Source organism: Nerophis ophidion, linkage group LG12 (genome assembly GCF_033978795.1).
Source record: "Nerophis ophidion isolate RoL-2023_Sa linkage group LG12, RoL_Noph_v1.0, whole genome shotgun sequence".
Lineage (NCBI taxonomy): Eukaryota > Metazoa > Chordata > Actinopteri > Syngnathiformes > Syngnathidae > Nerophis > Nerophis ophidion.
Window position 1 is genome coordinate 11760624 of NC_084622.1, and position 60948 is coordinate 11821571.

Sequence of the window (60948 nt, forward strand, 5' to 3'; positions counted from 1 at the left end):
ATTCACGTGTGAATAATGCTGTATAATCGACTGTTTTTATGTTATTCACATGTGAATAATGCTGTATAATACTTTTTTCTGTTATTCACATGTGAATAAAGCTGTATAATAGACTGTATTTATATTATTCACATGTGAATAATGCTGTATAATACTTTTTCCTGTTATTCACATGTGATTAATGCTGTATAATAGACTGTATTTATGTTATTCACATGTGAATAATGCTGTATAATAGACTGTATTTATGTAATAGACTGTATTTATGTTATTCACATGTGAATAATGCTGTATAATAGACTGTATTTATATTATTCACATGTGAATAATGCTGTATAATACTTTTTTCTGTTATTCACATGTGAATAATGCTGTATAATACTTTTTTCTGTTATTTACATGTGAATAATGCTGTATAATACTTTTTTCTGTTATTCACGTGTGAATAATGCTGTATAATCGACTGTTTTTATGTTATTCACATGTGAATAATGCTGTATAATACTTTTTTCTGTTATTCACATGTGAATAATGCTGTGTAATAGACTGTATTTATGTTATTCACATGTGAATAATGCTGTATAATAGACTATATTATTCACGTGTGAATAACGCTGTATAATACACTGTATTTATGTTATTCACATGTGAATAATGCTGTATAATAGACTATATTATTCATGTGTGAATAATGCTGTATAATACACTGTATTTATGTTATTCACATGTGAATAATGCTGTATAATAGACTATATTATTCATGTGTGAATAATGCTGTATAATACACTGTATTTATATTATTCACATGTAAAAAAAAATACCCTAGTGTTTATTGTCTGTTGTGAGCGAACTGTGGTGCTGAATTTCCCCCAGGGATCAATAAATTACTTTCTATTCTATTCTATTCTATATTATACTGTTAAACCTTTCAGTTTGTCCCGCTAGATCCCATCCAACACGCTCGCTTCTTTGGCGTTGAAAAAACATCACGATGCAAAAGAACTCCCGCGGCTTCTGGGAACATTGTGGGCACAGTTATGTAATGGTCACCATTGGGTGATGCGTTTAATTAAAGCCTCCTGCTGTTACATTATTTCAGGCGGGGGATTGATGGAGGTTTCTGCCTGAAGGTAGTAAGTAGCCGCACATCACTTCTGCATTTCTCCGACTTGTCTTCTTTTGGGGCTTTAGTGTACCTGCGGGGGCTTTAGTGTACCCGCGCTCGTCTTTTCAGGCTTTTACCCGGAGTCCAGTTTGATTGATTCTCCTCCGTCTTTACCGCTCTTGCTCTCCAATAGTCGTTGGCCTCCTAACTGGGGAGGAGTTGTTGGAGGGATGACATCACATCTGGCATGGCTGCCAGAAGGCACACATGCAACTCACGTCTGTGATGACTCTGAGTTGTGTGATCCTCCCTGAGATGCTGTAACCTGATGAGCAATCATCTTGGCACACGCCTCAGCATGTTTGGCCAAAGCCTCAGTGGATTGACTTTGTACTTTCTGTTTAGTCCTGATGCCATTATTGTCTATAAAACTGTCAAGACAAATAACTCTTAACGGTGGTAATTGACATTTTTTGGCGGAAAACTTCGTTTTCCCTAAATAAAGTACATATAAAGCACAAAAAAGTATTTAGTCAGCCACCGATTGTGCAAGTTCTCCCACTTAAAATGATGACAGAGGTCTGTAATTTTCATCATAGGTACACTTCAACTGTGAGAGACAGAATGTGGAAAAAAAATCCAGGAATTCACATTGTAAGAATTTTAAGGAATTTATTTGTAAATTATGGTAGAAAATACGTATTTGGTCAACCATTCAAAGCTCTCACTGATGGAAGAAGGTTTTGGCTCAAAATCTCACGATACATGGCCTCATTCATTCTTTCCTTAACACGAATCAATCGTCCTGTCCCCTTAGCAGAAAAACAGCCCCAAAGCATGATGTTTCCACCCCCATGCTTCACAGTAGGTATGGTGTTCTTGGGATGCAACTCAGTATTCTTCTTCTTCCAAACACGACCAGTTGAGTTTATACCAAAATGGATACATGGATGATACAGCAGAAGTTTGGGAGAAGGTCATGTGGTCAGATGAAACCAAAATAGAACTTTTTGGTATAAACTCAACTCGTCGTGTTTGGAGGAAGAAGAATACTGAGTTGCATCCCAAGAACACCACACCTACTGTGAAGCATGGGGGTGGAAACATCATGCTTTGGGGCTGTTTTTCTGCTAAGGGGACAGGACGATTGATCCGTGTTAAGGAAAGAATGAATGGGGCCATGTTTCGTGAGATTTTGAGCCAAAACCTCTTTCCAGCTTTGAATGGTTGACCAAATACTTATTTTCCACCATAATTTACAAATAAATTCTTTAAAATTCCTACAATGTGAATTCCTGGTTTTTTTCACATTCTGTCTCTCACAGTTAAAGTGTACCTATGATGAAAATTACAGACCTCTATCATCATTTTAAGTGGGAGAACTTGCACAATCGGTGGCTGACTAAATACTTTTTTTGCCCCACTGTATGATCTGACTGACCATCTCATATAATACAATTAAAAAGTTTGTATTGATGCATGGAAAACCATGAGGTAGAACTGCAAATATTAATCGATTTAAATTGCTGAGTAAAAAAAAACTTGGACTCATATTCTTTTGCTCCGACATGAACATGGTTTGCAGACCGGAAAGTTCTCATTTATAAGCACAGTTTCTATAAGAATCAATGTAAACATGAATAATTGGTTCTGGTCTTTACAAAAGTACCTAATATTATAGTTAAAAAAAACACTGCAGACTTTGAAGACACTATTTTAAGTATGTATGTATGTAGGTATATATATATATATATATATATATATATATATATATATATATATATATATATATATATATATATATATATATATATATATATATATATATATATATATATATATACATATATATATATATACATATATATATATATATATATATATATACATATATATATATATACATATATATATATATATATATATATACATATATATATATATATATACATATATATATATATACATATATATATATATATATACATATATATATATATATATATATATACATATATATATATATACATATATATATATACATATATATATATATATATATATATATATACATATATATATATATATATATATATACATACATATATATATATACATATATATATGTATATGTATATACACATATACATACATGTGTGTATATATACATATACGTATATATATGTATATGTATATACACATATACATACATGTGTGTATATATACATATACGTATATATATGTGTGTATATATATAAGTGTATGTGTGTATATATGTGTGTATGTATATATATAAATGTGTATATATATATAAATGTGTATATATTTTATGTGTGTGTGTATATATGTATATATGTGTATGTATATTTGTATGTTTATATGTGTATATATGTATGATTATGTATATATGTGTATACATATATATATATGTGTATATATATATATATATATATATATATATATATATATATATATATATATATATATATACATATGTATGTATGTATGTATGTATGTATATATATATATATATATATATATATATATATATATATATATATATATACATATGTATGTATGTATGTATGTATGTATGTATGTACATATATATGTGTATATGTGATGCCCCACAATGTAACAAGGTTTTCCAAAATAAATCAACTCAAGGGAAAAAAATGCCAACATGGCACTGCCATATTTATTATTGAAGTCACAAAGTGCATTATTTTTTTCAACATGCCTCAAAACAGCAGCTTGGAATTTAGGACATGCTCTCCCTGAGAGAGCATTAGGAGGTTGAGGTGGGCGGGGTTGAGTTGGGGGTGTGTATATTGGAGTGTCCTGGAAGAGTTAGTGCTGCAAGGGATTCTGGGTATTTGTTCTGTTGTGTTTATGTTGTGTTACGGTGCAGCTGTTCGAACGAAATGTGTTTGTCATTCTTGTTTGGTGTGGGTTCACAGCGTGGCGCATATTTGTAACAGTGTTAAAGTTGTTTATACGGCCACCCTATGTATGGCTGTTGACCAAGTATGCCTTGCATTTGCGTGTGTGTGTGTGTGTGTGTGTGTGTGTGTGTGTGTGTGTGTGTGTGTGTGTGTGTGTGTGTGTGTGTGTGTGTGTGAGAAGCTTGCCTCCAATATTGTTGTCTGGGTGAATATTGGGAGAAATTGGGGAGAATGGTTGCTACGGGATATTTTCTGGAGGGGCACTGAAATTCGAAAGTCTCCCGGGAAAAACGGGAGGGTTGGCAAGTATGACTGGGAGACGCAACTGCTCTGTACTTTTCCCTAAGTCCGTGTACCACTCCGTACAGCGGCATTTTAGAAAGTATTTATTTTTACTTTTTGAAACAGATACCAATAATATCCAAGATTACATTTTAATGTACTTATCAGCCAATAATATCAGACTACTGATATTATCGGAACATTTGTCCCAATCTGCGTGATTGGCCAAGAGTCCAAACTTATCACAACATGACTGAAGTGTTTAATCCAGAACACTTGAACTGGAGATCCGGAATGAGGTCACCATCATCTGTTCCACATTCATACATGACTGAAGCATGAACGCAAGCAATGGACTGATTAGTTTTTTTTTTCTCTCACAGGGGCCTGGCTCCTCAGAACAAACCCGAACTGCAGAAAGTCCTGGAGAAGAGGAAGAGGGAGCAAGTCCTCAAGGCTCAGAAAGAGGAGCAGGAGGCGCATAAGAAGAGGAGCGACTTGGAGATCGAGCTGATGAAACGACAACAGAAACTGGAGCAGGTAAAAGGCTGAAAGCACTTACTGGTTTTCCTTAAATAGCGGTCGCCACATCCCAGTTAGTGGCCCCCGGTGGTCTTCCAAAATGTCACAGATCATCAAAAACTGTTGAAACGATTCCAGCACCTGTGCCAACTAGTGCCAATGTTTGGGTACCGGCATACTTGCCAAGCTTGAGACCTCCGATTTCGGGATAGGGGGCGTGGTCGGGGGGGGAGGGGGGGGGGCGTGGTTAGGAGGGGAGGAGTATATTTACAGCTGTTTTGTGCGCAGTTGTGCGCTGCACTCTCTAAAAGCCGTAGATGTTATTGTCACATATGCATGATTGATTGATTGAAACTTTTATTAGTAGATTGCACAGTACAGTACATATTCCGTACAATTGACCACTAAATGGTAACACCCAAATAAGTTTTTCAACTTGTTTAAGTCGGGGTACGCGTTAATCAATTCATGGTAAAAATATACATCGGAATAATACAGTCATCACACAAGTTAATCATCATAGTATATACATTGAATTATTTAGATTATTTACAATCCGGGGGTGGGATGAGGAGCTTTGGTTGATATCAGTACTTCAGTCATCAACAATTGCATCAACAGAGAAATGGGCATTGAAACAGTATAGGTCTTACTTAGTAGGATATGTACAGCGAGCAGAGAACATAGTGAGTTCACATAACATAAGAACAAGTATATACATTCGATTATTTACATTAGGTTATTTACAATCTGGGGAGATGGGATGTGAATGGAGGAGGGTATCAGTAAAGGGTTGCATTTGCCTGCAGGTGTTGTGGTGCATGTACAGTAGATGGCAGCATTGACCTGTTTAAGAGTGTCACAACATTGATGTTTACGGCATACAAACTGCTTTACGGTAGACGAAAACGTGACTGCTGTTGTTGTGTGTTGTTACCGCGCTGGGAGGACGTTAATGAAGCTGCCTAACAATAAACCCACATAAGAAACCAAGAACTCACCCTCGATCATTCTACAGTTATAACGTCATTAGGCAGACACACTGTTTATATTGTGGGAAAGCGGACGTGAAAACAGGCTGTCCTCACTCTGGTCCGCATGGAGCTGGAGGGGGCGTGGCCTCCAGCTCTGCCTTAATTTCGGGAGATTTTCGGGAAAAAATTTGCCCCGGGAGGTTTTCGGGAGAGGTGCTGATTTTCGGGAGTCTCCCGGAAAATCCGGGAGGGTAGGCAAGTATGGGTACCGGTACCAAAATTGTTTCGATAGTTTTCGATACTTTTCTAAATAAAGTGCTTTATTTGAACAAAGAATCTTAGGGTACATTAAACGTATGTTTCTTATTGCAAGTTTGTCCTTAAGTAAAATGTTTCTTTTAGTAGTAAGTAAACAAATAAAGACTCCTAATTAGTCTGCTGATGTATTCAGTAACATATTGTGTCATTTATACACCTATTATTTTGTTCACATTTGAGGGACAAGCTGCAAAGTAAACAAAAACAGAACGCTGGACAACAGCAAAGACTTACAGCGTGTGGAGCAGAGACGGCGTCCACAAAGTATATCCGTACATGACATGACCATCAACAACGTCCACATAGAGAAGGATGGAAAAAAACTTACATAATGTTGATTGCTAAAAACAAAGCAGGTGCGGGGAATAGCGTCAAACTGCTGCAGGAAAATACCAAAGAAAACAGGAGAAGCCACCAAAATAGGAGTGTAAGACAAGAACTAAAACACTACACAGGTGTTGTCCCGATACCAATATTTTAGTACTTGTACCGGTACCAACATATTTTTTGATACTTTTCTAAATAAAGGGGACCACCAAAAAAATGGCATTATTGGCTTTATTTTAACAAAAATCTTAGGGTACATGAAATATATGTTTATTATTGCAATTTAGTCCTTAAATAAAATAGTGAACATACTAGACAACTTGTCTTTTAGTAGTAAGTAAACAAACAAAGACTCTATAAAGTGAATCTAACATAATAGTGTGAGAGTCCAGTCCATAGTGGATCTAACATAATAGTGTGATAGTCCAGCCCATAGTGGATCTAACATAATAGTGTGATAGTCCAGCCCATATAGGATCTAACATAATAGTGTGAGAGTCCAGTCCATAGAGGATCTAACATAATAGTGTGAGAGTCCAGTCCATAGAGGATCTAACATAATAGTGTGAGAGTCCAGTCCATAGTGGATCTAACATAATAGTGTGAGAGTCCAGTCCATAGTGGATCTAACATAATAGTGTGAGAGTCCAGCCCATAGTGGATCCAACATAATATAGTGTGAGAGTCGGGTCCATAGAGGATCTAACATAATAGTGTGAGAGTCCAGTCCATAGTGGATCTAACATAATAGTGTGAGAGTCCAGCCCATAGTGGATCCAACATAATATAGTGTGAGAGTCCAGTCCATAGTGGCTCTAACATAATAGAGTCCAGTCCATAGTGGATCTAACGTTAGAGTGAGAGTCCAGTCCATAGTGGATCTAACATAATAGTGAGAGTCCAGTTCATGGTGGATCTAACATAATAGTGTGAGAGTCCAGTCCATAGAGGATCTAACATAATAGTGTGAGAGTCCAGTCCATAGTGGATCTAACATAATAGTGTGAGAGTCCAGTCCATAGTGGATCTAACATAATAGTGTGAGAGTCCAGCCCATAGTGGATCCAACATAATATAGTGTGAGAGTCCAGTCCATAGAGGATCTAACATAATAGTGTGAGAGTCCAGTCCATAGTGGATCCAACATAATATAGTGTGAGAGTCCAGTCCATAGTGGCTCTAACATAATAGAGTCCAGTCCATAGTGGATCTAACGTTAGAGTGAGAGTCCAGTCCATAGTGGATCTAACATATTAGTGAGAGTCCAGTTCATGGTGGATCTAACATAATAGTGTGAGGGTCCAGTCCATAGTGGATCTAACATAATAGTGTGAGAGTCCAGTCCATAGTGGGTCTAACGTTAGAGTGAGAGTCCAGTCCATAGTGGGTCTAACGTTAGAGTGAGAGTCCAGTCCATAGTGGATCCAACATAAGAGTGAGAGTCCAGTTCATGGTGGATCTAACATAATAGTGTGAGAGTCCAGTCCATAGTGGATCTAACATAATAGTGTGAGAGTCCAGTCCATAGTGCGTCTAACGTTAGAGTGAGAGTCCAGTCCATAGTGGGTCTAACATAATAGTGAGAGTCCAGTTCATGGTGGATCTAACATAATAGTGTGTGAGTCCAGTCCATAGTGGATCTAACATAATAGTGTGAGAGTCCAGTCCATAGTGGGTCTAACGTTAGAGTGAGAGTCCAGTCCATAGTGGGTCTAACATAATAGTGAGAGTCCAGTCCATAGTGGCTCTAACATAATAGAGTCCAGTCCATAGTGGATCTAACGTTAGAGTGAGAGTCCAGTCCATAGTGGATCTAACATAATAGTGAGAGTCCAGTTCATGGTGGATTTAACATAATAGTGTGAGAGTCCAGTCCATAGTGGATCTAACATAATAGTGTGAGTCCAGTCCATAGTGGATCTAACATAATTGTGAGAGTCCAGTCCATAGTGGATCTAACATAATAGTGAGAGTCCAGTCCATAGTGGATCCAACATATAGTGTGAGAGTCCAGTCATAGTGGATCTAGTTAATAGTGTAAGAGTCCAGTCCTTAGTGGATCTAACACAGTGTGAGAGTCCTGTCCATAGTTGATCCAACATAATATTGTGAGAGTCCAGTCCATAGTGGATCTAACATAATAGTGTGAGTCCAGCCCATAGTGGATCTAACATAATAGTGAGAGACCAGTCCATAGTGGATCTAACATAATAGTGAGAGTCCAGTCCATAGTGGATCTAACCTAAAATTGTGAGAGTCCTGGCCATAGTGGGTCCAACCTAAATGTGAGAGTGTAGTTCATAGTGGATCTAACATAATATTGTGAGAGTCCAGGCCATAGTGGATCTAACCTAATAGTGAGAGTCCAGTTCATAGTGGATCTAACATAATAGTGAGACCAGTCCTTAGTGGATCTAACATAATAGTGAGAGACCAGTCCTTAGTGGATCTAACATAATAGTGAGAGTCCAGTCCATAGTGGATCTAACATAATAGTGAGAGACCAGTCCTTAGTGGATCTAACATAATAGTGAGAGTCCAGTCCATAGTGGATCTAACATAATAGTGTGAGAGTCCAGTCCATAGTGGATCCAACATAATAGTGAGAGTCCAGTCCATAGTGGATCTAACATAACATTTTGAGAGTCCAGTCTATAGTGGATCAAGCATTAGGGTGGGAGTCCAGGCCATAGTGGATCTAACCTAATAGTGAGAGTCCAGTTCATAGTGGATCTAACATAATATTGTGAAAGTCCAGTCCATAGTGGATCCAACATAATAGTGTGAGAGTCCAGTCCATAGTGGATCTAATTAATAGTGTGAGAGTTTAGTCCATAGTGGATCTAACATAATAGTGAGAGTCCAGTCCATAGTGGATCTTAAATAATAATTTGAGAGTCCAGTCCATAGTGGATCCAACATTAGAGTGAGAGTCCAGTCCATAGTGGATCTAACATTAGAGTGAGAGTCCAGTCCATAGTGGATCCAACATTAGAGTGAGAGTCCAGTCCATAGTGGATCAAGCATTAGTGTGAGAGTCCAGTCCATAGTGGATCTAACATAATATTGTGAGAGTCCAGTCCATAGTGGATCTTAAATAATAGTGTGAGAGTCCAGTCCATAGTGGATCCAACATTAGAGTGAGAGTCCAGTTCATAGTGGATCTAACATTAGAGTGAGAGTCCGGTCCAAAGTGGCTCCAACATATAGTGTGAGTGTCCAGTCCATAGTGGATCTAACATAATAGTGTGAGTCCAGTCCATAGTGGATCTAACATAATATTGTGAGAGTCCAGTCCATAGTGGATCTAACATAATAGTGTGAGAGTCCAGTCCATAGTGGATCTAACATAATAGTGTGAGAGTCCAGTCCATAGTTGATCTAACATAATGTTGTGAGAGTCCAGTCCATAGTGGATCCAACATCTGACATGGCAAATTCCTGACATTTGTTAAGTTTCGTATACAAGCATCATTATTGGAATACAAACATACACATCTATATGTTTTAAAATACTATTCTTGGTATTACAAAGTTCTTCATGTTCAATTATGAAGCTCTGCTCCCTTTGGACTCTCCGGTGAATTTCCCACACGTTTTTTTGTTGCAGCTGGAGCTGGATCAACAGAAAAACGAGGAGGAACAAGAGAATACTCCCGAGTTTGTGAAAATGAAGAGCAACCTCCGCAGGACCAAGCAGGAGACGGAGGCCGAGGAAAGAGCCACCTAAGACCCAGAAAGCCCTCGGTGGCCCTGGCCCGCCACGAGTGTGTGTGCTGACCCGACCCTGGTCCCAGATGAACTTCTCCTGCCTTGTCCCCAACCCAGCTGCTCCTCCCGCAGCGAGGCCAAAGACTTGTACCCCACGGACCAGGACCAGCAGCACTCACCAGTGGCAGCAGCAGCAGCACACAGCACCCTCTGCTGGAGAGACTGGCACGTTACACCCCTTTTCAGGCCGGCCCATGACCTCTCCCGGCGAGCCTCGCACACAGAAGTTGTCCGTTTCACTCGCCTCTCCACAACCAAGCTGTCATGTCTCTGTACTGTCACCCTCTTTTATTCTCACCCACAGGATCATAGAAGAAGAAGTGGACACTGGATGGACTCTTTAAAGCTGTGTCATTTGTAAAAAGCCAAACAAAGTGTGCTTTTTGTTATTTATGTTCTTAGCTTTTAGCCCAGTTCTAGAGGGGACACTTTTAGTTGTTATTTTTATTTTGTTTCACGGCCTAGATGACGAAGCCAGGACAGGACAAAGGGAGTTTATGCTTGTTTCATTTTTGTTTGTTTTTTTGTTTTTAAATTTCCAAACATGCCACTTTCTCAGCTAATGCAATTTGGAGCAATAGAACTCCCCGGGCATGAGAAAGCTATTTTTTTCTTTATACAGCCTGTTTTGTATTAATAAAAGTGTTACTGAAATATTTGAAGCTGTTTTGTGATCGATTATCAATACAAGGATTTTATGTTATTTTGTATAAGAATCTGCGATGAGGTGGCGACTTGTCCAGGGTGTACGCCGCCTTCCGCCCGATTGTAGCTGAGATAGGCGCCAGCACCGGGGCAAAAAAGTATTTAGTCAGCCACCGATTGTGCAAGTTCTCCCACTTAAAATGATGACAGAGGTCTGTAATTTTCATCATAGGTACACTTCAACTGTGAGAGACAGAATGTGAAAAAAAAATCCAGGACTTCACATTGTAAGAATTTTAAAGAATTTATTTGTAAATTATGGTGGAAAATAAGTTTTTAGTCAACCATTCAAAGCTCTCAATGACTGAAGGAGGTTTTGGCTCAAAATCTCACGATACATGGCCCCATTCATTCTTTCCTTAACACGGATCAATCGTCCTGTCCCCTTAGCAGAAAAACAGCCCCAAAGCATGATGTTTCCACCCCCATGCTTCACAGTAGGTATGGTGTTCTTGGGATGAAACTCAGTATTCTTCTTCCTCCAAACACGACGAGTTGAGTTTATACCAAAATGGATACATGGATGATACAGCAGAGGATTGGGAGAATGTCATGTGGTCAGATGAAACCAAAATAGAACTTTTTGGTATAAACTCAACTCGTCGTGTTTGGAGGAAGAAGAATACTGAGTTGCATCCCAAGAACACCAGACCTACTGTGAAGCATGGGGGTGGAAACATCATGCTTTGGGGCTGCTTTTCTGCTAAGGGGACAGGACCATTGATCCGTGTTAAGGAAAGAATGAATGGGGCCATGTATCGTGAGATTTTGAGCCAAAACCTCCTTCCATCAGTGAGAGCTTTGAATGGTTGACCAAATACTTATTTTCCACCATAATTTACAAATAAATTCTTTAAAATTCCTACAATGTGAATTCCTGGATTTTTTTTTCACATTCTGTCTCTCACAGTTGAAGTGTATCTATGATGAAAATTACAGACCTCTGTCATCATTAATCAGTGGCTGACTAAATACTTTTTTGCCCCACTATATATATATATACATATATATATATATATATATATATATATATATATATATATATATATATATATATATATATATATATATATATATATATATATATATATATATATACCTGTAATTCCCTGAAATTCAAGTATTGAATTGATTCAAGTAATTTACAGGTGTGTATATATACAGTGTGTATATATATATATATATATATATATATATATATACACACACACACACACACACACACACACACACACACACACACAGTGGACCTTTTGAATATCTCCCTAATTCTGCAGTCTCCAGGTTGGCAATTATGCTAGTCACTGCCGTTGTGTCCATGAGCAAGACCCTTTGCCCACACTGTTTTAAATGTAACTTTGATATTGGCTTTCACTATGTATCCAATCCCCTTTATTTATGTAGCACATTTAAACAACAAAATGTTTCCAAAGTGCTGCACAACAATATTAAAAACATTGAAATGTTATCCTGAGCTCCACCAAGGACTGAATAAAGACAAAAAATGAATAACGTAAATTGCTTGGAGTCACTGGAGAAAACAAAAATTGAATTAATTTCACTTCACTGATTGAATTATAAGTTTTAAAGGCCTACTGAAACCCACTACTACCGACCACGCAGTCTGATAGTTTATAAATCAATGATGAAATATTAACATTGCAACACATGCCAATACGGCCTTTTTAGTTTACTAAATTGCAATTTAAAATTTCCTGCGGAGTATCTTGTTGAAAACGTCGCGGAATGATTACGCGTGATTCTGACGTTATTGGTTGGAGCGGACATACTAGCTCAGCACCACTTACGGCTAAAAGTCGTCTCTTTTCATCGCATAATTACACAGTAATTTGGCCATCTGTGTTGCTGAATCTTTTGCGATTTGTTCAATTAATAATGGAGACGTCAAATTAGAATGCTGTTGGTGGAAAGCGGTGGATTGCAGCTGCCTTTAGCAACCGAGACACAACCTCTGTTTGTTGTGAAGCTTTAACACAGAGCGGTCAAGCGAACATGTTTCTCTACGTCAACCAGCATGTTTTTGGATGGGAAAATTGTGATATATATATCTTACCGGAGACATCAGTGGATTATGCGTCCCCCTGCAGCAGCTGTCAAAAAAGGCAGCTGTGAGCTTGGCTTCTCTCTGAGACATAGGCGTGTTCACCGCACCCATCCGACCTCAAGGTATGTCTTTATAATCTCACTAAAACACTATTAAAAGGGATCTTCCAGAATGATCCTAGTAAATGTGTCTAATTACATCTGAAACGCTCACACTGCCGCCGCCTGGAGCCGTCGCTTTTTCTTTTTTTTTGTGCTTCAGTCTAACTTTTCTCGTCTACAAATCTTTCATCCTCGTTTAAATTAATGGGGAAATTTTCTCTTTCTCGGTCCGAATTGCTCTTACTGCTGGAGGCTCACATTATAAACAATGTGAATGTGTGTGGAGCTGTCACGCCAAATTTCTTCCCCCCTACAAAAACCTTCCCCCCAGTTTACTTCCGGGGTCATGATTAATACAGACGTTTTGTTAATGCAATATTATAAAAACATAACGCTATATTATAAAAATACAGATGTTTTGTTAACACTATATTATAAAAAAAGATTTAAAAACAATTTACAAACACAAGCTATGGGATGACGCATTTACTTCCGGGGTCACGTTTCCTCTTATGTCATCCCATAGCTTGCGTTTGTAAATTGTTTTTTAATTTTTTTAATAATATAGCGTTAACAAAACATCTGTATTTTTATAATATTGCGTTATATTTTTATAATATAGCGTTAACAAAACGTCTGTATTAATCATGACCCCGGAAATAAATGGGGGGGGAAAGGTTTTTTTGTAGGGAGAAGAAATATGGCGTGACAGAGCCCTGCAACCCGTGACGTCATGCGCACATACTTCCGGTACAGGCAAGGCTTTTTTATTAGCGACCAAAACTTGCGAACTTTATCGTCGACGTTCTCTGCTAAATCCTTTCAGCAAAAATATGGCAATATCGCGAAATTATCAAGTATGACACATAGAATGGACCTGCTATTCCCGTTTAAATAAGAAAATCTCATTTCAGTAAGCCTTTAATTCAAGTAAAACGTGTAGGAAAAAAAAGGTGTTGTAATTGCCAGTTCCTCCAGACCAGCAGAGGGCGCTGATAACAGCGTGTGCATGTTGCGTCATCACTCCCGGCGACAAACGAAGAAGAAATATGTCTGCCTGTAGATTACTCCGCTGCTTGTCTTCTAACTTTTCCAGCGCCATTCCTTCTCTAACACGGCCGCTGCCGCGACTATGCCCCACACCTTACATTCAGAGAAGCGTTTCCTCGTCGAACCCGTCCTTAGCAGGTGTTCCTGTTTTTTTATTTTTTATTTTTCCCCCGCTAGCTTCTGGTCACATGTTAGCCGCTAGCTCGTGAAGGACGCGCCATTTAACTTCCCGCTTTTGTGACTTCAATGTCTTTTATTGTGTTTCAGCGCTTAAATTCACAGACAAGCACGAGTGGATCCGGGTGGAGGATGATGGCGTCGGCACGGTGGGAATCAGCAGCTTTGCGCAGGTACATTCTTCCCGCTCGAACGCCGCCTTGTGTTGGTCGACGTGACCTTTGACCCCTGGTGTTGGTTGACCCGCAGGAAGCTCTGGGAGATGTGGTCTACTGTGGATTACCGGAGGTGGGGACGCAGCTGGCTCAGCAAGGTGACCTGGCAGACCTATTCTTAAAAACTGGGTTAGGCAGGGATGGCAATTTCAGTAATGCGGATGCTGTATCGATCCATTGTGGTGAAGAAGGAGCTGAGCCGGAAACAAAGCTCTCAATTTACCGGTCGATCTACGTTCCCATCCTCACCTATGGTCATGAGCTTTGGGTCATGACCGAAAGGATAAGATCACGGGTACAAGCGGCCGAAATGAGTTTCCTCCCCCGGGTGGCGGGGCTCTCCCTTAGAGATAGGGTGAGAAGCTCTGCCATCCGGGAGGAACTCAAAGTAAAGCCGCTGCTCCTCCACATCGAGAGGAGCCAGATGAGGTGGCTCGGGCATCTGGTCAGGATGCCACCCGAACGCCTCCCTAGGGAGGTGTTTAGGGCACGTCCAACCGGTAGAAGGCCACGGGGAAGACCCCGGACACGTCGGGAAGACTATGTCTCCCGGCTGCCCTGGGAACGCCTCGGGATCCCCCGGGAAGAGCTAGACCAGGGGTAGGGAACCTATGGCTCTAGAGGAGGGGTGGGCATTACGTCGATCGCGATCGACTGGTCGATCTCGGAGGGTGTGTCAGTCGATCTCAATCCAGGCATTAAAAAATATACATAAAAATGAGCAATCATCAATCATACCAAGACTTCACTTTCGTCAGTTGTTTGACATTCTCGGCACCCGAGGATCTTGTGAGATGACGCTGGTTGCTGCGAGCTCATATTTAAGAAAAAAATCACTAACAGGGCGGACGCATAGAAACACATTTTATTTCTAGAGACTCCGTACCTACTGTCAAAACTCTAAAGACCGACTGCACAGTTCCTGTCTTCACCATAAAAGACCTGTTTCATCCTGCCTGTGCTAACAAAATAAGAGTCTCAGAAAGCTAGCGTGCACGAGCTAGCAAGCTACGGAGTTTGATGCCAATGTATTTCTCCCCGCCCTCAGCAACCGCTTTCTCACTTGCTTGCCCACCCGCACACTCACTGACGTCACTCACCTGCTGCCAGACATTAAAGGGCCACACACATATGCTACTCTCATAACAAAGTGTTTAAAAACGAGTATGCAAGTTGGGCAAATGAGATGCCAAATCCAACCACTTTCATGTGGTATTGGACAGAAAGGAGGACATTTTTTTTCCTCCATTTGAAAATGCGGACGTTATCAGCACCACTGTCTAATTCCAATCAATGCAAGTCATCAGAATCAAATACACCAACTTATATTCTTGTCTTCAGGAAAGAAAGGAATCTATGTGTGTTAAACATGCTTGTATTATCATTTAACACCATTAACTTGTTAACAAAAATGTCTCTTTCATAAATAAATAAATATAAATTATAAATAGGAATGAGGTAGATCTCCTCGACTTGGTCAATTGAAAAGTAGCTCACCTGCAGAAAAAGTGTGAGCGCCCCTGCTCTAGAGCCAGATGTGGGTCTTTTGATGACTGCATCTGGCTCTCAGATCAATCTTAGCTGACATTGCTTAATACGGTACGTAATGAATAATTCCGCTGGTAATCACAATGTCAAAAATAACGTTCAAAATATAAAACATTCTCATGCATTTTAATCCATCCATCCGGTTCCTACCGCACCTGTTCAAGAAGTCGCATTAACGGTAAGAATGATTTTTACTTATTGTTGGTTAGCTTCAGAATAACAATGTTATTAAAAAGAATAAGAGACTTTTTATACTCTAAATGTTGGTCTTACTTAAAAATGCATGCATTTAGTTGTATTCAGTGTTAAACAAATATATTATATGGCTCTCACGCAAATACTTTTTAAAAAATTTTGAGTTACTTTGTAGAAATATGGGGAAATAATTACAAAAGAACACTTCATTCACTAACAGTGTTACAAAAAAGATCAGTTAGAATAATACATAATGTTGGGTATAGAGAACATACAAACTCTTTAATTATTGAATCAAAGATACTGAAATTCCACCACATAGTGAATTTGCAAACAGCTAAAATTATACACAAAGCAAACTATAACCTGCTTCCCAAGAATATACAACAATTCTTCTCAACAAAAGAAGAGAAATATAATCTTAGAGAAAAATGTAATTTAAAACATTTGTATGTACGTACAACACTTAAGACCTTCAGTATATCAGTATGTGGAATTAAATTATGGAATGGATTAAGCAAAGCAATCAAACAATGTACTAATATGATCCACTTCAAGAAACTCTTCAAACTGGAAGTGTTTACAAAGTACAAAAATTAAGAACCATGGTAAACATTCTGATTTTACTCACCCATTCATTCTCAAAATAATCTGACTTATCTCATCGTACGGAATAAAATTTACTTCACCAATTATTTATTTATTCATTTATTTGTATTGTGATTACTTATGACTTATGGAGTATACATTGTGAATACATCGAGAACAGGAAGTGAACAAAAGTTTTAGCAACGGTTATGTAAAGAAAAGGGGTAGGAATAAATAAGCTCTGCTTCTTCCTACTCCTTTTCGAACATGTTGAAAAGAGAAACTGGAAATTGTGATGTATCATGTTGTATGCTTGCATGTTCGAAATAAACTCAAAGTCAAAATATTTGGCTTGTATGGCTCTCTCAGCCAAAAAGGTTCCCAACCCCTGAGCTAGACAAAGTGGCTGGGGAGAGGGAAGTCTGGGCTTCCCTGTTTAGGCTGCTGCCCCCGCGACCCGACCTCGGATAAGCGGAAGATGATGGATGGATGACAATTTTCCGCGGAATTCCGCCGATTTTGGCGCCGACCAGGGTCATTTATAATATAGTGCCAATGTGTGAAGGCACCAGATTGGCTAGCTCTACAATCAGCTGACGACATCAACCAATGACATTGCCCGTTATAGGCGTCTGCACGCGTTTTTTGCCGACAATATCAAGTCCAGGGGTCACCAACGCGGTGCTGTCACGCCAAATTTCTTCCCTCTACAAAAACCTGCCCCCCCCATTTACTTCCGGGGTCATGATTAATACAGATGTTTTGTTAACGCTATATTATAAAAATACAGACGTTTTGTTAACGCTATATTATGAAAAAATGAAAAAAAACTATTTACAAACTCAAGCTATGGGATGACGTAAGAGGAAACGTGACCCCGGAAGTAAATGTGTCAAAACTCAGATAGAATTTGAAAATCCAAGCAAATATTTTAAAGACTTAGTCTTCACTTCATTTATTTTTTTACTGTGCTTCTTATACCTTTCAGAAAGACACTTTTAGAGAAAAAATACAACCATAAAAATGATTTTAGGATTTTTAAACGGCATATACCTTTTTACCCATTAAATTCCTTCCTCTTCTTTTCTGACAATTTAAATCAATGTTCAAGTATTTTTTTTGTATTGTAAAGAATAATAGATAGATTTTAATTTAATTCTTCATTTTAGCATCTGTTTTTTCGACGAAAAATATTTGTGAAATATTTCTTCAAACTTATGATTAAAATTCAAAAAAAATATTCTTGCAAATCTAGAAAATCTGAAGAACCAAATTTAAATCTTATTTCAAAGTCTTTCGAGTTTCTTTTAACATTTTTGTTCTGGAAAATCTAGAAGAAATAATGATTTGTCTTTGTTAGAAATATAGCTTGGTCCGATTTGTTATATATTCTAACAAAGTGCAGATTGGATTTTAACCTATTTAAAACATGTCATCAAAATTCTAAAATTAATCTTAATCAGGAAAAATTACTAATGATGTTCCATAAAAATTGTTTTTAATTTTTTCAAAAATATTCGAATTAGCTAGTTTTTCTCTTCTTTTTTTCGGTTGAATTTTGAATTTTAAAAAGTCAAAATTGAAGATAAATTATGTTTCAAAATTACATTTTGATTTTTTCCTGTTTTCTCCTCTTTTAAACCATTCAATTAAGTGTTATTTTCATCATTTATTCTCTACAAAAAACCTTCCGTAAAAGAAAAAAAAATTTACAACGGAATGACGGACAGAAATACCCATTTTTTTCTATATACATATAGATTTATTTATTAAAGGTAAATTGAGCAAATTGGCTATTTCTGGCAATTTATTTAAGTTTGTATCAAACTGGTAGCCCTTTGCATTAATCAGTACCCAAGAAGTAGCTCTTGGTTTCAAAAAGGTTGGTGACCCCTGATCTAGTCCCTGATCCTCAACTATAGTGAGCGTTTCTGAACTCATTCTGTTTATATTGGTTTTGTTTATCGGCGACTAATCTGGAAAGAAAACACAAGCTCTCAATTAACACATTTCTTTATTGACAAAACAGTTTCAGACATGGTTAAGCTTATTCAAGATAGGAATGCTTCATTAGCTAAAGATATCGATAAAGGCGTGAGAAACAAGTGGAACTGGGCATGGCTCGATATATCTATCAAACTGAAGGTAAAGATTAACAACAATATCGTAGAAGTAGACAAACTGATCAGCGATTTCATTGCAAAGTGCGATGAACCGAGATGTGCTCAGTGCTTATTTTGCAAGGACATTGTGAACTATGGATCTTGGGTAAAAGTGGCACTCTTTGACCACGCGAAATCGGCAAGGCATCTAAGTAAAGTGAGTTTACGGAGAAGTAATTTTTCACTGGGATCTGCCTTCAAGTCAAACATCGTCACAAATGCAGCCTCAAATCAACTATCGAATTCTCCCACCTCCGACTCGGCTCCTCTCGCACCATTCTACGATAGTCGAGTCCATTCAGCGGTACAATACACCATCTTATGTATTTCAAAATTTTTATATTTTGAATTCTGGTTAATCCATTTTGTAATATATTTAGTCAAAAACCAGGCGAGGTGATGACGTTACGTCTCTCTTTACTGTCGCTTAAGAACAGACACACTCACTTGCGTCAAGTGCACAACCACGTAAAACGTTGGCCAACCAAAAACTACCCCAGTACACTATGGCCAACATTGACCAGGAGATGGCAACAGACAACCATAGATCACTCTATTACACATTTGTAGGCCTATTTTTGTCTATAATCCAAAAGTGTGCAAGAATTTGATATATGTGTAAACTTGTATACATACATTTCATCACATGATACATTTTTATGAAAATATTTGCTAATAATGTGAAATTTTGGTCAGGAGAATATTGTTAGATTTTTGACTCAAAATAACAAGAAATGCATCTTAAGCTAACATAGATTTCAAAATTTTTCTGGGGGGGGCATGCCCCCAGACCCCTCGAGCAGGCGAGTGCACTATGTGCGGCCTTCCGCAAAGCAGTGTTTTAGGATTAAAAAATGTTCATCTGATTTTGTAAATCTTCATTCCCATCCCTGGTTAGGGTTAGGCTGGTTCAGGGGTCACCAACCTTTTTGAAAGCAAGAGCTACTTCTTGGGTACTGATTAATGCGAAGGGCTACCAGTTTGATACACACTTAAATAAATTGTCAGAAATAGCCAATTTGCTTGATTTACCTTTAATATATATATAGATATATATCTATATATTTATATATCTATATAAATGGGTATTTCTGTCTGTCATTACATTTTTTTTCCTTTAACAGAAGGTTTTTTGTACAGAATAAAGGATGAAAAAAAACACTTAATTGAATGGTTTAAAAGACGAGAAACCAGGAAAAAAATGAAAATTAAATTTTGAAACATAGTTTATCTTCAATTTCAACTCTTTAAAAATTTAAAATTCAACTGAAAAAAAGAAGAGAAAAACTAGCTAATTCAAATATTTTTGAAAACAATTTAAAAAAGAATTTATGGAACATTTATTAGTAATTTTTCCTGATTAAGATTAATTTTACAATTTTGATGACATGTTTTAAATAGGTTAAAATCCAATCTGCATTTTGTAAGAATATAAAACAAGTTGGACCAAGCTATATTTCTAACGAAGACAAATCATTATTATTTCTTCTAGATTTTCCAGTGCAAACATTTTAAAAGAAATTCAAAAGACTTTGAAATAAAATTTAAATTTGATTCTACAGATTTTCTAGATTTGTCAGAATAATTTTTTTGAATTTTAATCAAAATAAGTTTGAAGAACTATTTCACAAATATTCTTCGTCGAAAAAACAGAAGCTAAAATGAAAAATTAAATTAAAATGTATTTATTATTATTTACAATTAAAAAAATAAATTTACTTGAACATTGATTTAAATTGTCAGGAAAGAAGAGGAAGGAATTTAAAAGGTATATGTGTTTAAAAATCCTAAAATCATTTTTAAGGTTGTATTTTTTCTCTAAAATTGTTTTTCTGAAAGTTATAAGAAGCAAAGTAAAAAAAAAAAATGCATTTATTTGAACAAGTGAAGACCAAATCTGTAAAATATTTTCTTGGATTTTCAAATTCTATTTGAGTTTTGTCTCTCTTAGAATTAAAAATGTCGAGCAAAGCGAAACCAGCTTGCAATTAAATAAATAACATTTAAAAAATAGAGGCAGCTCACTGGTAAGTGCTAATATTTGAGCGATTTTTTTAGAACAGGCCAGCGGGCTACTCATCTGGTCCTTACGGGCTACTTTGTGCCCGCGGGCACCGCGTTGGTGACCCCTGGGCTAGTTTCACCTATAGGAGTTAAAAATGTTTTCTGAAAACCACTAATTATAATCTGCAAATAATGTGCCGTTGTTGAGTGTTTGTGCTGTCTGGAGCTTGGCAGACTTACCACGTTATACTCTTCCATATCAGTAGGTGGCAATTGCTTTGTAGATGTCGGAAACAGTGGGAGGCAGGGTGCAGGTAAAAAAATGTGTCTAATGCTTAAACTAAAAGTAAACAAAAGGTGAGTGCCCCTAAGAAAAGGCATTAAAGGTTAGGGAAGGCTATGCAGAACGAAACTAAATCCGTACTAGCCACAAAGTAAACAAAAACAGAATGCTGGACGACAGCAAATACTTTTTTTGGAGCAGAGACTGTCCACAATGTACATGTGAACATGAAATGGCAATCGACAATGTCCACACAAAGAAGGATAAAAACAACTGAAATATTCTTAATTTCTAAAACAAAGCAGGTGTGGGGAATAGCGGTCAAGAAAGACATGAAACTGCTACAGGAAAATACAATAAAAGAGAAAAAGCCACCAAAATAGGAGCGCAAGACAAGAATTAAAACACTACACACAGGAAAACAGCACAAAGGTCAAAATAAGTCAGGGTGTGATGTGACAGGTGGTGACAGCACACTTATATTGAGACAAGAGCTACAGTATAGTGATGCATGCTTGGTTATGCTTTAAAGTCATATCCAACAATTGCGACAACAACTTTTTATTGTCTATCGGGTGCTGAGTTTCAGTTTTTAATGATTTCTGCTGGTGGTGTGCCTCCGCGTTTTTTTCAATGAAAAAAATGTGCCTTCGCTCAAAAAAGGTTGAAAAACACTGGTCTAGAGCTCGGCAGAGTAACCGTGTAATAGTCTTCCATATCAGTAGGTGGCAGCAGGTAGCCAATTGCTTCGTAGATGTTGGAAACAGCAGGAGGCAGTGTGCAGGTAAAAATGTGTCTAATGCTTAAACCAAAAATAAATAAAAAGGTGAGTGCCCCTAGGAAAGGCATTGGAGCTTAGGGAAGGCTATGCAGAGCGAAACTTAAACTGAACTGGCTACAAAGTAAACAAACAGAATGCTGGACGACAGCAAAGACTTACTATGGAGCAAGACTTACTGAAAAAAGGTTGAAAAACACTTGTATAATGAAACAAATACACAATACTTGGTTTAACAAAAACTCACTTTTGGAAGCCTTCACTTATATTTTTTTAAGAAAAAAATTTAATAAATAAATAATGACCGTTACGGCTCCTTTTAAGTGGGCCACCTAAGAAAAATGAATGCAGGGAAAATGCTGCATTCATTTGTATTTATTAGACCTGCTTAGTCTGGAGTGGTGTAGGCTACAAGATAATGTTAACATCAGACTCGTGGTTTGTGCAGCCCTTTGAGACACTTGTGATTTAGGGCTATATAAATAAACATTGACCGATACAAAAAGGTAATGTTAGCCACTGACCATGCTTAGGTAACGTTAGTCTAGCTCAGTGTTTTTCAACCTTTTTTGAGCCAAGGCACATTTTTTTCCCACATTTTTTGTCCCTCAAATGTCTGACGGAAGTGGAAAAAAAAGCCCTCAGTCTCTTGTGGTAATTTAGTTGCACTAATCAAAAGCTTGATGTGGATTTGATGTATATTAATCGTGCAGCCCTAATGTCTACTTTTAATTTAAATGAGTGTTTGTTTGCTATTTCAGATGAATTTGGAGCTCTGGAAAGTGTCAAGGCTGCCAGTGAGCTGTTTTCTCCCCTGACTGGAGAGGTGGTAGAAGTCAACTCACTGCTGGCCGACAAACCGGGCCTGGTCAACAAATCCTGCTACAAAGATGGTAAGCACACATTGCTGCATTACAAATATTTACATTTTTACAAAATGTGGGAAGACCTTCCCTTTGATACCTGCAAAATGTTAAATATGTTTTTTTGTAGTCATGTAAAACCAATCTTATCTAAATTGGTGGTGCACAATTTTGAGAAAAAACCTAGTTGTGGTTTTTCTCTTAAATTGCTGTTGCGATCCTATTTGCAATTTTTAGATTTTGTATATATAGTTGCATAAAACTAAAAATAGCGAGTGAAAGAACACATGGTACTTTTAGACTGTAAATAAACATTGTCTCAACAGAACAAAACTCAATAATGTTCTTTTACATATATTTGCGATTATGCAGACATACTCAGAGGTTTTTTTCTACAACATGTTCATAAACTGAAGTAATAACCAATACAGATCACACATTGAGTTTATGGTTGTTAATTATTGCCTACCTTGGTATTGTTTGCATATCCAGAATAAGACATAACGCTAAATAACTTGACAGAATTCCAATTATTTATTTTCACAGCATCCATCCATCCATCCATTTTCTACCGCTTATTCCCTTTCGGGGTCACGGGGGGCGCTGGCGCCTATCTCAGCTACAATCGGGCGGAAGGCATCACCCATGGTAAACTGGACATTCATCACCAAACGTAAACTTAATATTGTGGACGTTTTCCTCCTCTCCCCTCCCGCAACCGGAGGAAGTAGAACATTTTTACCGGGGGAAAAAGTACTTTTACTACTTCCAACTTCCAGCTCAAAATTACTAGCGAAGTGGCAAGGACCTTTTGTGGTCACACGGCAAGTTAATGATGTGGATTACGAAGTTCGGCGCTCGGGCCAAGGCAGAGGCGTACAAATTTTCTAAGCTGGGTTCCCTTGTTGTACGTGCGCTGCTGCCGTTGCTGTGCATGGAGCAAATTTACGCGTGACAGGTGCCCCACCTTGTGGAGTTTTGCTCGCATGTCTAAAACATACTGAATTTCATTTTTACTGCGGCTTGGACCTTCCTCCCAGCTTTCTTTAATTAGGTCCAGTATGCCGCCCGGTCTCCTACCGTATAACAACTCGAATGGTGCAAAACCGGGAGAGGTCTGGGGTGCCTCCTGCATTGCAAACATTAGGGATCCAGCCATTTATCCCAATTAGGTTTGTCCTCGTGCGTGAACTTACGGATCATGGTTTTTAGCGTTTTATTAAACCGTTCCACCAGCCCGTCAGTTTGTGGGTGATACACGCTGGTGCGGATCGCTTTAATCCCCAATAACCCGTACAAATATGAATAAAATAAAATCTCTTATAAATTATGTTATTAAAAATAAAAAGGGTACACGTTGCACACATTTTCTGACATAAGATAAAATAAGATGTTGTGCCTTAAAGTATAAATATAAAGTTGACTGAACGGTCTCCATAAACCCTCTAACTTGCATTGTGTGTGTGTGTGTGTGTGTGTGTGTGTGTGTGTGTGTGTGTGTGTGTGCGCGTGCGTGCGTGCGTGTGCGTGTGTATAATATACATATATTATGCATGCATACAATACATACATACATGCACACACACGTGTAAATAAGTGTATATGTATTTGAGTGTGTATACTATATATATTGTGTGTGTGTGTATATATATATTGCATGTGTATATATATATATATATATATATATATATATACACACACACGTGTAAATAAGTGTGTGTGTGAGTGTGTGTGTATATATATATTTAATCTTGTCCTTTTTCTGTTGAGCTGTTAAAAAAAAAGTGTTTAAAACACATTTTATTAAAGCAAATTATCCATTCATGATTTTTAAACGGTCTATGGCACACGTAATAATGATGAAAAAAAAAATATATATATATATATATATATATATATATATATTAAAAAATGCTCACAGGGGTACATCACTGAAAAAAGGTTGAGAACCACTGCCATAGATGACCTAACTATTGACTATTAATGCTTTACATATCCTCTCAAGAGACCACGCTGTAGAAATTGCATATATACTTAAGAGCAGTGGTTCTCAACCTTTTTTCAGTGATGTACCCCTGTGAGCATTTTTTAATTCAAGTACCCCATGATCAGAGCAAAGCATTTTTGGTTGAAAAAAAGAGATAAAGAAGTAAAACACAGCACTTTGTCATCAGTTTCTGATTTATTAAATTGTATAACAGTGCAAAATATTGCTCATTCGTAGTGGTCTTTCTTGAACTATTTGGAAAACAAGATATAAAAATAACTAAAACTTGTTGAAAAATAAACAAGTGATTCAATTATAAATAAAGATTTCTACACATAGAAGTAATCAACTTAAAGGGCCCTCTTTGGGGATTGTAATAGAGATCCATCTGGATTCATGAACTTCATTCTAAGCATTTATTCACAAAAAAAGACATCTTTAACATCAATATTTATGGAACATGTCCACAAAAAATCTAGCTGTCCACACTGAATATTGCATTGTTGCATTTCTTTTCGCAGTTTATGAACTTACATCTTTTTTTCCCAAATAGTTCAAGAAAGACCACTACAAATGAGCAATATTTTGCACCGTTATACAATTTATTAAATCAGAAACTGATGACATAGTGCTGTATTTTACTTTTTTATCTCTTTTTTTCAACCAGAAATGCTTTGCTCTGATTAGGGGGTACTTGAATTAAAAAATGTTCACAGGGGGTACATCACTGAAAAAAGGTTGAGAACCACTGGTGTAGATAATGTATTAGATCTGATTTAGTGTCAATTTTGCATAAAACTTGCTCCACACTCACTTTTATAACCCATTTTTTGTGACTGTCTGCAAGATGTTTGTTTCTGGTAGCATTCCAAGATTGCAAATCAACTTATCTTTTTAAATTGTACACTATGTGCATATATATCTTGATGTCGACCTCAACATTATTTGTTTTTCCAGGCATGGTCAGAAACAAACTTCATAGACAAAGATTCGCCCGATCACATTATACACACACCTGTACACGATTCAAGGAGTGCTGCATGTAAAATGGTGTTATGCTTGCACACGCTGGCTCGCATTAGATTAAAATACAGGGTATCCGCGGATCCTTAAAAAGTCTTAAAAAGTCTTAAATTCATGTATCTAAAATTAAGGCCTTAAAAAGTATAACATTTATTAGAAATTCCTAAGATGGTCTTAAATTCAGTACTCAATGGTCTTAAATTGTCGGGCCATTTTTTTTTTTTGTGGCACGTCTTTGAGTAAAAGTTACGGCACGTCTTTGAGTTAAAGTGTGTGATTTCAGTGTCAGTCGCGCGCATAGTCGGGTCGCGCGCAGACTCCTTCCTTTCTTTCTCGCGTCCCGCCGTTCAGTCAGCATGGGGAAATGCAAGTTTTGCGAGCGTTGGCTGGAGGACAGCCGATTTAAAATCTGGCTTAAGCCTGTTGGCAATCCCGAGGAGGCCAAGTGCATACTTTGTAAGAGGGATTTCAAACTTGGCACCATGGGAATTAGAGCGGTCGAATCGCACATGCAGTGCGGTAAGCATAAAACCGCGGCAGAGAGCCAAAAACAAACACCTGGAATCTCTCAGTTCTGCGTGGGTCCAGCGCCAACGCCCCCCCAGATAGCAACAACTGCCGCTAGCAGCACTGACCTGACACTAATCTTTGGCGGGACAGCAACAATAAAATCCGAGGTGTTAAGGATCTTGCACACTGTGGTGAAACATCAATCCTACACCTCAAATGACGGGATTGCCGATCTTTTTCGTGTGATATTTCCTGATTCTCAGGTTGCTAATACATTTTCCTGCGGAAAGGATAAAACAGCATATATTACGAGACACGGATTAGCACCTCACATCCAAAACCTGCTCTTCGACCAAGTCAACAGGTCTCGGTCTGTGTTAATGAAATGTAATTTATTTTTACTCTCACCTCGGTTATTATGTTTTTACTGGTGTTGGTGTTGGTTTGTTTGTTTTGGATGTCAAAGTTTTTGGATCCCTCAAGATTTTTGATAAGCTGTTTGGCAGAGTGGTGCTTATCAGTTTGTTTATTAATAAACATACAAAAAGTACTCTTGACTGATTGTCAAAGAGGTTGTAGTACAGTCGGATCCCCAACCATCGCTTATATTTATAGATTTTTTTATTATTTTTTTCGGTCTTAAATTTCATTCAAGGTGGCATTAAAAAGGTCTTAAAAAGTCTTAAATTTGAGTTGCTGAAACCTGCAGATACCCTGAAATAACTCATCTTACTGTTTTTGTTTCCTCATAGCCTAAATCTGAGGGATTGACTTAATGCTTTCAATAAATACATCCACCTGGTTCTGACGTCACAACATAGCCAGACTGCAGAACCCTGCAAACTCACGCCAACAATTTGACGCTTAGACGTCGTTTAACGCAAGTATCTAACATTGTAACATCTTTGGTTAGTCAGAAAAGACTAAATTGTTCTTAGGTCCTCTTTAAAACACATTTTATTATGATGAGCAAAATCCAAGCTTAGACCTTTTGATACAAGTCTTGTATCGAGTCTAAATGTATTGTTTTGTAGATGTACCTAATAAAATGGGTTGTCCATGTAAAACAATGCTGAGCACTTTGACATCCCTAAATATTAAGGATGATTTGAACATAACATTAGTAAATGTTAATTGATTTGGAGTATTAACACACATTCCACCATGATTAATATTTTACCATTACCAACTCTCAAGCTAATGCTTTAAATCGTACTCAGCCTTTCAAAGTCTACTTTTTCCTACATTCTTTTGTGGGAGCACTTTGTCACATCAGCAGTCAAAAGTGATCGGCTTGATCTAACGACTTGATGGATCCTTTTCAACACAGGTTGGTTAATGAAGATGACCATTGCCAAGCCTTCTGAGCTGGACTCTCTGATGGACGAGGCAGCATATGAGCGATACGTCCGCTCCATAGAGGACTAATTGAATCCCTCTCCCCAAGTTTTCCTCTTCAGATAACACTGGCAGGCACTCTCTTTTTACATCATCTTGAAACTGCGGTGCCACTTTGCTGCCCTGCCAGTGTTGTACAAATGTGAGCCTGAGGGATGCTTTTAAAGGCGCTGTTCAAAAACTTGCTTTAGGTGGCAACCAACGTTGAGTTTTTGCAGCATCGACCTTCCTCTTCAAATCAGGTGAGACTGGCACTCGAGTCAATATAATTGTTCCATCATATTTCAGTGGAAACGAGCACATGTCCTGGGGAAAAGCACTTTGATTTGTATGATATCATCCATGTCTGTTAATGATCTTTACAATAAACACCATTCAACGTTTTTTTTCCCTGATTCTTATTCATGCAAACTCTTGTCAATGTAGACACAATTTTTTGGGCTCAGTCATTGCTCTACCAGCTACAATTTTAAGTCCATTTTTGTCTATTCCCAAGTAAAAACTGTGATTTAAAGGATTAAAATGTACCGTGTTTTTCGGAGGATAAGTCGCTCCGGAGTATAAGTCGCACCTGCCAAAAATGCATAATAAAGAAGGAAAAAAACATATATAAGTCTCATTTTTTGGGGGGAAATTTATTTGATAAAACCCAACACCAATAATAGAAATTTGAAAGGCTATTTAGAATAAATAAAGAATAGTGAACAACAGGCTGAATAAGCGTACGTTATATGAGGCATAAATAACCAACTGAGAAGGTGCCTGCTATGTTAACGTAACATATTATGGTAAGAGTCATTCAAATAACTATAACATATGGAACATGCTATACGTTTACCAAACAATCTGTCACTCCTAATCACTAAATCTCATGAAATCTTTTACGTCTAGTCTCTTACGTGAATTAACTAAATATTATTTGATATTTTACGGTAATGTGTTAATAATTTCACACACACATCGCTCCTGAGTATAAGTCGCACCCCTGGCCAAACTATTAAAAAAAAATTGCGACTTATAGTCCGAAAAATACGGTAGCTTAGGTCATAGATCCCATCTGCATGTTTGAAAATTTATTTTTCTATATGCGTAAGATCGTAAGTGTATGTTATAAACTCTTTTTTTATAACAATATAGTCACTAACTTCCATCCATTTTCTACCACTTGTCCCTTTTGGAGTCGTGGGGATGCTGGAGGCTATCTTAGCTGCATTCGAGTGGAAGGTGGTGTACACTCTAGACAAGTCACCACCTTATGGCTGGGCCAACACAGACAACATTCACACACTAGGGACTAGGGCTGCAAATCTTTGGGTGTCCCACGATTCTATTCAATATCGATTCTTTGGGTCGCGATTCGATTATAAATCGATTTTTTTTTTTTAAATTTTCAAGAACGATATTTTTCCGATTCAAAACGATTCTGTATTCATTCAATACATAGGATTTCAGCAGGATCTACCCCAGTCTGCTGACATGCTAGCAGAGTAGTAGATTTAAAAAAAAAAAAAGCTTTTATAAATAGAAAGGACAATGTTTTATCAACTGATTGCAATAATGTACATTTGTTTTAACTATTAAACGAACCAAAACATTATTTTATCTTTGTGAAAACATTGGACACAGTGTGTTGTCAAGTTTATGAGTTACAATGCGAGTGTAAGCAACTACGACACTATTGTTCTTTTTTTTTAATTTTTATAAATGTCTAATGATAATGTCAATAAGGGATTTTTAATCACTGCTATGCTGAAATTATAACTAATATTGATACTGTTGTTGATAATATTCATTTTTGTTTCACTACTGTGTTGTGTTTGTGTCTCCTCGATTGCTCTGTTTATTGCAGTTCTGAGTGTTGCTGGGTCAGGTTTGGTTCCGGAATTGGGTTGCATTGTTATGGTATTGCTGTGTATTGTTTTGTTGGATTGATTAAAAAAAAAAAAAAAAAAAGAGAATAGATTCAACGTGAGAATCGCGATTCGAATCGATTTTTGCCCACGCCCCTACTAGGGACCATTTAGTGTTGCCAATCAGCCTGTCCCCAGGTGCATGTCTTTGGATGTGGGAGGAAGCCGGAGTACCCGGAGGGAACCCACGCAGTCACGGACGGGTATGACATGCAAACTCCACACAGCAAGATCCCGAGCCCGGGATTGAACCCAGGACCTTCGTATTGTGAGGTAAGTGCACTAACTTATTAAAAGCACATGTTCATTTGGTGCATTTCTGTGTGTAATTTGGATGTTGTTTTGCTGCCTTGGTCATTGCACTTCGGAATACCGTATTGATCCAGCTAGAGCGGTGGTCCTCAACCACCGGTCCAGGGACCGGTCCGTGATGCATTTGCTACCTTCTTTGACTTAACTTTTGCCTGTCCCACTAAACCAAACCTGGGAAAATTAAAGCCCGGGGGCCACATGCGGCCCATTAAGCTTTTAAATCTGGCCCACCGGACATTCCCAAATATTTTTTTTAGATATTTGAGATAGAAAGTGTAGCAGCTATTATGTGCACTCATGTTTTCTAATGACCGAAGTCTTCAACTTTACAAAGTATTTCAATGCTTGGAATCTGCGCTTATGGATGATATACTAGTTACTATGGTCATCTAATTAGTTACTATGATCATCTAATTAGTTATTATGGTCATCTAATTAGTTACTATGATCTAATTAGTTGCTATGGTCATCTAATTAGTTACTATGGTCATCTAATTGGTTGCTATGGTCATCTAATTAGTTGCTATGGTCATCTAATTAGTTACTATGGTAATCCAATTAGTTACTATGGTAAACTAATTAGTTACTATGGTCATGTACGTCACAGCAGCTCAGATGAGGCACCAAGCAGTGTGGGCGGGAAGCATTTCCACAGAGGCGGAAGGAGATTTTCACAACAAAGTTCTAAAGTTTAGTGATATATCAGATTATAGAGTGGTTTATTTTGTACCCTTGGCGTTCCTATTTGACTGTTTGTTGCGTTGCACTTGATCGTAAAATATGTCGATCGAAAGAGGGTGTGACTTATATTTTGTCAATATTCAGCGTTTTATCGTTCATAGAATAACTTAAAATTCCATTGTTTTTTTAAGGCGGTCTGTCATAACATTTTTAGCATTCAATCAGACAATATTGGGAGGTTTTGTATAAGTGTTCTTAAAAGTAAATATACCGGCCCCCAGACACATTTTTGTTCTCTAAATGTGGCCCCCTAATCAAAACAATTGCCCAGGTCTGCACTAAACACACCAATAAGCTTGTTAATAGTTGTATATTACAACTCCTTTGTTATAGTACATGGGACAATGCACATTACTAGACATATAAAATGTTAACGTGTCAGATTGGAGCCAAAGGCTAATTTGTTGACTGTTTTTATCTGCCACACCTAGAAAACCAGGTCCGTGAAAATAATGTTTACATTAAACCGGTCTCTGGTGGAAAAAAGGTTGGGGAACCCTGAGATAGAGGACAAAAAAGATGGGTCGTTCCACATGTAAAACTCTGAACCATACTTGCCAACCTTGAGACCTCCAATTTCGGGAGGCGTGGTCGGGGGTGGGGCAAAGGTGTGGTTGGGGCGGGGGGGCGTGGTTAAGAGGGGTGGCGTATAATTCACCAACTCAAGTATTTCATATATATATAATATATATATATATGTATGTATGTATGTATGAAATAATTGACTTAAAGGGAATTCTAGCTATATATATTTTTATTATATATATAAATAAATAGTTGAATTTCAGACGGCACCTATCAAATACACAGTAATAAAAACACAGTTCTTCTAACTGTACTGTGCTTGCTGGTTACTAAAAAAAAAACAACAACACTTACTTTTCACTATTTGAGTAACCTTTGTTCTGCCATTTGCGTACTGGCGAGCGATCTCCGAATCCGGGAACATCCTTCACCGATTTGTTGTAGACATACACAAACGAGAACGGGATGTTGCTTCCAGCTATCAGCATAGCCATCTTTGTCTCAGCATAAGACACACCATAAGGTCTCCATTTTGCGAGGTGGCCCATAATACCGGGTTGTGAACGATGCTGCGCTGCGGACGCTTTGTGCTTCGCTGACTGTTCATGGCTGAATATCCGGCCGCCGTGTTCAATGGAGAAGTCTGTTCTATAAAATTTACAGGCAACATACCCTTTCCCCTTCAAACTCTCCTGGATAAACTGAAATTCTTGTTTCCAATCGTTCAGGAACTTGCAAGTGTATTTCTTCATTTTGCTCGTCGACGGTGTAATATATTGATTGGGTTGGAGTAAATAACCAGGCGACGTGATTAAGTTACGTCTCTTTACTGTGTGCTTCAGAACAGACATTCTATTCTATGTACAGTAGATGGCAGTATTGTCATGTTTAAGAGGGTCACAACATTGCTGAGTCAGGTTCTCATGGAGCTGGAGTGGGCGTGGCCTCCAGCTCCGTCGTAATTTCGGGAGATTTTCGGGAGCTAATTCTTCCCGGTAGGTTTTCGGGAGAGGCGCTGAATTTCGGGAGTCTCCCGGAAAATCCGTGAGGGTTGGCAAGTATGCTCTGAACATTTTGTAGATCGTGTAAAGCAGACCTGGGAAAATTTAGGCCCGGGGGGCACATGCCACAAGCTTTTTAATCTGGCCTGCCAGAAATTCCCAAATAATTTTTTTCAGATCTTTAAAATAGAAAGTGTAGCTGCCATTATGATGTGCAGTGATGTTTCCTAATGATCGTAAGTCTTTAACTATACAAAGTATTTCAATGGTTGGAATCTGGGCTTTTGCATCATATACTAGTTACTATGATAATCTAATTTGTTACCATGGTAATCGAATTAGTTATTATGGTAATCTAAGTTACAGCAGCTCAGACGAGGCACTAAGCAGTATGGGAGGGGAGCGTTTCCAGTGTCAGCCTGAAATGTGGGTGTTAGTGACAGACGCAGAAGGAGATTTTTACAAAAGTTCTAAAGCTAAGTGATGTATCAGATTGTAGGTGGGTTTATTTTTTTTACCCTTTGCGTCCATATTTCGCTGCGCTTGTTGCATTTTTGTTCCATTTTGCTTGATTATAAAATAGGTCGATGGGGAGGGGGTGTGACGTTCATATATTTTCAATATTCAGTGTTTTATCCTTCATAGTTAATATTTGTAAATCCCAAGTTCTTTATTTTTATGTACATTCTGGGTGTCTCATTCAGTAAAATTCCATTCCGTTTTTAGCATTCAATCAGACATTATTGTGAGGTTTTGTATAAGTGTTCCAAAAATAAGATATACCGGCCCCCAGATGCATTTTTTTCCTCTAAATTTGCCCCCACAGTCAAAATAATTGCCCAGGCATGGTGTAAAGGTTTGTTTATTCCAGCAATTCGATCTACAGGCTGAAACATAAGCTTATACCATGCAACTCAATATACTTCAAGCAGTTTGATAGAACTTTGATGATTATGGCTTAGAGCTTATAAAAACCTCAAATTGAAAATCAGAACATTTTTAAGTTCCGTCTGTATTTAGTGTTTAGAGATTTATACATGTACAGTAAACCAGCAGATGGTGCTAGACTTGTCCCCAAGTCGGTCAGAGGCAACTTAATAACTGACTTTGTAACATCTTGTCAATTGTATTTTACAGAGTGGAAGTGTCCTCAGGAAGCTCGTCTGTCCCTTGTTCATCTGGGTGATTTTACGGCACCACCAGGTACTATTGAGAACCTGTCTTTGGCATTTGGTGTGCGCCTTGCTCTTCCTTGTGGCTCCAGAGGTCTAGGCAGCCCCTCCATGCGGCGATAGTCTCTCTCCAGCCTTTCCTTCCTCTGAGCTCCCTCGTACAAAACACTGGCGGTGAAGTCTCGCTCGTTCAGGAACGCGATGGTCTCGTCCCTTTTGCGACTCACGTAGCCTTTAAGGACGGCGTTGTAAGGATTGGAGGCAGCGTCTGCGTCCGGATCTTCCAGCTGGTACTTGAATTCCATGCGGGTGATGACGGGTAGGAGGAACTGCTTGCCAGTCGAGGCCACGCCGCCAGCATTGTGGGACAAGCTCAGGGCCTCCGAGACCAGGCGTGGCGGCATAGGGACCAAGTCGCAGCCTGTGCGTTTGTCCACGTACTGTCCGTGTTGACTACGAACTACGGCCACGTCTTGGAGGGACTGACTCCGCCTCTCCTCCAGGTCTGTAACTATTCTCTCAGGATATGTCTGGCCAAATACCACACCTGAGTACAGCGAGAAAGGACAAAATGTTTCCATTTCAAAGTCGAGATGAAGTACACCAGGGGTCACCAACCTTTTTAAAACCAAGAGCTACGTCTTGGGTAATGATTAATGCGAAGGGCTACCAGCTTGATACACACATAAATAAATTGCCAGAAATAGCCATATTGCTCAATTTACCTTTCATAAATAAATCTCTATATATATATATATATATATATATATATATATATATAAAAATGGGTATTTCTGTCATTTTTTTTCCTTTTACGGAAGGTTTTTTGTAGAGAATAAATGATGAAAAAAACACTTGATTGAACGGTTGAAAAGAGGAGAAAACAGGAAAAAAATTAAAATGAAATTTTAAAACATAGTTTATCTTCAATTTCGACTCTTTAAAATTCAACCAAAGAAAAGAAGAGAAAAACTAGCTAATTCAAGTCTTTTTGAAAAAAGTTAAAAAAAGAATTTATGGAACATCATTAATAATTTTTCCTGATTAAGATTAATTTTAGAATTTTGATGACATGTTTTAAATAGGTTAAAATCCAATCTGCATTTTGTTAGAATATATAACAAATTGGACCAAGCTATATTTCTAACAGAGACAAATCATTATTTCTTCTAGATTTTCCAGAACAAATTTTTTAAAAGAAATTCAAAAGATTTTGAAATAAGATTTAAATTAGATTCTAAAGATTTTCTAGATTTGCCAGAATATATATATATTTTTAAATCATAAGTTTGAAGAAATATTTCACAAAGATTCTTTGTCGAAAAAACAGAAGCTAAAATGAAGAATTAAATTAAAATTTATTTATTATTCCTTACAATAAAACAAATACATGTACTTGAACATTGATTTAAATTGTCAGGAAAGAAGAGGAAGGAATTTAAAAGGTATATCCATCCCATCCATTTTCTACCGCTTATTCCCTTTCGGGGTCACGGGGGGCGCTGGCGCCTATCTCAGCTACAATCGGGCATGTCTTTGGAAGTGGGAGGAAGCCGGAGTACCCGGAGGGAACCCACGCATTCACGGGGAGAACATGCAAACTCCACACAGAAAGATCCCGAGCCTGGATTTGAACCCAGGACTGCAGGAACTTCGTATTGTGAGGCAGACGCACTAACCCCTCTGCCACCGTGAAGCCCTAAAAGGTATATGTGTTTAGAAATCCTAAAATTATTTTTAAAGTTGTATTTTTTTCTCTAAAATTGTCTTTCTGAAAGTTATAAGAAGCAAATTTAAAAAATGAATGAATTTATTTAAACAAGTGAAGACCAAGTCTTTAAAATATTTTACTGGATTTTCAAATTCTATTTGAGTTTTGTCTCTCTTAGAATTAAAAATGTCGAGCAAAGTGAGACCAGCTTGCTAGTATATAACATTTAAAAAAATAGAGGCAGCTCACTGGTAAGTGCTGCTATTTGAGCTATTTTTAGAACAGGCCAGCGGGCGACTCATCTGGTCCTTACGGGCTACCTGGTGCCCGCGGGCCCCACATTGGTGACCCCTGAAGTACACTATCAAAAACTAAATCAGAACTAAGTATTAACATTCCTAAAATTATATGACCGTAAGGTGTATGGCTGTGTAATTAGCGAAAAAAACGTAAAGTTAACACTATAATGTTAGCATGCTAAAGTTAGCACGCTAACAGTTAATAGATGACACATTCCAAGTTATATGACTAAGGTGTATAGCTGCGGAATTGGACAAAAAAGTGTAATATTAGCTGGAAACGTTTTAACGCTAATGTTAGCATACTAGCATTGTAATATTAGCTGGAAACGTTTTAAAGCTAATGTTAGCATACTAGCATGCTAAGGTTAAGAAGCTAGCACATGACAGGGTAAGAAGAAATGCCAAAATGCGGTATATGTGGGTATAAACATAGAAAGTTGCAAAAGAGCTACCATTAAACGTTAGCATGCTAATAAGATACATTAACAACAACAAAAAAGCTAGCATACTAACGTTCTCACAAGGATGCTAGCAGTTAAAATGCTAACGCACGCTTAATGCTAGCAAACTTGCTCGACACCAACGCAAATAGGAAAAAAAACCATAATTTTAATCCTGGGGTTTGTCTATGTTGTGTGTCCATTTAACTGTTAACCCGGTATAAGACTAAGATACCTGAGGGGAGGGGCTGTCACGTGACTTCAAAGGACTTCATGTAATTATATGACCCTGCCACTATTACGCAGTTTATGTAGAATTTGTTGAAAAACTTTATGCCGAACAATGTCTGATGGTGGACAAAGGCTTCGAGATATTAAGTTACTGTAAAAACCATGAGCGCCTCAAGACCTTGAACGTTTCGGTGTTCTCAGATTTCCGATAAGTGGAGAAATGGCCGAGTTGGAGTGAGGAGGAAAATAAGAATTTGACTTTTTCTGCGTCGACAGATAAACATTGGCGTCAATGAGAATGGAATGATCCGTTCTTACCTGCTCGCCGCAGCATGGACGCCGGGCATTTCCAGGGTTTATGAATAAGGTCATCGGGCAAATCTGCAAGCTCAGGACACCATTTCCTGACGTAGTTGCCGACGGGGTCGCATGTCATAGCAGCGTCCACAGGATGCATGACAAAATTCCAATGGTCCAGACCACACATGCCCCCGTTCTGCCACATCATGGCGTCGATGGCGACGTCTGCGTCCACCAGTGTGTCCTACACACACATGCAGATGTTTTCTAAACTGGTCTGACGCTACAGTCCTGGTCAAAAGTTTACATACACTTGTAAAGAACGTAATGTCACGGCTGTCTTTAGTCTCCAATACTTTATTTTTTTTGTGATGGAGTGATTGGAGCACATGTTTGTCACAAAAAAACATTCATAAAGTTTGCTTCTTTTGTGAATTTATTATGGCACTACTGAAAATGTGAGCAAATCTGCTGGGTCAAAAGTATACGTACATTGACATCACATGGACAAAGGTAAGACCTCCCGGGAGGAAAGTTCTATGGTCAGAAGAAACAAAAATGGAGCTGTTTGTCCACAATACCCAGTAATATGTTTGGAGGAGAAAAGGTGAGGACTTTAATCCCAGGAACACCATTCCTACCGTCAAGCATGTATGCTCTGGGCCTGTTTTGCTGCCAAGGGAACTGGTGCTTTACAGAGAGTAAATGGGACAATGAAAAAGGAGGACTACCTCCAAATTCTTAAGGACAAGCTAAAATCATTAGCCCAGAGGTTGGGTCTTGGGCGTGTACTTGCCAACCTTGAGACCTCCGAATTCGGGAGATGGGGGTGGGTGGAGGGGGGGGTTTGTATTTAGTGGCGTCCCGGAAGACGTAGTGCTGCAATGGGTTCTGGGTATTTGTTCTGTTGTGTTACGGTGCGGATGTTCTCCCAAAAATGTGAAGTAAAGTGAATTATATTTATATAGCACTTTCTTCTAGTAACTCAAAGCGCTTTACATTGTGAAACCCATTATCTAAGTTACATTTGAACCAGTGAGGGTGGCACTGGAGACAGGTGGGTAAAGTGTCTTGCCCAAGGACACAACAGCAGTGACCAGGATGGCAGGAGCGGGGATCGAACCTGGAACCCTCAAGTTACTGCAGCAGCCGCTCTACCATCCGAGCTATACCGCCCCAAATGTGTTTGTCATTCTTGTTTGGTGTGGGTTCACAGTGTGGTGCATATTTGTAACAGTGTTAAAGTTGTTTTATAGGGCCACCCTCAGTGTGACCTGTATGGCTGTTAACCAAGTATGCATTCTCTTATGTTGGTGTCAAATCCGCATATATTATGTGACTGGGCTGGAACGCTGTTTGTATGGAGGAAAAGCGGACGTGATAACAGGTTGTAGAGGACGCTAAAGGCAGTGCTTTTAAGGCACGCCCTCAATATTGTTGTCCAGGTGAAAAATCGGGAGAAATTGTGGAAAATAGTTGCCCCGGATGATTTTTGGGAGGGGCACTGAAATTCGGGAGTCTCCCAGGAAAATTGGGACAATTGGCAAGTATGCTTGGGCGCAGTTGGGTTTTCCAACAGGACATTGACCCCTAACAAAGGAATGGCTAAATCAGGCTAGAATGAAGGTTTTAGAATGGCCTTACCAAAGTCCTGACTTAAACGTGTGGACAATGCTGAAGAGACAAGTCCATGTCAGAAAACCAACAAACTGCTGAACTGCAGCAATTTTGTCAAGAGGAGTGGTCAGAGATTCAAGCAGAAGCTTGTGGATGGCTACCAAAAGTGCCTTCTTGCAGTGAAACTTGCCAAGGGACATGTAAGCAAATATTAGGGACGGCGTGGCGGGGTTGGGAGAGTGGCCGTGCCAGCCATCTGACGGATCCTGGGGTTCGATCCCCACCTTCTACCAACCTAGTCATGTCCGTTGTGTCCTTGGGCAAGACACTTCACCCTTGCTCCTGAAGGCCCTGGTTAGCGCCTTGCCTGGCCCTCAGTGTGTGAATGTGGAAATAATGTCAAAGCGCTTCGAGTACCTTGAAAGTAGAAAAGTGCTATACAAGTATAACCCATTTATCATTATTATTAACATGGCTGTATGTATGGTTTTGACCCAGCAGATTTGCTCACATTTTCAATTGACCCATAATACATTCATAAATGAAGCAAACTTCATGAATGGTTTTTGTGACCAACAAGCATGTGCTCCAATTACTCTATCTCAAAAAAATAAGAGTTGTAGAAATGTTTGGAAACTCAAGACAGCCATAAAACATTATGTTCTTCACAAGTGTATGTAAACTTTTGGCCTAAATGTCTTACCTGGAACCAGCGGTAGCCCTCTTGCCAGGGTAGATGCAGGTATGCAATGAGGAAAGATGCCACAATGTGTCTGGTGTAGTTGTTCATCCAGCCCGTCAGCCACAGCTGCCTCATAGCTGCGTCCACCATGGGGTAGCCCGTTCGACCACGCTGCCAAGCCTTCAGGTGACCACTATTGCTGCTCCACCGCAGTGCCTACGAACCACACGAGGTCAGCCACATCCTACGATATTCTAACATATAGTGGAATGTGCAATATCGACCTTGTACGGAGGCCGGAGGGATTCCCAGGGTAGGTCAGGAAACAAGGTTAGCTGCCAGTATGCCAGGTCTCTCCACGCCAGCTTGCGTTGGAATTTCGGAGGTCGACAGCGTGCCCCCTTGGCGTCCCAGAGGAGCCAGCGAGGGCTTAGTTGACCAAAGTGAAGGTACGGAGACAGGGAGCTGGTGTTTGGAGCGTCGGCCCTGCCTGACTCTTTCTCGTATCTATACACACCTTGGAAAATAAAGGATTAAGGAAATGTTAACCGTGTACAGTACATTTCATATTATCACCTTTTCATTGTGAAATGTTCCCTGTGTGTTTTTTGACACTATCGGAGGCACGGTGAGACACTTTTATCCTAACATTAGTTGGATGAAAGGAGACAGAGTATGTTTTCTTACATTTTCACTTCCTGTAGGGCAGAGCTATTCAACTGCCGGCCCAAATCCATCCCAGGAATGACGCGATACCAGCCCCTGAGTTCAGCTCAAAATCTTTTTTCAGCAAATTCCTAAAAACATTTTAAAGGCCTACTGAAATTAGATTTTCTTATTCAAACGGGGATAGCAGGTCCATTCTATGTGTCATACTTGATCATTTTGCGATATTGCCATATTTTTGCTAAAAGGATTTAGTAGAGAACATCGACGATAAAGTTCGCAACTTTTCGTCGCTAATAAAAAAGCCTTGCCTGTACCGGAAGTACCAGACGATGTGCGCGTGGCGTCACCGGTTTTGGAGCTCCTCACATTGTTTATAATCATAGCCACCAGCAGCGAGAGCGATTCGGACCGAGAAAGCGACAATTCCCCCATTAATTGAGGCGAGGATGAAAGATTTGTGAATGAGGACAGTGAGAGTGAAGGACTAGAAAAAAATAAAAAAGGCGAGGGCAGTGGGAGCAATTTAGATGTTATTAGACACATTTACTAGGATAATTCTGGAAAATCCCTTATCTGCTTATTGTGTTACTAGTGTTTTAGTGAGATTATATGGTACCTGAAAGTCGGAGGGGTGAGGCCACGGGTGTGGTGACCGCCAGTGTCTCCAGGAAGGAGGAGGTAAGAGAGTCCGCAGCAGCAGGAGGACGCAAGCTCCGCTCATGTCTACGGTAAGAGCCGACTTATCACCACAATTTTCTCACCGAAACCTGCCGGTTGACATGTAGTAGGGAACCGTGTTCGCTTGACCGCTCTGTTCCATAGTAAAGCTTCACCTTTGGGAATGTAAATAAGGAAACACCGGCTGTGTTTGTGTTGCTAAAGGCAGCTGCAATACACCGCTTCACACCTACATCTTTCTTCTTTGACTTCTCCATTATTAATTGAACAAATTGCAAAAGATTCAGCAACACAGATGTCCAGAATACTGAGTAATTATGCGATTAAAGCAGACGACTTTTAGCCGTGATCGGTGCTGGGAAAACATGTCCGCTACAACCAGTGACGTCACGCGCACGCGTCGTCGTATGCGTCATCATTCCTCAACGTTTTCAACAGGATACTTCGGGGGAAAATTAAAATTGCAATTTAGTAAACTAAACCGGCCGTATTGGCATGTGTTGCAATGTTAATATTTCATCATTGATATATAAACTATCAGACTGCGTGGTCGGTAGTAGTGGGTTTCAGTAGGCCTTTAAGTGCTCCTATTGTATGGAGGAACTTAGACCACTCTAAACCATACTTGCCAACCTTGAGAAGAGTTAGGGCTGCAAGGGGTTCTGGGTATTTGTTGTGTTGTGTTTATGTTGTGTTACGGTGCGGCTGTTCTCCTGAATTGTATTTGTCACTCTTTGGTGTGGGTTCACAGTGTGGCGCATATTTGTAACAGTGTTAAAGTTGTTTATACGGCCACCCTCAGTATGACCTGTATGGCTGTTGACCAAGTATGCCTTGCTTTCACTTACGTGTGTCTGTAGATGCCGCATACAACATGTGACTGTGCCGGCACACTGTTTGTATGGAGAAAAAACAGTCGTCGGACGCGACGACAGGTTTTAGAGGCTGTAAAGGCAGTGCCATCACGGCACGCCCTCAATATTGTCGTCCGTAAGAGAATCGGGAGAAATTCGGGAAAATGGTTGCCCCGGTAGATTTTCGGGAGGAGCACTGAAATTTAGGAGTTTCCCCGCAAGTATGCTCTCAACACATGGTCAGTTCCTTGCGTTGACAGTAGACAGAACACTGCAGGGGTCCAAGCTTTGCATTTACATAACTGAGGAGTTCCTCAATGTAGCCCTTGTTTTTTACATTATAATGTATGTAACCAAGTCATTGCTCTCACGCGTTTACTTTAGATGTAGTCATTTGTTCAACTTTGGTTATACTAGTGGTGTTCCTCAATGGTTTCATTTTAGGTCGTCTTTTTCATCCTTTGGGCTAGTCAACTGGTTTCCTGTGAGTTCAGTTCAAAAACTTGTAAGAGACTCAGATGTTTGCAACAGATTCTTAAAAACACTATTGCTGTCACAGAGATAATCTATGAATAGATTTTTAGTTGGTGCTTAAAACAGCAGTGAGCTCCTGAATAATTTTAGTTGGTCCTTAAAACAGCATTGAGCTCTTGATGATTTTTAGTTGGTCCTTAAAACAGCATTGAGCTCTTGATGATTTTTAGTTGGTTCTTAAAACAGCATTGAGCTGAAGATTTTTAGTTGGTCCTTAAAACAGCAGCGAGCTCCTGAAAATGTTAAGTTGGTCCTTAAAACAGCAGCGAGCTCCTGAATAATTTTAGTTGGTGCTTAAAACAGCATTGAGCTCCTGAAGATCTTTAATCAGTCCTTAAGACAGTATTGAGCTCCTGAAGATTTTTACTTGGTCCTTGAAACAATATTGAGCTCCTGAAGATTTTTACTTGGTGCTTAAAACAGCATTGAGCTCCTGAAGATTTTTAGTTGGTGCTTAAAACACCATTGAGCTCCTGAAGATTTTTAGTTGGTGTTTAAAACAGCAGCGAGCTGCCGAAGATTTTTAGTTGGTGTTTAAAACAGCATTGAGCTCCTGAAGATTTTTAGTTGGTCCTTGAGACAGTATTGAGCTCCTGAAGATTTTTAGTTGGTCCTTAAGACAGGATTGAGCTCCTGAAGATTTTTAGTTGGTCCTTAAAATAGTATTGAGCTCCTGAAGATTTTTAGTTGGTCCTTTTAAACAGTATTGACCTGAAGATTTTTAGTTGGTCCTTAAAACAACACCGAGCTCCAGAAGTTGTTTAGTTGGTCCTTAAAACAGCATTGAGCTCCTGAATATCTTTAGTCCGTCCTTAAAACACCATTGAGCTCCTGAAGATTTTTAGTTGGTGCTTAAAACAGCAGCAAGCTCCTGAAGTTTTTTAGTTGGTTGTTAAAACAGCATTGAGCTCCTGAAGATTTTTAGTTGGTGCTTAAAACACCATTGAGCTCCTGAAGAATTTTAGTTGGTCCTTAAAACAGCATTGAACTCTTGATGATTTTTAGTTGGTCCTTTAAACAGCATTGAGCTCCTGAAACTGACCAAATAAACAGTATAGTGTAGAGTATGTTTGTTCTCCGGAATTGACAAAAACAGACTAATGGCAAAGGTAGAATTCCGTACCCTGGTCATTAGAGTTCTGGAAATGGGCGCCCAATACAATTTAGTGTAATTTCCCTGAACTAGGTGCTCTGTGTGTGCGTGTTACCAGTCGCACCATCATGGAGAAAAGCTTCAAGGCGTGCATGAGCTCCTTCTTCGCTAAAATCCCAGGACTTTCGAATATTAGCAGCCCAATCAATCTGAAAGCCACAATGCACAGTGGAATTAGACTGAGGAATACTGCATTTCTAATTGTGTAGTATGATCACTAACCGTTGTGCCGTCTTTCCTCCGCGGCATACGTGCCAGGCCCAGTTCTTCCAGAGTGACACCCAGAGGCCAGTTGGAAGGTGCAGGCAGGGACCCGGGCGGGTCCAGTGGAGTGCCCAACACAGAGCCAGGGTTCTGTCTGCAGCAGCTCATGAAATGAGACACTGATCCGATTCCTACACCACAAACCACGTAGGAAAGCAGTTATCACAACTTCGGTCACTACCAAAAGGAATCACAGGTATTTATCTCACAACTGTGAATCCACCCATGTTTCAACTCTCATTTTTATTACAGAATATATTCTAAAGGCACAAGACTATAGAGAGTTAACTTGGATATACCTTTTGAGTTGTCCACTGAACCTGCTTTAAAGAGGTCATATCATATTTTTTCTACATTTAAAACAGTTCTTTGTGGTTGTAGGTCAAAAATGTTGCGTAGATTGTTTTACAGACTTTTTTCAAGCTCTCAGGACACCCGGTCTAGTTTACGAGCCTCCACTTCGACTGTGTCTTCTCCCCGTCAGTTTTAGCGCTTCCATTGCAAGTCTACTGACAGATGCACACTACTTTGTGTTACAAATGGCAAGAGCGGAGGATGCATGTGCATATACGAGCCAGTCTTCCCCACGACAAGAGGATAGAGAAAGAGGAGCTTATTGACTACAGCGCCGGACTACAACGGCGAGGCGGCATGGCTCAGATGGCAAGGCAAGGCAACTTTATTTATATAGCACGTTGAAACAATTTTTAAATTGGATCAAAGTGCTTTACAGGTTAAAAAGCATAGAGCCAAGAAAGAAACAAATAACAAACAATGAAAGAGCTAAACAAGATAGTGCAAAAAGCAATACCGTAAAAGGGTTTGAATTAAAATTACAAGATAAAAATAATGAAATAAAAGTGCGATAAATTGGAAAAAAAAGTAAAGCACGGGGGGAGGGGTGGGGACTAGAAATGGTGGCCTAGTGGGCGGGCTCAGTCCAGGTTAAAGGCCAGCGAGAAGAGGTAGGTCTTAAGAAGGGTTTTGAAGACTCCCAGGCTCTGGGTTGACCTAATTTGGAGATGGTAGAGCAACCGGCCAGTAACTTGAGGGTTCCTGGTTCGAACCCAGCTCCCACCGTCCTAGTCGCTGGTTTTGTGTCCTTGGGTAAGACACTTCACCCACCTTGCTCCCAAGTGCCACACACAATGGTTTAAATTGAGCTTAACATTTTTTTAAGTGCTTTGAGTCACTAGAGAAAAAAGTGCTATATAGATATAATTATCTTCACTCGCGCAAAGCATTTTGGGAACATTTTTACCATATATGGACATATCCGCTGACGTCACACTTGGGAACAACGTCAAAGGTTGTGCAAATTCCAAACGGCTCGTTAGGAGGAAGTATGAAGGAACTTCAAGATTGTTTTGTTAATATCTCCTTTGTGGTTTGATTTTACATTTTCGGGACTTATGCAGACTCCAAATACACAAAAGTAAAGTGCCAATAGGTAAAAAAAATGTTGCTTTTGCGTAATAGGTCCCCATTTAATACGCAGACATTTTTTTGTGGTACTGCCAATACTATTGAGCGGTTCATTGATGGAAGCATGAATTCCAACATGTATTAATAATAACAAGTGATTATATTTCTACAACCCTTTCCTTGACGCTGAGGTCCTATCACTAATTCGCTCCATCATTCACTCTTTGATGAAGGTAAGCTACATTTGTAGCCACATCTGCCCTGGGGTAGACTGACTGATTCATTCACACTCATACACCAGTGGGAGCAAAGTGGGTGGAGAGTCTTTCCCTAGGACACAATGGCTGTTACTCGGATGGAGGACGTTGGAATCGACCCTGGAACACTAAAGTTGCTGGCACGACCACTACAATCAGAGCCACAGCGTGTGACATTCTGAAATACACTGCTACCTTTGTGAGATAACCTATCCAAATAATACGGCGACATACCTCGGAGTCCAACGCCCTCTGTGCTAACAGAGTACGGGTCTCTGATGCAGTACGAGTGGAACATGGTGCAGTCAACCCCTTCTTTTTGCAGCGCAGACACCACCACGTCATCCCTCTCCTTTAACCAGGGCTCATACAGGCCATTGGCCAGCACTGTTCTTGCCCCGGTCTCCTTCACCAGCTCTTTAAGCGTGTGCAGAGTGGATCCGACGTGGCACCCCGCTCTGTTTGCCTCACGGAAGATAAGACGGCTGCCGATACGCTCCAGCGATGAACAGAAAGACGCCAACGCTTGATGAAGCCAGTATTTACCTGCCAATACAGTAAAAAGAGGCAGTGAATGGTAACAATGACGCAAAAATTAATCCGGAGTGACTCATTCAACTTACAGGCTCCGCCCATGGCCACTGTGATTCCGGGCCCCTCCTCCTCTTGGGGACTCCAGATGAAGACGGGTATGACGGGTGCACCTACCTCCAAGGAGCTGATGAGAGCAGGGTTGTCACACAGTCTCAAGTCCCTGCGGAACCAAAGCAACACTGGTGGTGTTGCTGATGGAGAGCAGGGCAGACCAACTACCTGCTGGCCGCCCGCTTTCCGCCTTCTGGTTTTAGAACGCTTGGCCTTCTGCTGAGAAACCTTGTCCTCCGTTACATTGCTGACACTTTTGTCCGTATTCCGCATGGTAGAAACTGTTGGACCCGCGTGCGACATGTTCAGCTCTGCATCCTTCCGATGCTCAGGCATACGTGCTGTGCATAGTCCTCCTTCCTTTGTGCGGCCACCCGTGGATCCTTCGTCTTTCTGAAGCAGGGTGTCTTGCATTTCAAGTTGTGACACGGTCAGTGCAAGTTCCAGCTCGTCATCTTCCACCTGACATTAAAAAAATTATAAAATTAATATATGTGAGCATAAACTGTCCAACCTTATGAGATCAATAGATCAGCTGTATTGAAAAACACTGCCTGTATTCAGGTCATTTAACATTTTTGACCTCGGGGCCCAACTTTTCCACTACAGGGCCCACTCAAGTATAAACAGTGCATTAGTCATCTTTTGATTTTAATCATATTCCTGAATTATATCTAACTTACTTGCAGTTTTCCACCTTGTCAAATGATATGAAAGAATGTGTTAATAAAACATATTGTGCAGCTGAGATAGGCTCCAGCACCCCCTGCGACCCCAAAAAAGGGACAAGCGGTAGAAATGGATGGATTTTACACACAAACCTTAGGCTTAGGTCAGGCTATTTAGAAAGGTAGGTACTAACCAAATATATTGCACAAGAGGAGACTTGTAAATAACAGAAAATAATACATTTACATACAATTAAGTTGTACTAAAATAAACAAAATTGTTCTAATAAAACATCAATAAAATAAGTGCAAATGAAAATACAGCTTCACCACTTAAGTCATATTTTTTGCGCTTAAAAAACGTCTGTGACTTCACCTTCAGACGTCTGTTAGATATTGTCATGTATGCCACAAGTGGTGCAAAGGTGCATTACAACTGAGTACTGCTGAGGCCCATGTGACCACATCTGACTAACAGATTTTTACCATAGGGCACCCGCAGCCCAACAATGGGCACTATGGTTAAGAAACATTGAAACCTCTTTCTTTCACTTCCGCAACATCTCAAGACTCCGCCCTCTCAGTCACCCTCACTCATCCACGCCTTCATCTCCTCCAGCCTTGATTACTGCAACGCTTCTTCACATCAGGGTCCCCAAAAAGAGCATCAAAAAGCTCCAGTACATCCAAAACAGCGCAGCGAGGATCCTGATGAGAGTGCACCAGCGTGTGATCACATCACACCCATCCTCAAATCACTCCACTGGCTCCCTATTGCATCCCGGACCGAATTCAAGTTGAACCTGCTAACACGTCAATGCATCTACAGCAATGCCCCCTCCTACCTCAAGGACCTAGTTTCCCCTCAAACACCAACCTCCTCAAACCTACAAACAATGGGCCGCCGGGCTTTCTGCTCAACCACACCCGAACTCTGTAACACTCTCCCCGACCATCTTAGAGCACCACAGTTGGTCGACCGTTTTAAGAAGGGACTAAAAAGTTAAAGTACCAATGATTGTCACACACACTAGGTGTGGTGAAATTTGTCCTCTTCAATTGACCCATCACCCTTGTTCAACCCCTGGGAGGTGAGGTGAGCAGTGAGCAACAGCGGTAGCTATGCCTCCAATTTAACCCCCTATCCCAACCCTTGAAATTGAGGGTCAAGCACGTATGATTCGGCCGGGGTTTGAACTCATGACCTACTAATCTCATGGTGGACACTAACCACTAGGCCGCTGAGCAGGTAGGTGGTTAGAGAGTCACCCACCTTTTAACCACAGCTTCTATCTGATTTCTCTGCCTTTTTGTTTTTAAATGCCTATCTGTTTTATCAGCGTTATTGAACTTTGTACTTACAAAAGTTGCTAATATCTTGTAGAGCTACAGTATGAAGTAACCTTAAAAGTTAAGTTAAAGTTGAAGTACCAATGATTGTCACACACTAACACTTGGTGTGGTGAAATTTGTCCTCTGCATTTGACCCATCCCCCTGTTCACCCCTTGGGAGATGAGGGGAGCAGTTGGCAGCAGCTGTGCCGTGCCCAGGAATCATTTTTGGTGATTTAACCCCAAATTCCAACCCTTGATGCTGAGTGCCAAGCTCCCATTTGTATAGTCTTTGTATGACTCGGCCGGGGTTTGACTTACCGATCTCAGAGCGGACACTCTAACCACGAGGCCACTGAGTAGGTGGAGACGTACCTAATGAGAGTGCTGATATGAGAATAATTTAAAAGGTAATGACAAACTTGATTGTTTTTTCTCACAGGCAATCACGAGGGCGGACACTCTCCTTTCCTCTCCTGCCTGCTTCTTTGTCTTGTCTTAACCTTTTTGTTGCCTCTTTTTGCACTGCTCTCCAAATCTAAACATTGGAACTATTTAACTGGCCTCAACAAAATTGACATGGTCTTGGGTTTGGGAGGACCTGCTTGTCGTGACGGAGCGGTAGTTGCTGGACACACGACGGACTCGGGGAGTTAGAAGGAGTGCCACGTGCCTGGCGACCTTTTTCAGTGGACGACGTGAAGATATCTACCTATTCTGAATTATGACAACAGAACGTCTGCTGATTGGAGTTAGCGTTGCTCTGGTTTGTCGACAAATGGGAAGTAGCTGGCAGTCTTCAAAGTATCCCAAAGCTACCACAAATGATTGGAGGATGCGGGAAGAACTGTGGACACTTGTGATTTCGATAACATCGGACTGTCTACCCTGCAGGATGAATATTGAGGATCAGTCATAGACAATCTAGAGTGAAAAGATCATTTTATTTTCACTCGCATACAAAACATTCTAACTTGGATTGTTTCCCTGGCTTGGAGACTCTCCCGAAGGACAGTGCGGCGAAATCACAACAAACTCCCTTCTTGTCTCTCATGGACACACACCTGTTGTTGTTGACTTTGGACTAGCGAATGACACCAAGGCCGCGGAACAGAGACACGCGGCAGCCTTGCCACACACATGCATCCACCTAAATTATATGCCACACACACACATACCCAACCCTTCCATCCAACACCCTTGACACAATTCCCTTGGGGGTGATGGAAGGCTGGGCAGTGGCTGAAGAGCTGCTGCCTTCCACCATAGCTCCCACTCGCTCCCCTCTGTTGCAAGTCTCGAGATGTGTGTTGTAATAAAGTGGTTCTCAACCTTTTTTCAATGACGTACCCCTGTGAACATTTTTTTAATTCAAGTACTCCCTAATCAGAGCAAAGCATTCTTGGTTGAAAAAAAGGGGTAAAATACAGCACTATGTCATCAGTTTCTGATTTATTAAATTGTATAACAGTGCAAAATATTGCTAATTTGTACTGGTCTTTCTTGAACTATTTGGAAAAAAACATTTAAAAGTAACTACAAACTTGTTAAAAAATAAACAAGTGGTTCAATTAATAAAGATTGCTACACATAGAAGTAATCATCAACTTAAAGTGCCCTCTTTGGGGATTGTAATAGAGATCCATCTGGATTCATGAACTTCATTCTAAACATTTCTTCACAAAAAAATAAATCTTTAACATCAATATTTATGGAACATGTCACAAAAAATCTAGCTGTCAACACTGAATATTGCATTGTTGTATTTTTTTTTCACAGTTTATGACCTTACATTTATATTTTGTTGAAGTATTATTCAATGAATATATTTATACAGAATTTTTTTTTTTTTTTTTTAAATCTCACGTACCCCTTGGCATACCTTCAAGTACCCCCAGGGGTACGCGTACCCCCATTTGAGAACCACTGTTGTAATATGTATATGTGCTTTGCTATGGAGGTTTTTTCCCACTCTAGTTTGTATTTTTTTACTCATCCTCTCCCAGCATTTACCTTCTTATCTTTTACGAGGCGCCTTATGGCCACCCATCAGCGTTCCTGTTCTGTAACCATGTACACTGTTTGTCTGTCTCATCTTGAAAGGGTTTGTGCTGAAAACAAAGTTTTGTTGTACTTGTGAAATGACGATAAAGGCCTACCTACCTATCTACCTAATGAGAGTGCTGATATAAAAATAGTTTAAAAGTTAATGACAAACTTGATTGACTCTCTTGATTGTGTGGAATCTGTTTATTGTGACACCATGTTGTAATTATAATTATAATTTTAAGGTTGACTCATTTGCCTATCAAAATGCTGTAAATCAGTGGTCCCCAACGTTTTTGTAGCTGCGGACTGGTCAATGGTTGAAAATTTGTCCCACGGACCGGGGGGTTTCATAAAGAAATACAATCATGTGTGCTTACGGACTGTATCCCTGCAGACTGTATTGATCTATATTGATATATAATGTATATATTGTTTTAATTTAAAAAAAAAAAACATTTTTTTTTTATTTATTTCTTGTGCGGCCTGTGGTTGGGGAGCACTGCTTTAAATGATGAAAAATACTTAGGTCAAATGTCTAAACCACGAATTCACCATATTTACAAATTGTTTTATTGATAACTTGGTACAGGTGTTTTTGTTGGTTAAAGGCCTACTGAAACCCACTACTACCGACCACGCAGTCTGATAGTTTATATATCAATGATGAAATATTAACATTGCAACACATGCCAATACGGCCTTTTTAGTTTACTAAATTGCAATTTTAAATTTCCCGGGAGTTTCGTCTTGAAAACGTCGTGTAACGATGACGTGTACGCAAGACGTCACGGGTTTTTAGGAAATATGAGCGCTGCACACCCACACAGCTAAAAGTCGTCTGCTTTAACCACATAATTACACAGTATTTTGGACATCTGTGTTGCTGAATCTTTTGCAATTTGTTCTATTAATATTGGAGAAGTCAAAGTAGTAAGATGGAGTTGGGAAGCTTTAGCCTTTAGCCACACAAACACACGGTGATTCCTTGTTTAAAATTCCCGGAGGTGAAACTTTACTATGGATCAGAGCGCGGTCAAGCGAACATGAATCCTGACCGAATGTCAACCAGCAGGTTTTGGTGAGAAAATTGTGGTAAAAAGTCGCTTCTTACCGGAGATCAGCTGAGCTTGTGCCGCCCATAGCTGCCGTCGACTCCCCTGAGACACTGGCGTCAAGACACCCGTGGAGACACAGCTCCGACTATCAGGTACTGTTAAACTCACTAAAACACTAGCAACACAATAGAAAGATAAGGGATTTCCCAGAATTAGCCTAGTAAATGTGTCTAAAAACATCTAAATCCGTCCCAATGCAATCGCGTTTTTTTTTTTGTAACTTTTTTTTATCTAGCTCGTCGCTATCAATATCCTCAACACAAATCTTTCATACTCTCTCAAATTAATGGGGAAATTGTCGTTTACTCGGTCCGAATAGCACTTTTTGTTGGAGGCTCCCATCACAATCAACGTGAATATGTGAGGAGCCCCCACACTTGTGACGTCATCGTCTGCGACTTCCGGTAAAGGCAGCACCAAAAGTTGCGAACTTTATCGTGGATGTTCTCTACTAAATCCTTTCAGCAAAAATATGGCAATATCGCGAAAAGATCAAGTATGACACATAGAAAGGACCTGCTATCCCCGTTTAAATAAGAAAATCTCATTTCGGTAGGCCTTTAAACCTGTGTGTACAATTAGGCCTAATATAACAAATAATTGTTTTATTTGTAAATAACGATTATAAAAAAACTGCATGGGTACTACAGTACTATCGTATATTTTGTACAATTAACAACTAAAAAAAATTGTTAATAAAAAAAAAACAGGGTTTGTGCTAATGCAATGTAGACACGGGCAGTCAGGTGAGTTGTACAGCAGCTTCTCGTTAACCACAATATTTTAACAATGAATATTTGTAGTAACCACATGAACTTCACCTAATTGTTTTTCACGTTAACGTTAACATTTTATTCAGTAGGTATATGGGGGTAATTATTTGTTAAGGTTTTTCACGAAAGACACTTCAAGTGAAGGCGGGAAGCCAGAATTAGCTAAAGTTCAGCTAGCGGTTAGCTTAAGGCTGTTTACAAAACTATTTTATAAAACGTTATTTTGTAAAATTGTTTTATTCAACAGACCATTTATTACGTGTACTTTAAACAACACCAATACTGACCTGGGTGAAATATTCCTGATAAATGGAGACGAGGGCACAGTGCAGGGATGTGTTGGCCGGTAAGAGAGGCTTGATGACGGCTAAAAAGTGCCCTCGGGTCTCCTGGTGCCCCAACACGGACACACACTTCGCAAAAAAAACCTCCGGATCTTCTCGGCCCAGAAGCACGTCTCTCAGAAGTTTCTTCACCACAGCTCTGTCGTCTTCTCCGCCGGTAGGCATCTTCACCTTTTTGTATCAATACTTTGTTTCTACAGTGGTTTAAAGCCCATATCAAATGTGCCGCATGGTCACAGTGCTTGTTACCCAACCAACAGCTGATTGAAACTTACACAAGTCAGTTTTGTAACTTGTATTGAGCCAACCTCACCGCTAGATGGCGCTCAAGCCTAACAAAGCACACCAACACACATTCATTAGTTAGAAAAGGCCTACTGAAACCCACTACTACCCACCACGCAGTCTGATAGTTTATATATTAATGATGAAATATTAACATTGCAACACATGCCAATACGGCCTTTTTAGTTTACTAAATTACAGTTTTAAATTTCCCGGGAGTTTCGTCTTCGAAACGTCGTGTAATGATGACGTGTACGCAAGACGTCACGGGTTTTTAGGAAGTATGAGCGCTGCACACACCCACAGCTAAATATCGTCTGCTTTAACGGCATAATTATACAGATTTTTGGACATCTGTGTTGCTGAATCTTTTGCAATTTGTTCAATTAATATTGGAAAAGTCACAGTAGAAAGATGGAGTTGGGAAGCTTTAGCCACACAAACACACGGTGATTTCTTGTTTAAAATTCCTGGAGGTGAAACTTTCCTATGGATCAGAGCGCGGTCAAGCGAACATGGATCCCGACCACATGTCAACCAGCAGGTTTCGGTGAGAAAATTGTGGTTAAAAAGTCAGTTCTTACTGGAGAAAAGCTGAGCTTGTGCCGTCCATAGCTGCCGTCGACTCCCCTGAGACACTGCGCGTCAAGACACCCGTGGAGACAACCTTCCGACTATCTGGTAATATTAAACTCATTAAAACACTAGCAACACAATAGAAAGATAAGGGATTTCCCAGAATTAACCTAGTAAATGTGTCTAAAAACATCGGAATACGTCTCAATGCAATCGCGTTTTTTTGGGGTTTTTTTTTCTTTTCCTAGTCCGTCGCTATCAATATCCTCAAACACGAATCTTTCATCCTCGCTCAAATTAATGGGGAAATTGTCGTTTTCTCGGTCCGAATAACACTTTTTGTTGGAAGCTCCCATTAAAAACAACGTGAATATGTAAGGAGCCATCAAACATGTGACGTCATCGTCTGCGACTTCCGGTAGAGGCAGGGCATTTCTCTTAGCATCGAAAGTTGCGAACTTTATCGTGGATGTTCTTTACTAAAGCCTTTCAGCAAAAATATGGCAATATCGCAAATTGATCAAGTATGACACATAGAAAGGACCTGCTATCCCCGTTTAAATAAGAAAATCTCATTTCAGTAGGCCTTTAAAGCATAACTGAGCTCTTTTCCCAAACTAGGTGTACTGTCACATCACGCCGTAAGTTATTTTGAGTTTTTTGCTGTTTTCCTGTGTGTAGTCTTTTATTTTTTTGTCTCGCGCTCCTATTTTGGTGGCTTTTTCTCTATTTTTTGGTATGTTCCTATAGCAGTTTCATGTCTTCTTTTGAGCCAAATTTCCAGCATCTACTTTGTTTTAGCAATCAAGAATATTTCTGTTGTTTTTATCCGTCTTTGTGGGGCATACTTGCCAACCCTCCCGGATTTTCCGGGAGACTCCCGTAATTCAACGCCTCTCCCTAAAACCTCCCGGGACAAATTTTCTCCCGAAATTCAGGCAGCGCTGGAGGCCACGCCCCCCTAGCTCCATGAGGACCTGAGTGAAGTGTCTGAGAGCGTGTCTGCCCAATGACGTTATAACCGTAGAACTATCGAGGGCGAGGTCTTGGTTTCTTATGTGGGTTTATTGTTAGGCAGTTTCATTAACGTCCTCCCAGCGCAGTAACAACACACAACAACAACAGTCACGTTTACGTCTAACACTCTACCGTAAGGCAGTTCGTCTGCCGTAAACAGCATGTGACACTCTTAAACAGGACAATACTGCCATCTACTGTACATGATGCACCACAACACCTCCAGGCAACTTCAACCCCTTAATCCTCCATTCACATCCCATCTCCCCGAATTGTAAATAACCTAGTGTAAATAATCTAAAATATTTCTAATGTACAGTATATACTTATTCTTATGCTATGTGAACTCACTATGTTCTCTGCTGGCTGTACATATCCTACTAAGTCACACCTACACTGTTTCAATGTCCATTTCTCTGTTGATGCGATTGTTGATGACTTATCCAAGTACTGATATCAACCAAAGCTCCTCATCCCACCCCCCGGATTGTAAATAATTCAATTATATATACTATGATGATTAACTTGCGTGGTGACTCTATTATGCTGATAGTATTTATTTGTACCATGAATTGATTAACGTGGACCCCGACTTAAACAAGTTGAAAAACTGATTGCGGTGTTACCCTTTAGTGGTCAATTGTACGGAATATGTACTGTACTGTGCAATCTACTTATAAAACTTTCAATCAATCAATCATGCATTTGTGACAATAACATCTACTTTAGAAAGTGCAGTGCACAACTGCGCACACAGCAGCTGTAAATATACTACTCCCCGGAGGTCTCAAGGTTGGCAATTTTGTTATGGGGACATCTTTGATTGTCACGTCATGTTCGGATGTACACTGTGGACGCCGTCTTTGCTCCACAGTAAGTCTTTGCTGTCGTCCAGCATTCTGCTTTTGTTTACTTTGTAGGCAGTTCAGTTTTAATTTCGTTCTGCATGGCCTTCCCTAAGCTTCAATATTTTTTCTTAGGGGAACTCACCTTTTGTTTATTTTTGGTTTAGGCATTAGACACCTTTTTAACCGCACACTGGGGCGGTTTAGCTCGGTTGGTAGAGCGGCCGTGCCAGCAACTTGAGGGTTGCAGGTTCGATTCCCGCTTCCGCTATCCTAGTCACTGCCGTTGTGTCCTTGGGCAAGACACTTGACCCACCTGCTCCCAGTGCCTCCCACACTGGTTTGAATGTAACTTAGATATTGGGTTTCACTATGTAAAGCGCTTTGAGTCACTAGAGAAAAAGCGCTATATAAATATAATTCACAATTCACTCACTGCCTCCCGACATCTACAGAGCAATTATCTACCTGCTAGCACCTACTGATATGGAAGAGTATTACGCTCTAGACAGCACCGACACTCGAACATCAACACATAATTGGCAGATTATAATTACTGGTTTGCAAAAAAATATTTTTAACACAAATAGGTGAAATTAGATAATGTTCCACGGCACACCAGACTGTATCTCACGGCACACTAGTGTGCCACGGCACAGTGGTTGAAAAACACTGACATACATCATATGATACATTGCCCTCCCTCTGCACCTCCTTCATTACATAACACAGTCTTGGGTTGGCCACCCCTTAACTATTTTATTTATAAAGTACATTCAGACAACAAAAATGTTTCCAAAGTGCTGCACAAAAATATTAAAAACAAGATTCACCTCTTTGACTTAAGATTCCTTAGCTCCACCAATGACTGAGTAAAAACAAAATAATATAAAACCAATACATAAAAAAAACTGATTCAAATAATATCCTTAGCTCCACCAATGACTGAATAAATACGAAATAAATCAGGGGTGTCCAAAGTGCAGCCCCTGGGGCCATTTGCGGCCCGCGGGTAATTTTTTTAAGGCCCTAAGCACATTCTGAAAATACGATTAAAAAAATAAAAAACAGAAAAAGTGATATAAAAGAGTAAACAGGTGAAATGTGACAAGAAAATGTTTCAATGCTTACTCTAGTAACACAAAGCTACCACGCAGGCTGTTATTTTCTTTAAAAAAAAAAAAAAAGAATCTAAATCAATGTCACATTAAATATTAAACTTTGATATATTTTGGGGGGAAAATGTCGCATATTTTGTGTTTGCCATATAAAAAAATAAAGTTGTTTTTTTCTAAAGAAGGGCCTAATAAGAACAAACAAAAAACATCCATCCATCCATTTTCTACCGCTTATTCCCTTTTGGGGTCGCGGGGGGCGCTGGCGCCTATCTCAGCTACAATCGGGCGGAAGGCGGGGTACACCCTGGACAAGTCGCCACCTCATCGCAGGGCCAACACAGATAGACAGACAACATTCACACTCACATTCACACACTAGGGCCAATTTAGTGTTGCCAATCAACCTATCCCCAGGTGCATGTTTTTGGAAGTGGGAGGAAGCCGGAGTACACGGAGGGAACCCACGCATTCACGGGGAGAACATGCAAACTCCACACAGAAAAATCCCGAGCCTGGATTTGAACCCAGGACTGCAGGACCTTCGTATTGTGAGGCAGACGCACTAACCCCTCTGCCACCGTGAAGCCCAAAGTTATAATTGACAGATGGATCTGAAGTTGATCTCAAGACGATTGTGTTCAAAGTAAACAGTAAATAAAAAAAAGTTTTTTTTATTTTTTAAGAGTAGGACCCTTTTAAATCCCCAATAATTTTAGTGCGATTTTTTTTTTGTGTGCGTCATTGCTAAATAAATAATGACACATTGAAATCAAATGGTGTTTTGTTGACATTTTTAAAGCTCCAATTATTCTATAATCTCAAATATTCCACTTTAAAATTGTATTGGGGGAAACTATTGCATATTTTGTGTTTTTTTTTCCATAACAAAAAAGGGTTTTCTTTGACAAAAAGGGCATACAACTTAAATCTTTAAAAACGTTATATTGACATCCATCCATCCATTTTCTGCCGCTTATTCCCGTTCGGGGTCGCGGAGGGCGCTGGCGCCTATCTCAGCTACAATCGGGTTATATTGACAGATAGACCTAATGTTGATCTAGAGATTTAAACCTTAAATAACAATAATACAAAATAATGACACATTTTAAATATTTTTTGACCAAAATCCTTTGGGGTCCCTGGGAACAAGCCTGAGTAGAGGCATAAATGTATATTTTTACACATATATTGTATTGGTTTTTGAAATAAAAACATTTCAAAATGGCCCCGGCTTGCTTTGATTTTTCACTGTGCGGCCCTCAGTGGAAAAAGTTTGTACACCCCTGAAAAAAAAGAATATAAAAATAAACATGATTAAATAAATGGAAATACAAATTTAAAAACACAGAGGACTACACATCTCACGTAGTGTTAAAAGCCTGAGAATAAAAGTGGGTCTTAAGATGAGACTTAAAACAGTCCACTGTGGGAGCAGTTGGAACATGGAGGGGAAGAGTGTTCCAGAGTTTAGGGCCGACCACAGAGAAGACCCCGTCTCCCCCAGATTTTAAATCTCGTCTTGGCCACCACGAGCTGGAGCTGGCCTTCGGACCTCGGCAGTGTAAATTTGAAAGAGGTCCGAGATATAATGAGGTGCCAGTCCATGTAAAGCTTTAAAACCAAACAGCCACGTTTAAAAATAAATTCTAAAATGATCATGGAGCCAGTGCAAAGTCTCAAGAATTGGAGTTTCATATGCTGGCGTTTCCTGCTGCCGCGTTCTGGACTAACTGCAACCAGGAGAGCCCTTTTTGGCCAATGCCAGCATAAAGTGCACTGCAGTAGTTAAGGCCACTTGAAATAAAAGCATGCAGGGCTTGTTCAAAAAGGTTAAAAGGTAAAAACGGTTTTACTTTTTGCTAATAGACGAAGTTGATATAAACCCGATTTTACAATACCATTGACTTGTTTGTCAAGTTTAAAATCAGTCTATAGTGACGCCAAGGCTGGTGACTTTGGGACGCACATCATTTTTCAATGGTCCCAAGTCGAAGAGGGCGGGACCAAAACCAAAAAATTCCTCTTTTCCCACACTCATTATTAAAAGGCCATCCCTTAACTACTTTAGTTCTAGCTGCACAAAATAAAATTAATTGCAGGGGGCCCCCCAGTAGCTAAATGTGATCAAACAAGAGAGCCTTGTTTTCACTTGAATCAACGCCTTCATCTCGACAGGTCCTTTTCAAGTGCACACTGTGATGTAAGGCTGCTAAACAAAAGGCAGGAGACACAGTAACAAGAGGCGAATGTTTAATCACGATATGCGTTTTCTGCACAGGGATTGATTTTAATGAGACCGTGCACCCGCTTTTGACTATGTGCCACAGCAGGGGGGCGAAGGCGTTGAGGGTCCTGTGTTGCAAAGTCTTGAGTTCCTGTGAGCCAACTGCTGAAAGGATCATTCATACTCTTGTTTGTGCGTGCTAAAGCATGCTCAAAACGTCCACAGAGTGACTCATCCACTGGGCAATATACAATCCATATTATTCAGTATTATGAAGAGAAGTGCGTTGAAAGCTGCGGTATGCGGAGGCAGAGGCCAGACGGGGAAAAGAGGGAGAGAGAATGAGATTGAGAGAGAGGGGGAATCAATAGTGTTTAGACAGAGAAGTGGAGTCTAAGTGTGTGATCAATAGAGAGCAGAGAGGAGAGATTAGCTGCTTTTCTCTCTCAAACTAACACTGACAAATTGGTGAATTGGTGTATCGGCCCCTGGGCTAAATGGATTGACCCGCTGTTTCCATGTTCTGTTGTGTACTGTCAATAAAAATCTCTGTTCTGTTCACTGAAGCTCTCTGTGACGGGAAGGGACGATGCACCGAAAGAGAGAGCAAGTAAGAAATGACAGTGGCCAACCCTCAAAAGATGAACCCAGTTGGCAACTGGCCATTTTTGTTGTACTTTGGACACACCCGAGAAAAGGTCCGGTTGCCCTCATTTCAACTTTTTTTAATCACTTAGGCAGTGGAGGAAAATGCAGGTGCCATTAAAACCTCTTTCCTAGCAGGCACAGGACGTTGATACAACGTTGATTGTACATACATGTCCTTTAGAACTGGCTTTTAAACATCCAGCCATCCATTTTCTACCGCTTATCCCTTTTGGGGTTGCGGGGGGTGGTGGAGCCTATCTCAGCTGCATTCAGGCGAAAGGCGGGGTACACCCTGGACAAGTCGCCAACTCATCACAGGACCAACACAGATAGACAACATTCACACACTAGGGTCAATTTAGTGTTGCCAATCAACCTAACCCCAGGTGCATGTCTTTGGAGGTGGGAGGAAGCAACTTTGCAAAATAGTTGTATTTGTAATTTGAAACAATATTGGATTTCTAACGTAGGATCCGTGTATTTGGTTGGAAAATGAAATGACCAAGTTTCAATGGTCAACTCCTCGTCACAACCGGACATTGGGCCGGTGTGGCTCGGTTAGTAAAGCGGCTGTGCCAGCAATTTAAGGGGATCTAGGTTTGATTGCCGCTTCCGCCATCCCAGTTACTGCTGTTGTGTCCTTGGGCAAAACACTTTACACACCTGCTCCCAGTTAAATGTAGCTTAAATATGTTGATAATGTGTTACACTATGTAAAGCTCTTTGAGTCTTTAGAGAAGAGCACTATATAATTAGAATTCCCTTCACTTAAAACTGAATAAACGTTGTCAATAAGCATGTTGCTTTAATATTATTTGTTATAGAATATTGTCTGGGAAAGGTCCACATTTCAATGGTCAAATTAAGGTCAGAACCCAACATTGAATAAACATCGTCAAAAAGCATGTCGTTTCAGTGATAGGTTTTGTTGCGTGCGCCCAGTCTTCTTCTTAGGGAATAAAACACACTGGTCACTCCCAAGTTCTTTTGAGTGACACACTTGTTGTGTAAAAATCACCCCGGAGACAGAATGGTACAATACCAAGTTTTACTGAAGCTTCAGGAGACCAGCCCTTACAATGCAACCATAGCATTAGCAAGAAGAAGTCTAAGTTCAAACCAAAATAGTCAGCTAATTTATAGCGACAACAGCCCCTCCCATCCAGAAGGAAATGCAGCTAATACTTCAAAACAGATAAGGAGCTGGCCAAAACAGGTCTGTTTAGATAAATAGGAGCACTTAAGACAAAACAAAGAGTTTACTAGCGCACATAAGATTAAACCAAGGAAGTCACGAGAAGACACACTACATAGAAAAATACCAGCTGCTTTTAACAGGACTATGGACTAATGAACACTTAAAAATATCTCATTCTCACAGTATGTAATAATAATAATAGATTAGAGTTATCGGGCGCTTTTCTAGACACTCAAAGCTCTTCACAGAGAACTGCGAACCCATCGTTCATTCACTCCACATTCACACATTGGTGGTAGTAAGCTACATTTGTAGCCACAGCTTCCCTGGAGTACACTGACAGAAGCGTGGCTGCCAATTCGCGCTTACGACCACCACCAAACATTCATACATCAGTATGAATGTCACTGGGAGCTCGGTGGGTGAAGTGTCTTACCCATGGACACAACGGCCGAGACTAGGGCTATGTCTACATTGAGCTGGATAACCCCTTAAACAAATAATTATTTAGCCAAAGCCCCGTTTCAGCCACACTAAACTATAGTTTAAGGTCCCACTCCTTGGATAATCTTTAAACGGGTAAGTGTGCCGTGTAATTCTTGAATCTCCGGCTCTTAGCTTTGTATGGACTCATTGATTGTTTAAAAACTGAGTTTGGAGAGGAAGTGAAGTCAGAAACACCACGCCCCACACAGAAAGTGAAGTCAGAAAGAACTCTCCACAGCTAGCTTCATAATAAAGCGGTTTCGTAACTCTGAGCTAACCACTGGAAATATGAAGGCGAGTCGTCCAGACATGCCCGTGTTTCTCCTTCCTCTACATTTACAGACACTTGTGGAAAACACACATAAATACCTTAAAAGAAAGCGATTGCAGCTATTTCGGATACAACACTTCTCAGACGGCATGAGAACTTTCCAATGTCCAGGTCAGCTGTGATTCTACTTACCGAAAAACTTTGTCCATTTATCTAAGGATAGACAACGAATATGCGGGCTCCCGTGGATGTGATACTTGATATTTGCTTTGTATTACCTGGCCGTTGAGAGAAGACTAGGAAAACGGCGAATGCTTTTGGAATGGCAAAGCATACTGTATCAGTTATTGTCCGCCATGTATGTCGCAGACTCAACGTCTAGGTCCAGAGTATATTAAGTCACCAAAAACAAATGGACAATGAAGGCGAAGGCCAAAGTGTGAGAGGAGTGTCCTGACCAAATATCTAGATCCCAAGATTGATTGTTGTAAAATGTTCTTTGTCACATTGTTTACTCTCGCATGTTTATTAAAGATTTTGTTAATTTATGATGGCTCAGATGTGATTCATTACAATAGGGCTTCACAGCACACTGGATTCCAGTTAATTTAAATACAACAACACTGGATAAGTTAAATTTAAGAACTTGCACACAAAGCAACAATGGATGTTCGCATTTC

At 39.7% G+C, this 60948-nt stretch overlaps 3 protein-coding genes across 7 annotated transcripts in view; 2 read left to right on the forward strand and 1 right to left on the reverse strand.

Annotated features, from left to right (window-relative positions):
• Nucleotides 1-10898, forward strand: part of fam107b (family with sequence similarity 107 member B) — a 90671-nt gene extending 79773 nt beyond the window's left edge. For all 4 annotated transcript variants that reach the window (XM_061916805.1, XM_061916804.1, XM_061916802.1 and 1 more), the window contains exons 3-4: nt 4716-4872; nt 10084-10898. In XM_061916805.1, coding sequence (XP_061772789.1) covers nt 4716-4872; nt 10084-10203 — 277 coding nt within the window. In that variant the 3' untranslated portion in view covers nt 10204-10898. The remainder of the gene's footprint in view (nt 1-4715; nt 4873-10083) is intronic.
• A 3224-nt stretch (nt 10899-14122) lies between these two features.
• LOC133562955 (glycine cleavage system H protein, mitochondrial-like) lies at nt 14123-28279 on the forward strand. Of its 2 annotated transcripts, XM_061916806.1 has the most exons (6): nt 14123-14303; nt 14433-14515; nt 14592-14655; nt 22877-23008; nt 23525-23626; nt 27829-28279. In XM_061916806.1, the coding sequence occupies exons 1-6, from the start codon at nt 14165-14167 to the stop codon at nt 27924-27926; spliced, it is 618 nt and encodes a 205-aa protein (XP_061772790.1). In that variant the 5' UTR covers nt 14123-14164; the 3' UTR covers nt 27927-28279. The 2 variants fall into 2 exon arrangements, with proteins under 2 accessions (XP_061772790.1, XP_061772791.1); XM_061916807.1 differs by lacking the exon at nt 23525-23626 and having other exon boundaries at nt 14124-14303.
• Nucleotides 28280-33231: 4952 nt separating this feature from the next.
• Nucleotides 33232-51922, reverse strand: si:ch1073-390k14.1 (deoxyribodipyrimidine photo-lyase). Its single transcript, XM_061916810.1, has 9 exons — nt 51544-51922; nt 45298-45781; nt 44909-45220; nt 42951-43123; nt 42793-42877; nt 39125-39357; nt 38862-39056; nt 36560-36785; nt 33232-34104 (listed from the first exon to the last, which is right to left on the reverse strand). The coding sequence occupies exons 1-9, from the start codon at nt 51763-51765 to the stop codon at nt 33560-33562; spliced, it is 2475 nt and encodes an 824-aa protein (XP_061772794.1). The 5' UTR covers nt 51766-51922; the 3' UTR covers nt 33232-33559.
• Between the last annotated feature and the right edge of the window lie 9026 nt (nt 51923-60948).

Bases quoted from the DNA above. Each gene is read 5' to 3' on its own strand.
- LOC133562955 (XM_061916806.1), top strand. From the start codon at position 14,165: ATGTCTGCCTGTAGATTACTCCGCTGCTTGTCTTCTAACTTTTCCAGC. The intron at 23,009-23,524 runs GTAAGCACACAT...TTATTTTCACAG, and splicing joins CAAATCCTGCTACAAAGATG to CATCCATCCATCCATCCATT. The intron at 23,627-27,828 runs GTAAACTGGACA...TTTTCAACACAG, and splicing joins GGCGGAAGGCATCACCCATG to GTTGGTTAATGAAGATGACC.
- si:ch1073-390k14.1 (XM_061916810.1), bottom strand. From the start codon at position 51,765: ATGCCTACCGGCGGAGAAGACGACAGAGCTGTGGTGAAGAAACTTCTG. The intron at 42,878-42,950 runs GTTAGTGATCAT...TGTGGCTTTCAG, and splicing joins GGAGGAAAGACGGCACAACG to ATTGATTGGGCTGCTAATAT. The intron at 34,105-36,559 runs GTAAGAACGGAT...CGCTGTACTCAG, and splicing joins GTCCATGCTGCGGCGAGCAG to GTGTGGTATTTGGCCAGACA.